Source organism: Trichoplusia ni, unplaced genomic scaffold, assembly GCF_003590095.1.
Source record: "Trichoplusia ni isolate ovarian cell line Hi5 unplaced genomic scaffold, tn1 tig00002051, whole genome shotgun sequence".
In the NCBI taxonomy this organism is placed as follows: domain Eukaryota; kingdom Metazoa; phylum Arthropoda; class Insecta; order Lepidoptera; family Noctuidae; genus Trichoplusia; species Trichoplusia ni.
In genome coordinates, this window is record NW_020800189.1 from 1 (window position 1) to 53,186 (window position 53,186).

The 53,186-nt window shown below is 36.2% G+C and overlaps 2 protein-coding genes across 2 annotated transcripts; one reads left to right on the forward strand and one right to left on the reverse strand.

Annotated features, from left to right (window-relative positions):
• Positions 1–752: 752 nt before the first annotated feature.
• Positions 753–18,143, reverse strand: LOC113507428. Its single transcript, XM_026890285.1, has 4 exons — positions 17,717–18,143; positions 14,661–14,759; positions 13,663–13,830; positions 753–960 (listed from the first exon to the last, which is right to left on the reverse strand). Exons 1-4 carry the CDS (start codon positions 17,760–17,762, stop codon positions 833–835), a joined length of 441 nt encoding a protein of 146 aa, XP_026746086.1. The 5' UTR covers positions 17,763–18,143; the 3' UTR covers positions 753–832.
• A 10,831-nt stretch (positions 18,144–28,974) lies between these two features.
• Positions 28,975–30,813, forward strand: LOC113507429. The gene has a single exon (XM_026890286.1). It carries the CDS (start codon positions 29,069–29,071, stop codon positions 29,957–29,959), a length of 891 nt encoding a protein of 296 aa, XP_026746087.1. The 5' UTR covers positions 28,975–29,068; the 3' UTR covers positions 29,960–30,813.
• Positions 30,814–53,186: the final 22,373 nt, after the last annotated feature.

Here is a 53,186-nt window from a genome sequence, read left to right on the forward strand (position 1 = left end):
TTAGACAGGTTTAGTTTAGACTAGTAGAGAGCATAAGATTAGACTTTGATAAAAATCAGTCGAGCAGTAAAAGTTGTGTGGAGGTTTTACAGGAAAGACCAGCCTTCAAATTTTGAACGTGAAATTTGCAAGGTATACTTTTCCTACACAGAAATATAGTACGTATCGGTACGGGAACAGTATAAAGGAATGTTACCAAAGAATCGCCAGTAAACAATCGCAACATTAACTTAAAGCCACACGTGATTGTCAATTTGCTTTGCAATGTAAGCCGGAGGATACCGGAGCCACGTAGCCGACGATACATTACCCTTACGAGTTCGCATTTTGTAAATTGTTACTTCCATATATTTGGAAACAGGAACTCCGAACCCTACGTCCTCTTCCATTGAAAAACATATAAAAAGTCTTTGTTTACCTTTGTGTTCTTCCAGATTTAAAAAAAGTAAAGTGCTCTTAAACGACGTGAATTGTATTGTGTTCCGATACTAATAGCTGTTTTGTTTCGTATCACATCGAGTCATTGCCGCACGTCTTAACAATTCAAGGAAAATGTACCTAAGTAATTCAAAATGGAGTAGCTGTTGAAAGTATATTTCACTGGCAGTTACGAAAGTTCTCGAAATGCAAGTTCTGAAGACTTTATAAATGTGCAACTATATAACCAGATAGAAAACTTTCAGACACTTTCAGAACAGTTCACTTCCACCTTGATTTTAGATAAGAGGTTTATTTCAATCAAAAACAGAGTATAATATCAAAAGTTAATTTATGAGAAATTTGGTACGATTTAACAAATATATGCTGTAATTCACAAGTTTTGTTCATCGGATTACTTCTTGGCAGGGACATCTGGCACGTCGAATTCACTTACTTGGGCGTCGACAAGCTGCTTACTGCGAAGCTTTATTACTGCCCGGCTTGGCACATTCGGATCCTCCATTTCAAACTCGATCAGTCCTATAACAATAGCCACATTAGTACGTGCTTGTCACGACGTATTAAATCAATTTGAATATGAATGGGAACTGATCCTTTCGTTATCAAAGTGCAGTTGTTTTCACAAGCCAAGCGAATTTGAAACAATTTGGATAAGGTTGACGTTGGGATCCTAAAGCATATTGGATTATTTAAAAGGGTTTTCTAACATAAAAACAAACATTGATTTATGTTATTAGTAAAAAATTCAACAATCGGATATTAAGCTTTTGTTAACGAAACCTCCTTTTCAAAGTGAAACCTCCTTCAAGATCCTTAGTGAAACCTCTTTCGAACCTGGGATTTGACAAGCAGTCCGCTATAAAAGACGGAGCGCTCTTAGCAACGCTCTCTCCGCTGTCAGCTGGCCTTGCTGGAACATCTCCGTGACCTTCGTTGTATTTATTCAGCATAGCAGCCATATTGTTATTTCGATAATTGCCATTCATACCTATTCCTTTGCAGTAATTAGAGTTTGATGTATTAACTTTAAGTTATCTTTGTAATGATTGGGTTTAATTGTTTGTGACGTAACCGTGCTTGCTTTTTAAAAACCTGTCCTCACTTCTGGTTTCTAAGATCAGAAGTGGGATAGACCACGTGCTTTGTGCTGTTTGTGCCATCTGTTTTAAGTTAAAGTAAAGGATTTGTTTGAATTTCATCTAATTACTGCAAATTTTATTTTTGTCTGTTTCACGAGTATCGGTGAGCTTTTTATTTTTATTGTGTTTTTCATGAGACATGCCCGAACGTTCGAAAAAGTGTTAAAAACCAAAACGATTCGCGTCGATCATGTCGTAATTGTTCTCGCACGTTGAGAAGTAGATCGTTTTATCATCGCATAAACACCGTGAGCGTTCTCGTGCGTACCTCGTACCTCGATTCTAAACATCGTAATGTGTTCCGTAGTCTATGAAGTGGTCATAGACGTTGTGATAACTCATATAGCTGCCATGATTCCACGCGTGATCGGGCCTTAGGTTGAATATTAGCTCGTTGAGGTTATGTGTAACATTTAAATAAGTTCATGACATATGCCGAAAGTCTCTTTGGCGTTTTATACCAAAAAGGTTTGTCTGACGATCTGAAAGTTGCAATAATAGTCAGAGGTATATTTGAAACTCAAATAAGGGCTGCTGCGACGAATGCGAAACTTAAAATAACAGACTTAGTTGAATTTTTGTTAGTACCTATGTGTCAAGAAGGACTTTATTTGTTGTCAAGTTTTGAGTACTGTCACGAATGCTGGTTTTTATTCGGTTAATTTAAAAATATTTCTTTCGTAGATACTGAAATAGATTACTTTGGACGTTTTCTTGATAATGGTCAGGAGCGGCCGAGCTCAAGAAAAATTGAGGCTCTGGTAGGCTTCTACACAAGTATCATGCTCTATAGTGTGTGACGTAACACTCTACAACAAGCATTTATGTCTCCAGGAGACAGCGTGCCTCAGAATTGTTTACAGACAATCAGCGGTGTCAATACGACTACACCAAAACCAGAACAACCACGAGCGTACGCTGCTGGCGACTCTGTAGAAGGCTTCGTGGAGTGCAGCAAAGCTGGACTCTGGCATGCGGGAGCCCTGTAAGTTCCTACGCGTACAGCTACATCATCGCTGCGAGCTGGAACTGCTGGCTGGTTCGGCTGCGGCTGCCGGGCGTATGGTGCTCTGGCGCGGCGAGTCAAGCTGGACGCATGCTGTGCTGTCTTCGAGAATTCAGAGCAACAGGAAGACTTCTGTTTGGCCTGGACCTCTGGTTCACAGCTTCTGTTTGGTCTGAGCCTTTGGCTTATGGCTTCTGTTTGGCCTGGACCTCTGGTTCACAGCTTCTGTTTGGTCTGAGCCTTTGGCTTATGGCTTCTGTATGGCCTGGACCTCCGGTTCATGGCTTCTGTTTGGCCTGAGCCTCTGGTTCATGGCTTCTGTTTGGTCTGAGTCTCTGGCTTATGGTTTCTGTTTGGCCTGGACCTTATGGTTCATGGCTTCTGTTTGGTCTGAGCCTCTGGCTTATGGCTTCTGTTTGGCCTGGACCTACAGTCCATGGCTTCCGATCTGGTTAAGTATATCAGCTTCATTACCATCTGTTCATCTTGGCTAGCATTCTATACAATGGAAGTTGGGAATTTCATTGCTTGGAATGTTACTAAGCTTCATTTACATTTTAATTTTAAGAATCACTGATTTTGCTGTGCAGTATTTTTAAGTTTTAGCTTTTGAGTTTATTTACTTTTAAGAATCATTGATTTTGCTGTGCAATATTTTTAAGTCCATAGCTTTTAAGTTTACCATTTCAATAACGTTCCTGAAATCTTTCTGTTCGCTTGTTGGGTACTTGATGGTGGGAGTGCACGCTCACTATCGCGTACTTTACAAAATCACTTCAAATGCTTTTTGTTTTCCAGCTTCGACACAAGTGTCGCAAGAAAACAAATGTTTAGTATGTGTTGTTGTCATTTTGCAGATGATTATTTCCAGTCTGAGAGCGACAGCAGTCTGGTGATGCTTGAGCTAGTGAAGACTCCAAGCAAGATGCGGTCGAGGACGCCTCGCTGTCAGGAACGGCCGTGTTAACGAAACCTCCTTTTCAAAGTGAAACCTCCTTCAAGATCCTTAGTGAAACCTCTTTCGAACCTGGGATTTGACAAGCAGTCCGCTATAAAAGACGGAGCGCTCTTAGCAACGCTCTCTCCGCTGTCAGCTGGCCTTGCTGGAACATCTCCGTGACCTTCGTTGTATTTATTCAGCATAGCAGCCATATTGTTATTTCGATAATTGCCATTCATACCTATTCCTTTGCAGTAATTAGAGTTTGATGTATTAACTTTAAGTTATCTTTGTAATGATTGGGTTTAATTGTTTGTGACGTAACCGTGCTTGCTTTTTAAAAACCTGTCCTCACTTCTGGTTTCTAAGACTTTTTAATATCAGCTGTTTGTTAAATTATAAGTTATGATTTAATCATCGATAGTTTTTTTACTCTAGGTTGTAATCAATTAACCCTAGAAAGATAGTCTGCGTAAAATTGACGCATGCATTCTTGAAATATTGCTCTCTCTTTCTAAATAGCGCGAATCCGTCGCTGTGCGTTTAGGACATCTCAGTCGCCGCTTGGAGCTCCCGTGAGGCGTGCTTGTCAATGCGGTAAGTGTCACTGATTTTGAACTATAACGACCGCGTGAGTCAAAATGACGCATGATTATCTTTTACGTGACTTTTAAGATTTAACTCATACGATAATTATATTGTTATTTCATGTTCTACTTACGTGATAACTTATTATATATATATTTTCTTGTTATAGATATCGTGACTAATATATAATAAAATGGGTAGTTCTTTAGACGATGAGCATATCCTCTCTGCTCTTCTGCAAAGCGATGACGAGCTTGTTGGTGAGGATTCTGACAGTGAAATATCAGATCACGTAAGTGAAGATGACGTCCAGAGCGATACAGAAGAAGCGTTTATAGATGAGGTACATGAAGTGCAGCCAACGTCAAGCCGGTAGTGAAATATTAGACGAACAAAATGTTATTGAACAACCAGGTTCTTCATTGGCTTCTAACAAAATCTTGACCTTGCCACAGAGGACTATTAGAGGTAAGAATAAACATTGTTGTCAACTTCAAAGTCCACGAGGCGTAGCCGAGTCTCTGCACTGAACATTGTCAGATCTCAAAGAGGTCCGACGCGTATGTGCCGCAATATATATGACCCACTTTTATGCTTCAAACTATTTTTTACTGATGAGATAATTTCGGAAATTGTAAAATGGACAAATGCTGAGATATCATTGAAAACGTCGGGAATCTATGACAGGTGCTACATTTCGTGACACGAATGAAGATGAAAATCTATGCTTTCTTTGGTATTCTGGTAATGACAGCAGTGAGAAAAGATAACCACATGTCCACAGATGACCTCTTTGATCGATCTTTGTCAATGGTGTACGTCTCTGTAATGAGTCGTGATCGTTTTGATTTTTTGATACGATGTCTTAGAATGGATGACAAAAGTATACGGCCACACTTCGAGAAAACGATGTATTTACTCCTGTTAGAAAAATATGGGATCTCTTTATCCATCAGTGCATACAAAATTACACTCCAGGGGCTCATTTGACCATAGATGAACAGTTACTTGGTTTTAGAGGACGGTGTCCGTTTAGGATGTATATCCCAAACAAGCCAAGTAAGTATGGAATAAAAATCCTCATGATGTGTGACAGTGGTACAAAGTATATGATAAATGGAATGCCTTATTTGGGAAGAGGAACACAGACCAACGGAGTACCACTCGGTGAATACTACGTGAAGGAGTTATCAAAGCCTGTGCACGGTAGTTGTCGTAATATTACGTGTGACAATTGGTTCACCTCAATCCCTTTGGCAAAAAACTTACTACAAGAACCGTATAAGTTAACCATTGTGGGAACCGTGCGATCAAACAAACGCGAGATACCGGAAGTACTGAAAAACAGTCGCTCCAGGCCAGTGGGAACATCGATGTTTTGTTTTGACGGACCCCTTACTCTCGTCTCATATAAACCGAAGCCAGCTAAGATGGTATACTTATTATCATCTTGTGATGAGGATGCTTCTATCAACGAAAGTACCGGTAAACCGCAAATGGTTATGTATTATAATCAAACTAAAGGCGGAGTGGACACGCTAGACCAAATGTGTTCTGTGATGACCTGCAGTAGGAAGACGAATAGGTGGCCTATGGCATTATTGTACGGAATGATAAACATTGCCTGCATAAATTCTTTTATTATATACAGCCATAATGTCAGTAGCAAGGGAGAAAAGGTTCAAAGTCGCAAAAAATTTATGAGAAACCTTTACATGAGCCTGACGTCATCGTTTATGCGTAAGCGTTTAGAAGCTCCTACTTTGAAGAGATATTTGCGCGATAATATCTCTAATATTTTGCCAAATGAAGTGCCTGGTACATCAGATGACAGTACTGAAGAGCCAGTAACGAAAAAACGTACTTACTGTACTTACTGCCCCTCTAAAATAAGGCGAAAGGCAAATGCATCGTGCAAAAAATGCAAAAAAGTTATTTGTCGAGAGCATAATATTGATATGTGCCAAAGTTGTTTCTGACTGACTAATAAGTATAATTTGTTTCTATTATGTATAAGTTAAGCTAATTACTTATTTTATAATACAACATGACTGTTTTTAAAGTACAAAATAAGTTTATTTTTGTAAAAGAGAGAATGTTTAAAAGTTTTGTTACTTTATAGAAGAAATTTTGAGTTTTTGTTTTTTTTTAATAAATAAATAAACATAAATAAATAGTTTGTTGAATTTATTATTAGTATGTAAGTGTAAATATAATAAAACTTAATATCTATTCAAATTAATAAATAAACCTCGATATACAGACCGATAAAACACATGCGTCAATTTTACGCATGATTATCTTTAACGTACGTCACAATATGATTATCTTTCTAGGGTTAAAGAACCTATAACTGAGTCCTTAAAACCTAGAACACATATTCGTGTCAGAAGGCGACGGAGTAACTCAAACGAAAAAGGTATACAAAATATACTAAGACGAAGCTTTGGCCCCTTTGCTACAAGTTTTCAGTCCAGTTTTTATTTGTAAAGGATTTGAAAACAAAGAATGATGTAAATCGTAATGTAATATAGAAGAAAAAAGTTTAATGATATAAACAAAATTACAGTAGGTACATATGTAAAAAGTTAATGATTGCTCAATTACTATATAAAAAGAGGTAGGCAAAAAATCTTTTTTTGATCAGAAAAAGAAGGAGGTGTATTATTATTATTGTTATTACAGAGAAAGAGAAAAGCCACCTTGTAATTAATTATTGCTCTGTGGAACATTCGCCTTTTAATTATTTCTTTTTCGTGAAGTTCTTCGCTTTGTGGTGACTATGACTATATACAGTACATGCTCCAATAACGAAACCACTGACATAATGTGCAGAGAGCAGTTAGTTCAGATTTATAACGTAACACAATTTAATTATTACGAAAACGGCCAATACCTTATGCTTGTGGCATAATTGCGGTCTGCAAGCGGTATGCGGAACTAATGGCAAATGTATTTTATGAGAGTGTCTTGTGAGATGTTGCTATAATCCCTATACCTAAAGCTGTTGGTATTCCAATTAGTTGATAACGCCTGGTTACATTTTCAACCTATTTAGACTGGATTTGGAGTATCTGCTATCGATAAAGGCTATGGAGCTTGGTATTATGTCCTCTACTAAAGAGACTGTTGTCGATGTACATATAGTCCAAATAAAATAAAGTAAACATGCAGTACAACAAAAAAAGATGTAGGATCAATAGAAAATGTTCACTTAATGACGTTACAAGACATTTTCCCTGTGTCGCGGGAAGTTTGATAAAAAGTCAAATCACATGCACGAAGACACACATATTTAGAACAACCATTTGTAGATCACAAAAATACTAATTGTTCTATGTGGGCATCAAACCCGCGGTACAAGAGAATAGCACATGAAATGCCGTACAACATGCACAATTTTCCTATCAGACGTTTAAAACGTTAACGTGAGATAGGAAAGTCGTATCATGTTGTGACTTTCTTGCGTTACGGATTTCTCGTATAATTATAGCAGGAGCTATGTTAGAGAATGTATACGAACCCAGTTTCACGATGGTCAGAACGACGTACAGAAAACCCTAATATAGGAGACTCCTGCATTGAAGATCAAACTTACACCTTCGCGTTTACAAATAGGTACGTGAAAAAACTGCAAGGACAGAATTAAGGCCGACATTTTGTAAATAGGATTAAATGAAATACGAATAGGATTCTCTGATTAAAGAGAAAAGCCGTTGTAGCCCAAAACTAAACTGAAACTCTCGATCTTTTAAGTTAAACACCCTTTCGACCCATTTAGAAACATTAACATATTAAAACGTAATCGCAAAATCATAGCACCCAGACGCCATACCCCGATGATAACTAATATTTAAAAACCATGAAAATATTTCAAAATTGGAACATTACAAGTGGCGGCGGGTCGGCCACGACGAAGACTCGGGCCCTCATATCGGAACGTGACGGGATCCGTGATGCAGCAAATTTGCCAAATTAACGTGATTAATGAACGTACCATGAATAGCAATTTAATTATCTGTATGCAATATTTTACAAAATTATTCTTATCCGCGACTTAAGTAGTCGCTTCTGTAGAAAGCTGAGGTAACGCTAATTTCTGAATTTGACACAATAATTACGAGAGTAAAATACACAACATTGTAACGGTCATATTATTGAAAGTCACGTGAAAGCTTATAGTCTGTCTATGATATTTATAAAGATTGACTTACGTAATTATCCACAGACTACAAGTCACAAGAAGTAAACAAAAGAATCTGACGAAAACAACATGTCATAAACTACTTAGCCCTTAAAGAAAAACATCTAGACAACACAATACGCGTCACAAGTAACAATAGGCGAGCTTGTAAACTCGCAGACAATATACAATGGTCTTCAAAAGGGGAAAATATAAGTATAATGGTGGTTAATGTGCTTATATCACGTTAGATGGTCGCCTGAAGGTCGTGGTCTCTGAACATTTACTTAAGGGTAACTTGATACCGCATTCAGCCAACGGGACGTCGCGTCGACACCGTGTGCCTGCATCTCACAATGAAAGGTGACTCATTACAGACTGTTCCAAACAATGCTATTGTCAGATAAAGGGCATTAGTTATTAACTTTTTCACACCACTTACAATGGACACTTCAGTTTATTTTTAGCTGGGACGCCGGTATTCTTGCGTAAAGCCTTATTACAATATAAAAACCATATAAGCTGTCCATTAGGATCACGACATAGTTGTCAATTTATCTTGTGACATATTTTCGTATGGTACCTATGACACAATGTCTTCGGTACAGATTTTATTATTTAATGAGAGATTTCTATGTATCTATATCTAAGTAAATGAAACCTGTCTTCATATTTGCAAGAAAGTAAGTTGTAATATGAATATAAGCATCTAACAAAAGGTGACTTTTAAGTCGCATTACGCAGACGGAGAACTGATTGATATTGGCAGTCAACAGACTGATCGCGAGACCGCTGGTAGAGACTTTTTAACTAAGCAGTTTACTTGTACATCATCATTTTGTAATGTAGTGTTTTCCTAATTTGTGTGTACATATATAAAACAGCCGTATGCTCTTTACCTACACTCAAGTAGCTATCTCACTTCCACCTTTCCAATATTAAGTATTCGTTTTTTTGGAAGTAGCAAACCGATATCGTATGTTTGAACAGCCATAATATATTGTAGTGTCGCAAAATCGAAATCCAAGTTATGAATAAATGTTGCCGCGAAGGCTTCGTACTCAAGTGGCTGTAAAGAAACGAACTGAAGTAGGGCAGGCTGTGCCGATACACGAAGTACATTTCAGGCTAATTTATGTGCCTACATCTATCGCCGACTCAACTGCAGTAGCCGCTCGCTAATAAATTGTCGGAGTCATTTGTGATTTTTATATCTGCAATTTAATACTGATTTTGACTCCACGGATAGCCATCATCATCACGCCAAACCCACAATGCGCGGCGTGTTACGGGTTCGATCCCTGTGACTAAATCTGGTCTTTGTGCATGTGACTTAATTATTGAATGCCGTTGCTCTGTATATTTATCTCACATATTCAGTCAGAGAACAGAACGGTAACATTCAACTAGTAACTAGAAATGAACAACGTTTAGCATGGGTCCACAAACAAATATAATTAATTCACTACGATTGTATTCACCGAACTAGCGATTTATACCAGAAGAATTATTACTTCAAAAAGAAAATTGCCAAACCAAACCAAAGCTATGTAATATAGATTATTAATTTGCCTGAAATAAAAAAGAGCGTGCCCGATTTCAATGCATCATATTTCATGTAACAAAAAGAAAATTCATCAGATGAAAGCTTTGTCCAATGACAATAAATTTTACAACAATTTACCAAAAAAACACAGCTGGATCGGATACTAATTCATTAACATCTTGCATTTAAAACAATCACGTTAATTGGTTGTCCTTTTACACATTGCACGTTTTCAATTATTTATTCGCCCCAATTATGCAAATTGCCACGGAATATAATGTTTAACAAGTTTTAAACAAAATAGAAATAAAAGGCTGGAGACTGTGGTCGGGATTTAGAAAAGGGACTGTGCTCATCTACTGCATTCATAACTTGTTTTATATTATGAAAGAAACACTTAAAAACGTATAAAAGCACGGTTTTGTTTGTGAGATCTTGTTGCAAGTTTTATAATGAGTTCTCGGAGTGTATGAGAGGCAAGATAACCCTACTATCTAGTTAAAAAATACGCGTTTACTATAAATAATTATAGGTAAAACGACCATTAGTAGAATAGTTGGTACAATAAAAAGCTTTTTTCGTTTTCCGAAACCAAACTTGCTGTGCATGATCGTCGTTATACTATTAGCAAACAATTTATCTTAAACCGTTTTCATAGTTATTTTTAAGGTCATCATTTAAAGAGAACGTTGAAAAGTACAAAATACGGAGAAATTTCACTTTGTTATTACACTATTTTGGTCTGCACTAAATTAATGGACGAAATAGTTTTACAGCACATCTCAAAAACTTCCTTCGTCAAAAAGACCGCTGTTATACTGGTCAGAGTACAAATTCTGAATTTTTTACTTAATCTCAAGTTTCACAAAAATGTCACATCTCTACTTAGCGAAATCTACTACTCTATTTAAACAATTACCAAACTGTGATAGCGACTGACTTGGAAAGGCTTTATTTAATTAACCGAGCGTTTAATTGAACGAGTTAGTACAATGTAAGTTACGGTGTAGAGATCCGATCTGCCACCCGTTTCGGTGACTCACTCCCCGCCCGGCGGTAATAGGCATGGGTGTCTATTACCGCCGAAACTTGGCCTTATTTATGTTCTAACTTATTGAATTTAACTTGACTTACGTATTCTGTTTAACTACTCTACAATTTGCACCTCTATAACTGCAGTAAATCTTAAATAGGTCGGTTAACTATGTAGTTTTTATTGCTGAGAATTCAACACGAAATTATGTAATATTATTATTGGCCCCAGATTATTCTACTGCTGGGTAGGCATTCCCACTCTTCTTCTACTTGTTTCTAGAACGATTCAGAAAGATGATGAAATAAGTGAAAATTATCGTTCTTCCAAATGGCGCAACTAAATAGTAGTAGATTCATAGAACGAATTTAAAATTTAAATATCCTAAAAATGTGTATGTTATATTTCTTTTAAAAATAGTCGGTACTGAAATCCATTAACGACTCCCAACGACAAATGTTACTTTATCCACTATTCAAATAAAACTGGAACGAACTGAGTGATGGATTATGGATGGAAACTCAAACACCAGTATGATTGTAAAAGATTATAATTAGGAAAACGTCCGAGCACGATGTACATGAATCTCAGCGGTAAGACAAAAGAAAAGGAAAGTGACAGCTAGGTCATTATTAGGGACCCAATTGCTATGAACTGTTTACAAGGTTAGTTACAAAACGTATTATGCGTGACCCATTTCACCTAATAATACCATTACTTTATTTCTATGACATTGTGTTTACAAAGACAGTTCTAATACTACCCCTTAAACCAATGTCATAAGCAAATAACTAGAAGTAGTTACATAACAGAATTACACCAAAAAAATAATAATACAATATCACAAAGAATGCGAGATATTAAGTACTTAAAGTGAGAGATGTTTTTAAAACCTGAAAATAAACTTTATTATAAATTATATAAACATAATCCATTTACAAATTGATCATGTTTTTCTTTTGTCAAAGGTTTTGTCAACACATCTGCAATCATTAAATCTGTAGACAAATACTTAACATTAACAATGTTTTTCTTTATATTTTCTCTAATGAAATGATGCCTCACATCTATGTGCTTAGTTCTATTATGATACATACAATTAGTAGTTAACTTTTGAGCAGACTGGTTATCATTATACAATGTTACTTTACAATTACTGTTCAACAATTCATTAAGAAAACTTCTTACAAAAAGAGCTTCCTTACAACAATCTGAAAGTGCCATATATTCAGCCTCTGTGCTGGAGAGGGCAACAGTCTTTTGTTTGCGACTTTCCCAAGAGATCAATGAATTACCAAGCTTAAAAATAAAACCAGTGAAAGACTTACGATCAAGTTCATTTCCACCCCAGTCAGCATCTACATAAGCTGTTACATCCATACCACTCTTCTGAAAAACTAATCCATAGTTAGCAGTACCTTTAAGATAGCGAAGGACACGCTTCAAGGCTTTCCAATGATGTTCAGTGTGACACTCGTTAAATTGACTGAGCACACTCACAGCATGAGCGATATCTGGTCGGGTGCACACCGCTATATACATGAGACAGCCAAGCAAATTCCTGTAATGAGAATTTGTACTTTTATTATCACCTTTAGGTAATTTGATTCCTTTTTCTAGTGGAGTTTTTGCAGGTTTGCAATCCGTCATGTTAAACTTCTCCAATACCCTTTTTATGTATCCAGTTTGATCAAGTGTAACTTTATTTTGACTTTTATTAACTCTCATTCCAAGAACGTGGTGTGCAGGTCCAAAATCCTTCATGCTGTGAGTGTGCTCAGTCAATTTAACGAGTGTCACACTGAACATCATTGGAAAGCCTTGAAGCGTGTCCTTCGCTATCTTAAAGGTACTGCTAACTATGGATTAGTTTTTCAGAAGAGTGGTATGGATGTAACAGCTTATGTAGATGCTGACTGGGGTGGAAATGAACTTGATCGTAAGTCTTTCACTGCGCAGTGGAAGCGTGCTGGGCCCATAACCTGATGGATTATGGATGGAAACTCAAACACCAGTATGATTGTAAAAGATTATAATTAGGAAAACGTCCGAGCACGATGTACATGAATCTCAGCGGTAAGACAAAAGAAAAGGAAAGTGACAGCTAGGTCATTATTAGGGACCCAATTGCTATGAACTGTTTACAAGGTTAGTTACAAAACGTATTATGCGTGACCCATTTCACCTAATAATACCATTACTTTATTTCTATGACATTGTGTTTACAAAGACAGTTCTAATACTGAGAAAGACCGAATTGGTTTTAGCAAATGTATGCATGTAAGCTTAGCTAAAAGCTTCCTACGCTTACAAACTGCGACTGTTTTATAAACAAGAGTGTACATACAAGTACAGATTCGACTATTATAAGCAATTTGTGTATAATTACAAAAGCTAAATTACTAAGCTAAAGTATTTCGAGCGATCAACAAAAAAACAAGTGTGAGTCGCACTGACTCTTTAAAGTGCACGAAAAATCATGTTTGTTGATGGGAGCCTTTAGAGCATTTACTTTATTTGTTTTTATAGCAGCAATAGACATACCTAAGTTATCTTTGAAAAACTAGTGATAGACCGATAGACAAACCACGAAGTATTTAAAGTAGAAAGGCTCCGTTTTATCCTTAGGAAGGGAAGGAAAAAAGATTATCCGGGAAAAGAAAACGGTCGAAAAATATTTTACTAAAAACTACTCAAGAAGTAAAAAAGAGTTTTTGCCTTTGGCCTCAAATCATCAAAGGGTTTTTAAGCACTTAAAAATAAAAAAATGTAAATAGGTAACAAACCTCCTTCTAGGATGACATCATCTTTGTAGTTCTCCCTCATGGCTCTGGCCAGTATCTGGTGGTAGAACATGCTCGCGTTCAACCTCACCTCCGGAGTCACCTCCATCTTGGACACGGCTTGGATCAGCACACCGAGCTTCTGTTTAGCCGTGAGTATCAACTTGTCAACTGTCAAGAACAATGGCGTTACTTAAAAACCGTCATATATTGAACAACGAACACCGACATGGACAAATGAATAAACGACGCCCTGCTTTTTCCCTCCGGGTGTTAAAAACATACTAAAACCATTAAATTCGACGAATGAATTTGATGTGGAGCGCTTCATTTTATATTCACGATTCACTCGATGCATATCGATTAAATTCCGAATGTAAAGTTTGGACAAAATAGAGTTCACGCTTTTCTGAGCTACGCATAATGCTGGAAACGTCGATCAGAACGTTTTGTTATGCATAAATGCCGACGGAACATTTTGCTATACAATGGTATACTTCATACAGCTACTGTTACCTTTTTCTGCTGTCTATTTTATTTTCTTTTAAAAAACGTCTCCCCCTGCTGTAAAAATAATTCCTGTGTAACGGAGGCTTGACAAAAATACAAATCACATGCCCAAATAAACTAAGATATACTATACTATACTACTTGTTCTACGGGTATCGAACCCACGATATATCGTGCTCAGTAAGTTTGGCGTGGTGAACTTTACCACACGACTACCCGTGCAGTCGCTTTTCAGAATAAAGGGGTTCTATTGAATACTGTGTTTTCGTGGAGCGGTTGCGCATCCAACCTCCGCAACCTACTTTATTGGGAAAACAGATTCCATTTAAAGTCTTTGTTACGTTGCATTTGTTACTTACTGGGAAATACTGTGTTTCACTGGTATTGTAACGATTTATTTTGAAACTGTTTTTGTTCGAATTAACAACACCATAAAATCAATACAAACGAATTGACGTAAGGATATGACTGACTGGAGTATAAATACTCACAATCTGATTCTACTTCGGGCACTGTCTGTAGAACATCTTCCAGAGCGTACTGGATGGCTGGCGGCACGTCGGTGAACGGCCGGGGCACATTCGGAGCACCTGAAAATAAGTAATACTGTGAATCCGCGTTTTCAAAACTGAACAAAAACCATATTACTTTCAACCTAGCTGCGTTTTAATTTTTAAATTAATGCTATGTTCTACAAAGTTTTTCCCTTATGAATCGGATTACAATTATTGATACTATAACCTCAACTGTGACCTTAATGGCGGCTTAAACTTGAGAGAATTCTATTATGTGAATGCTTTTAAATTCCAATAAAAAATAATGAGTAGTTTTCATAGTACCTACGATCGGCCTTTGTGGAACTCACATTAACCACATCACAATAACATACCCAGTGGGATACAGACGGCTCATAAAGCCGGCAGCTCGGCTGCCCGGGCCAGCGATAAATTCCATCCATTATTCTAAATGCAATAATGCAGATTCATTTTCAAGTAGTGTATATTACCTAAACTAGAAGTAGAGCAAGCACAGAACCTACATTTATTAAGGGTAGTTACATCGAATTAATTTTTGCTTAACCTAATGAAAGCTCAAGTGAAACGTTGTAGCGAATTTATTAGGTACGTATGTTGTCTACGGCCGCGGCCAACTCTGCTAACATTGTAATAAGTTAGCGTGGGAGGTACGAATACGCTACATAGTATTGCCGCCGGTATGTCGACACGGAAATTAAACTGAAACTGAGGACGAATATATCGTATGCAGTGGAGTAAGCAAACAAGTTTTCTCGGGCCGGTAATTTAATGGCTTCCGTACTGAATATGTCGCTTCGTGGAAGTAAGTTGTCACCGATTTTTCCTTTTAAACGTGACAATTTAAACGGAGACAATTGTGGCAACTTAAAACATTGGTTTTGTCGGGCTTGCACTTTAAAATTTTGATTTAGCTATCACAATTAATATGTACCCCTAACAAAAGGTAAACATTTTAATTATCTTAGATACAAGTTCGAATTTAATACTGTTCGAATTGGACTAGTTCAGTATCAAATAAGGCTTGTTTGTCCTTTACATATCAGTTGTCCGATGTATGTTCGTTCTACTGACTGAAATAGAATGATAGTGTCATCGACAAAGTCTATCTAAACGCCGAATCTCGTCATATTCCAGATATATCAAAGAAAATATAGCGCGTGTGTAGTCCGCACAGTATGCCTTACTATTCGACTAAACAAAGGAAAAATTGAACCGAATAATCTAGAGAACCATTCTCTAGCCTCCGGGCAGAGAATTGCGCCGTCTCATAAGTTTTGAAATGAAGAATGTCCTTTGTTCGTTTACTCTAAGTTCATTTGATGAAAACGACGTGAGGAATTTAATAATTGCGACATATCATATTATACACGAATGGTTAATTTTTTGTTTGCTATAATCTAACTGAAGGGACAATGAATTTTTAGAGAATTATTCAGATTACAAACGTTACAACAATAGCATATTTATAATGCTTGAATTGATTGAACAAAAACCCAAATTTATTCTACAGAGCGTTACACATCTTAAAAATTCACACTGCGCTTGCGCATATACCTTATGACAAATGTAATATTCATTTAAGATACCGGAAACTATAGCTAAAATAAAAAAAATGTCTAACGAACTAAGGAACGCAGCATTGCTGTTGTAAGATAAAATCGACTCCGAATCACCACTTTTCGTTTGAAAACTGGGATCATCAACGTAGGCAAGGTTGCTAGATTAAATCGGGTCATGCTAACCACATGAATTCTCTTAACTGCTGTCACAGTGAATTAATGGAAGTCGTTTTTTTGGCAGGAGCAGTATTTCATGACTTATTGCAGTCACACATCCTATTGTGATTTAGATAGCTGATGGGAATGCAGCTAAGGTTTATTTTATTGATGCCGAGAGTAAAGAAGAACAACGACTTATGTTGTCAGATGCGCGTGCAATACAGCTAACTCTACGTTCACCTTAACCATATCATGTGTAGTACAAGCTCTGTTAACTCACAAACCTCAGCCGCTGCACGTCATGATAATACGATATGACAGATGCAGTCAAACACATTTGTTTGTACAAGACCTGACCTAGATTCACTGTTTACTATGATAACTCATATTATGGTCAGTGCGAACTGTTAATTCGATAAGTCGTCATGTGTGCTGGATACATCGTGTAAGGACATACATGTTGATAACTAAATATATTTTCAAATTAAAAATACCAATATTTTTAGTATGGAAAATACATTGCGAGCGAAATTTAAGTTAAAAATCAAATTATAATGACAAACAAAAAATCGGTAGTAACTCTCTTGAATTAATGAACAAACAATCTATTCCACTACTATATCAACTTAAAATTCACATGAAATAAACCGAAACAGAAAAGCTACGGTAGAGAATGAAAAATCTCATTTGTGTAGTACACATTTCGTTCCCCATCTCCCGCGGGTCGCTTACCCACTGACCCAGTGTCGTCTCTACCGACATTGAACTAGTTACTCCACATTCAAGATCAATGTCGCTCTGACATTCTGATACGATAATCTAGCGTCAACCGAACGCTGTTACAAATGTTGTATTCGAAACAGTTGAATACATAGTAGCTGCAGATTAATACAATGTATATTCAGCTGTTTTGTATTCAACAATTCAACATAGTAATTGTGTTGAGTCTTATTCGTAGTTATTTAGTTTTTTTACTTTATTCGTCATCGAGGAAAACGTATTTTGATAATTAAAAAAAAAGACTTATTCTGATAATTAAAAAAGAAAGTTTATTTCATAAATTTTGGGTTTATTCTGTCCTTGATAGAAATCTTACAGGCTTATTTCCGAAATATTTGTAGTGATTGTCGTTCTTTATTATCATTATATTTGACATTCTTAATCGGAATGTAGAGAAAAATTGACTTTTTAAAACGCACATAAAGTACCTAAGTGTCAGTTTTTAATCAAATATAATTTTTCAGTCACAAAAATATAAATTTGTATACGTAATGCAATTAAAATAATACATACCAACACTGGATAGGAGTTCATTTATTTGTTGAAGTGAAGTTCTCATTTCTATTATGAGTCTGCCCTTTTCGTCTAGCGACTTTGCCAATTCCTTTTCCTCCCGGTTTTCTGCGCTGAGTTGAGCCCGGATTTGCTTTTTTTCACTAATGTAACTGTGTCGAAACAAAATAAGATACTTTTAGTTGGACTAGAAAACTGATTGATTTGGAACTTTGCCTATAGCTTGACTGCATAGATGGCTGACTTATTAAGGTCACCATGACAGTGAATACTGTAGATGACGCGGATTGGATTTCTGTAGATTAAGCGCTTGTTATAAGTCTGGGCGCCCTTTCGCACGTGAAAAAATGGTTAAAATCCTCACCATGGAAAGAGTTCTTATTTCAAGCCTAAAGACCATTCTACAAAGAAATAGTTTGATCAATAAAAAAGATTATAGACTGGCATGTCTAGTATCTACTTAAAATTGTTCATGACAGCCTTTCAAAGCTTTCAGCTCATTTCAAGAAAGTCTCTTCCGTGGACGAAAGTAGAAACTTACAAATATTATCAACACTAAGTCTAGAAATAATTAAATAGTATAATGAGTTTTGAGTTTTAAGAGAACTCACTCATCTACGGACCGTCAAGCGTAGCTAAACCTGTGATTAATGAACTTGTGCAGTTATAACTTAGCTTAAATAAAAAAATAGTAAACAAATATTAAGGAACTGCGTTTCAATAACAATGTAACATGAAAATGAGGTTGGATACGCGAGCTTCATAATGTTACTACAAATAAGGAACAAACCAAGGCTCGTTAAACTCTGCTTTTAATATTGTTTTTCCTTTACTCACATGACTCAGTTTATGCGGATTTTCTTGCATATTTAGTAACTACGTGATTTACTATTCGCAAAGGCGTTTAAATGTGTATAGATATAAGTTCCTTTAAACTGGTTAATACCGGTTAGTTTATTTAATTGTTAATATGATTCCTTTGTTTACGTATATAATAAGCATTACAAGAGCGCATCTCGAGTTCAAATCTAAAAGTTTGACGAGTAAGAAAAAATGTAGGTATGATTAGAAAAAACCGTTTCATTAAGTTATTTTGAAACATATTTGATGGTTGACATGCGTCATGGTCGCTTCCTATTTAAACAATGTTTTTTCTTCACCGTTTGTTAATGGTGACATTCTAATTCAGAGAATAGATATATTTGAAAAAGCCACATTAGTACTTATCTATGTTGGGGATCGAACCTGCACCTTCGTGCACACAAATCCGTGCACAGTACCGCAAGGCCACCGCGACCTTGCTACCAATAGAAACATTATATTTATCCTTGCTGTTTACACTACTAACTTTGTATAGAGGTATCATCGAAAAAATATAGGTATGTTTATATAAATTGATGGATTGCAATAATAATAAAGAATTTCTGTGTCCCGTTTGGACAATGCTTCGTCTTCTGCAATTCGTGTAATTGGCCTTTATTCGTGTACAATTTTCGGAATTAATTGATGAGCCTTTGAATGACAAGGTTCCTTTGACACCTTTTTACAGTGCACTCGTGCGCGATCATTATTATTGAATGTTTTCTCGACATATATAAATCTGCAAAATATTAACAATTGATACAAACATTTCCACAATAAAAACCTTTTTATGGAACTTGTAAATTAAATGTTGCCTATTTACCTATTTGTTGGACTTATGTTGTCTTGTTATGTTGACATATAGAATTTCGTCTTTAATCAGCTATGTATATCTATTAATACACAAGTAAAGTAGATGTGTATCATGTTAGGATTTTGTTAGGAGAAAATAAATATTTTTAAAGTACTAATACAGTAAGTTTGAAAATAAATTCACAATACGTGTTGTGTACACGATCTAAACAGAATGAATCGGGCGTCTACAACGAAAAATCCCTTTCATACCACCCATATTCAAGTGGAATAAAATTGAAAATGCATTTTCCAACGTAAGCTTGAACTTTAAACTGTGGAGCGATACGCGCTGTTGTAATATTCAAACAACAGATGTTGAGGCTTTGGCTTACCCGCTCGAATGGGCTATTGATAACTTCCGATATTTTGTTTGATTTGAAATACTGTCGATACTTCACTAACGCTTAGCTTGGAAGTTTCTGTACTCTGTCGGAGTGCAAAGCTTCAAATCAGTGTGCGGGGACCGTGACAGCTCAGGCCAGCTTACGAAAAATTTGATTGACAAAAACCGTCCCTCCATGTTTTCCTTTGAAATGGAACCTCTATTTTTAGATGCGGGTCGAATCAGTTTTTTGAATTAAAACTCTCTTGTTTCTTTTTAGTTTCGTGACCAAATTGTTAGAATCTAAATCGAGTCTGAACTGCATCCTAGCAATCACGATTTAACCTTTACACTATTTCTTATTTTCAAATTGCGAGGACGCTTATAAGGCGTAGTATTAGAACAGGTACATATTTTCACATAAGCGCGTTTCCCACGCAGATAAAGAATTCAGCGATAATTACTAGTCGGCCCAACAGTTAACACTAGGTGCAGTAAATACAATTTAACGTTTGGTATCGACATCGATCCGTCGCCTTACGGCCGCTTTCTATATTCGATCCCGAATCTAAGATTAAGATCAATCCAGATTTTTCTCAATCCCTCGATTGAGCTTGAATCTGCATTTCATTAATCGATCTCGTCTCGAAATCGATCGAAAAAAAACGGATAGATCGCTCTGCTAAACGTTTTGTTTTACGCATGTGCAGAAAAAGTACTTCAGCGATTATTAATGAGTAAAAAGGTGGCTTTTTTCTTAAAGCTTATCTATTTTATGCACAAAATACAAAAATAAATGATTGGGAAGTCGTAGCGGTAAATACTACAATATTCTACCTGAAGATTAGAAAAAGCATAAACGACAATAAACGTTTATTGATGAGCAACGGAACGTCAGTCAATCGAAAAGTTGTCAGTCAGTTTGACATTAACATAATATATTTTAAAATCGCAAGTTTATTTGTTGTTTGTTTTTCCGATGTCTCAGCTATAGAATAGAATACAGCGGTAATATTCGAGCGCATTCAGAATAAGTTCACGCGCCATCTGTACAAGAAACTGTATGGCGTGTATCCGTTCTACATACTCATGGATCCCACTCTGTTTGTTCTGGGCATGGTTGGCAATAATCAACTGTATATGAGACGGGAGTTTGCACTGGTCGTCTACTTGGTGAAGGTGCTTCGTGGAGTGGAGAATCACCCGGAAGTATTGCAGTGCTTGAGTGGCGGAGTGAGCGGCGAAGCCCACACCTACTGCTGGTTCCTACCGCGAGAACAAATTTGCTCGCCAAAGCACCTCTTACAAGAGCTCTCCACACCACCAACTTCTTCAAAATCAGACTGACGTGTTTTTAATAATGTAATGTGTTGCAATTTTTGTTTAGTTTAAGTTCTTTGCTGTCGCATTAGGGTAAACCCTGTAATGATACTTCATGGTTTTAAATAAATAAATCAAAACGAGAATATTATAATCGTTATCTATTGATTCCAGTATTACAGATATTGGTAAAAGTGTACTTAGTACACAAAAACTATAATACCGAAAGCAAAAAAGTTTAAGCGTCAGCTTATGCTTAGCAATCCAAAACAATTACTGAGCGCTGGTCTTCAGCTTAAATCCTTGACCCCCGTTTACAAGTACAGAAAAACAAATTTTGAGGACAGAGTTTGTTCTTCTTCGCTGTCACTACTATCCCAGTCCGATAGCTGAGCTAATACTTCAAGATCGCTACCACTATCACTTGAAAATATTTCTATTTTCACACATTTCTCCGTACAATCCGTAAAAAATTGGGGATCGCGATTATAGATCAAAAACGTCAAAAAATGGATTTGTCAAAACCAGAGATCGGTTATAGAAAACGCATAACTGTTACTTTCATACAAATACCAATCTAAAATCTCGATCCGCCCTCCCAAAGATAGATTGAAGAAAAAGATCGAGAAAACGATCCACGGATCGGTTATAGAAACACTAAAAGTTGAAAATGGATTCAAATGTCAATCTCGATCCGTAAATTAGGGATTGAGATCGAATATAGAAAGCGGCCGTTAGTCACAACAGTGTCGATAACACGCCACTATGCGCTACAGTTATCCAATAGTCATCTGTTATATTGGTGACATGTGGACTTTACAAAGTAACAAAATGTTAAAGGTCGGCTCATCAATAGCTTCTATTTATTCATGAACTTTACAAATACGCTGTTATATGTCTCGTCAATTTTGATATTACTTGTGTAGAGGTTGATAATGCGTAGGAAAACAGCGATCGTTTTACAAATTAGCCTGTCAAGGATAGCTGGTACCTTATTTTTCATCAAGATACCTAACTGAATAGATTATGAGAATATTGTGTTTGGTGTACTTTATAAAATCTTTTGACTAGTCTTGTCGGGTTCACGCCCTACAGCTTTATTCATTTATTCTTGTTGCGATTTACCGCGCGTTATTCGGAACGAACACCAATAATTTACTACATGACCTTAAACAAAAGACGCAGTCAAAATTGTAATGTCTCCACATAGCAATAGAAAACTTAAGCAACACCAACTCAATTACTTTCATTTCCGTACCGCACTTGTTCTCATGTTCCGAGATTGGTACTTCTAAGGTTTGAACGTTAGAAAACTTATGGCTTGTCTTCACTTTAATACAGTTGTAGGGATACCCATCGATTCAATCCCTGACATGAAAGTGACACATTTTGAGACGTTTGTGTTACGAAGGGTCTATACCCGAGAAACATGTAAATTGATAGATGATTTACGATGATAATGTTATAAGAACGCATTTGTTAAACAATAGAAAGTAAGAGTAGAGATACAAAGATAATCGTATACCAATTTCATGTTTTTAATAAATTTTTGCTCCTGTAGTATTCAAAACCAATAATTACAATAGTTATGCTAAGTAATGTTAGGAGTATACAATATTTGTACTTATACAAGTTGCGACTTTACATATGAGACAGTCGGACTCACGACACTGAGGGTTCTGTAAAAATAGCCTGAAGAAAACCAAATGGGTTGAGTGACGTATTAATTAGTAATTATCAACCAGCAACTTTAATAATTATCCTTTATTTGTAGTATTTATTGTTAAAGCGCAACAGAACAACATTATCTGTAAAAAAATAAAATTGTGGTTCAGCCTGGTTACACAAATGGATTCATAGACACAAACCCCTTAGCCTTAGTAAGAGGGTTCCCTTTGAAATTTTATTTTATTTTGAGTACGGAACCCTAACAATTGGTTTGCCAAACAAATTCAGTTGGTAAACCGTATCCGTCGGCAAATCTCTGTTGTACTAACTAGGAAAGCAAACAAGAAAACTGAACGTTCAAAGCACTAAAAACTTTTGAGTTTTATTTTTGTTAGCTTTTCCTATTCGGCGTAATAGCCGGCGATTACGTGCATGATTAACGGCCGCTTTCTATATTCGATCTCAATCCCTAATTTACGGATCGAGATTGACATTTGAATCCATTTCCAACTTTTAGTGTTTCTATAACCGATCCATGGATCGTTTTCTCGATCTTTTTCTTCAATCTATCTTTGGGAGGGCGGATCGAGATTTAAGATTGGTATTTGTATGAAAGTGACAGTTATGCGTTTTCTTTAACCGATCTCTGGTTTTGACAAATCGATTTTTGACGTTTTTGATCTATAATTGCGATCCCCAATTTTTTACGGATTGTACTGAGAAATCTGTGAAAATGGAAATATTTTCAAGTGATAGTGATAGCGATCATGAAGTATTAGCTCAGCTATCGGACTGGGATAGTAGTGACAGTGACGAAGAACAAAATCTGTCCTCAAAATTTGTAATTATGATTGTGATGTATCGAGTGGCTGTTTTTTTTCTGTACTTTACTTGTAAACGGGGGTCAAGGATTTAAGCTGAAGACCAGCGCTCAGTAATTCTTTTGGATTGCTAAGCATAAGCTGACGCTTAAACTTTTTTGCTTTCGGTATTATAGTTTTTGTGCTAAGTACACTTTTACCAATATGTAATACTGGAATCAATAGATAACGATTATAATATTTCGTTTTGATTTATTTATTTAAAACCATGAAGTATCATTACAGGGCTTACCCTAATGAGACAAATTAGAACTTAAACTAAACAAAAATTGAAACACATTACATTATTAAAAACACATAAACACGTCAGTCTGATTTTGAAGAAGTTGGTGGTGTGGAGAGCTCTTGTAAGAGGTGCTTTGGCGAGCAAATATATTCTCGCTGTAGGAACTATCAGTAGGTGCGGGCTTCGCCGCCGCCACACGTAGCGGTCCGGTACACACACTCAAGCGCTGCAATACTTCCGGGTGATTCTCCACTCCACGAAGCACCTTCACCAAGTAGACGACCAGTGCAGCCTCCCGTCTCATATACAGTTGATTATTGCCAACAATGCCCAGAATAGAGTGGGATCCATGAGTAGGTAGAACGGATACACCCCATACAGGTTCTTGTACAGATGGCGCGTGAACTTATTCTGAACGCGCTCGAATATTACCGCTGTATTCTATTCTATAACTGAGACATCGGACAAACAAACAACAAATAAACTTGCGATTTTAAAATATATTATGTTAATGTCAAACTGACTGACAACTTTTTGATTGACTGACGTTCCGTTGCTCATCAATAAACGTTTATTGTCGTTTATGCTTTTTCTAATCTTGAGGTAGAATTACAGTATTTGTCGGCTACGACTTCCCAATCTTTTATTTTTGTATTTTTTGCTATTTCTAGTGATTATACATAAAGTAGATAAGCTTTAAGAAAAAAAGCCACCATTTTACTCATAAATAATCGCTGAAGTACTTTTTCTGCACATGCGTAAAACAAAACGTTTAGCAGGGCGATCTATCCGTTTTTTTTCGATGGATTTCGAGACGCGATCGATTAATGAAATGCAGATTCAAGCTCAATCGAGGGATTGAGTAAAATCTGGATTGATCGGAATCTTAGATTCGGGATCGAATATAGAAAGCGGCCGTTAATTGGTTCCCGGTATCAGGTGTCAGCACAATTGTGGCCGGAAAATCGAACTGAGAACCAGAAACCAACGTAAGCCCAAATACGAGGAAGAGTAGAATACAATTCCTGTTAATGTGTGGATGATATATACAATTAGCCTCTACTCGGTACTTCAGATCAGCGTATGAGACGGCAGACTTAGACTTAGGTGGGTAAACATAGAGAAATTCTAACAATCACTTTTCAATATTATGTCTATCTTCTATCGTTAGATGTGGCAACTAGAGATAAAGTTGAGACATATTTCATGTACAGATTATGTCAAAGGGCCGCCGTAAAACAAAAACTATTTTGGATTAAACACTTGAGTAATTCTATTACCTTTGTAATTTTATTCTTCTTTGAGACCACTTATCGTCATAGACATGTGACGTTCCTACAAGAGTTAACTGAATCGCTCAAATATATAGGATGACATGACATTTCTTTTTAAGTCATAAGACCTTCAGACGTAAGTTGTTATATTTGTCGGAGTGATTTAATCAGCTTTAGGTATTTGTAGAAAGGGCCACTTTCTAAAAGCGCAATATAATTTACCTGTAAAATATCGATTGAATATTTGATTTTATTTAATGATTGTGATATAGAGTGAGGTCGACCCCACATGTGCACCCGCTATAATTTCCTACACGTGTATTTACTTCGAAGGTTCCTATACCTACATGTGTATGCCACGTTTTGCATGAAAATAAAACAGCCGTCATTTATCATGCTTCCAAAGTAATTGAATGGTTTAAACCTCGGTAAATAATATGGAGCTGGCGATCTTCTAAATCGCGTGGGAGAGCAATCTGTATTAATATTGTTACAGTTCTAGTACAGCACAGTACAGTACAGTACAGTACAGTTCCTGCTCCGGTAGAATTAGCACGGTATCCTAATAAAATACAATATGAAAAATATTTCAAATGTGCCTACGTGTTTCAAATATGTTGAAGAAGCTGCATAAACACAAGTTAAAAGAAAGGACGCGAAAACACCGAAAAGTTTTCGCGGATGTAGAAACTCGCTATGGCGGTATGGCCTATACATAAAGATATAGGTACGGTTCGTAGTCGTGAACCAGGCAAACTATTCGACATTTCAGGGACCTACGTCATATATTATATAAGTTGCACTGTACCCGGTATAGGTCGGGTCCGCGAACAGCCAAACTTCGTATGGCAACTAAGAATTTGTCAAACGTGAATCACAAACTTGATCAATAAACTTTCGGTCTGCTGTGGTGGCTGTATGTTTGGATGTATTTGGTCTTGATTGCAATTTACTCGAGTTACGCCAAGTCAAACGGCTTATTAATACTCCGAAGACCGAATAATGTTAGCAGTTACTACAGTGCGTAACTGTATAGTATACGTCTACGTATGTACCCGAATAAAATATCAAAAATCGATAACAAATTCAAATTTAATTCGTTTTATAAATGTTTCATATTTGAAATTTTATTCATATTTAACTAAGCAGTTAAGTAGGGGATTTTAAATTTCAAGTTTGAAGTGAAAAGTCTAGGAGAATTCAAACATGCAAATTACAAAAAAAAAACGTTTTTTAATAACATAAGACGACCGAAAACATTGTTTCCCCGACTTCCGAATGAATTTATTACCTCTACCTATTTAATATAATTGATAATTCAATCTCGAATGAAAGTTTAATAAACATCTGTATCGCTATAGTTTGCAACTTTACATGGTGCTCAATTATTCTCGTCGGATTGTTACGGTTTCTCCAAGAAAACTTGGAATGAATCTTTGCCTTGCTAAGTGTCAGGTGACGTTCGAAACAAATCAAATCTAAACTTGGCTCACTAGTCTCAGCACCGTTCTAAACCTGGCATTGATTAAACATTTAAGTTCATACTAATATTGTTCGCGCTAAAATAGCGCCGTCTGTCGGCTTGCATGTTAAGGGGCGGTCTAACTATGTTGTGACAGTTTTCGGACATTGTCGGGTCGTTTAAAGCTTCGTAGTTGTTTAATTATTTAAACAGAGATGTTCTCTTGTAGAACGACACGATAAAATATCGTCAGCTTTTTAAGTTAACAGATTTGTTGATAGGTTTTTAAGATATCTATACAGTTATCTAATGTTGTAAAAACTGCAGTCATCCAACAATTAATAAATCGTCACGTAGAATACCCCTATCACTTTCTTAGAAAAACCACATAACTGGATAATGTTATGCCGAGATTAGGCTAAAAGCTATTTATTAATCTGATGTACGAGTTCGACGCTGAATGCTTTTCAAATCTTCGAAAGTCTTAGAAAATATTCCCGAAGATTTACTCACGACATTGCAAGTGAAGAGAAAGAGCTACATAGTCGTGTGTATCCCTGAACGATAATAATCGTAATGTATTTTATATTTAAAGTCGGTCTACTCCCTAAGCTCCTGGACTACATAAACATTGTGACATGTAAACGATTGCGCTGTGAGTTGAACGGACACAGGTTAGACACCGCACAGATGAATCGATGTAACGAGACAAAGCAAAAAATACACACAAGTACCTACATGGTTATGGCTCCTGGGTTGTAATACGAACAAAAAAAAATATTGACTGTTAGACGACTGATACTTTATTTATTAAATCACCTTAAAACGCGAGTACATGTGCTTCTTACCGCGCGCTTCTTTAAGTCCTTTACGCTCAATCTCGACCACGATCCGTGATCAAAAACTACGAACAATACGAAATTTTAACTAGAAACTAAGTGTTCAACAAATGAATATGAAATGAAAGATTTTGAAAAACACATGGACTAATGATCTCTTGTAAACGTAGCCTTATGAGAGACTCCTGATGATGCCAAATCAATGCACTTCATGCTTTCACACGAAGCTTAGTGCTGAGCACTGCACACACACAAACCCATACAAACCAGTAGAAAGGTAAACTACATGAGGAAATTTTAATTTTTCTATTCAAAAATTGACAGATTGTATTCAAAATACCTAACATAAACTACAATATAATGGTCTTCGTAATTGAAAGCAAGAACCCTGTTTTCATTAAAAATTAAGTCACAACAAATTGAGATCTGATATCCGTTATTCCTTGAAATAACTCAGAGCTGGCAATATTTTTTTCCTGAACACTGCAGTTTTAATAGACGGTTATACAACCGTTTATTTAAATTACCACCACTATTACCTAGAAATGTCTTAACGGCGTAAGTACAAAACGTTCAAGTAGTGCTTATTTATAGACCTGAATCCTTTTACCGTCTTGAAAAGAATTGTTTAACTGAAGTTTTTCAAAGTAATAGCAATAAAAACCCCTGTAATTTACCGTCCGATTTTTCCATGTCCATTTACATTTTCAAATAGATAACGGTTATATTGCTACTAAGGTAAATGCGGCTGAAATAATGAAAGACCGGACCAAAGAAATGACTAATCAATTGCAGGGTACGTCGCAGCAAATAATTCAACATGACGGCGGCCCACACATGTTTATACTTCACACAGTAATCGATTTTATTTTATTAATGCAAGTGGCCTTAACGTGCGGATCAATCATTTTGAATAATGTATACAGCGTAGGCGTAAGCTTACTGCTTAGGTAATCAAGTGCACTTTGCATGCCACTTAAATTAGTTATCGTCATTTGATGTCTTTCCCTTTTATCGTTAATTCATAAGATACCAGTACTTAATAAAATGAGGTCAACAATATCTTTGATAACCGCTAACTTTTGGAAAAGTGGAACTTTACTTGGGATAATATCGGATGGCGTATTCTCCAGAAATAGCGCATCTCGCCTTGCACCTGTCGGTTTCTCAGCGCAATCAATCTCTAGTGTTCTGGCAACTACAATGTAAATATTCAACATTACAAATGTAATTAGCAATTAAACAAAACAATACTTATGCGCTTTAGGCATTATGAATACATGGAGAGGATATAAAGACTCTTAGAGGTAACAGATAGCAAGGACATCGAGCTCGAAATTTGTATCTTGTTGGATCTACACTTCACGAAATTCCATACAAGATTAAGTTTTGTACGGCTTACATTCTAAATCACATCTCTCAGACTAAATAGTAAATCTACTTCAGTTTATCAGTTTTCAGGTCTAGGTAATGGCAATTACTCAATAAATGTCATGGTTGAAGTAACGACCAAACTTTCGACCAACAGTCGTGAGTGGCAGGCCAGTTCGCGACTCGTGCGCTCGGCGTCCGGCTGTGTCGTGTAATTCCCGGAAATTAGTCCGTTTATTTATTTGTGTGAACATTTGATAAAAAGTTTCAATAATGGTGCAGTGCAAGAAATGCAACAAGAATGTGTCATTGGCGAAAGACGATTTTATAAAATGTAAAGGGACATGTGATTTAGTGTTTCATAAAAAATGTATCACAAAAACGACATTTAAAAACGAAAAATGTGAAGATTGTGTGTCCGCGCTCGACTCGCCTAGTCTTGACGACTCCAATTTAAGATGTATTCTGGCTGAAATGAATAGAAAAATGGATATTATCTACAATATGGAGAAAAAGCTAAGCGAGTTGACAGACTTAGTCGATTTTATATCTGAAAAATACGACAAGCTGTGTGAGCATCAAGTCTTAACAGAAAAAAAGATAAAGGCTTTAGAAAACAAAAACGAATTTCTGGAAAAATGTAATAAATCCCTAGAGGAGCGGGTGAACGATTTGGAAGAAGTAGACAGGGAGAAAAAGGTGGAGTTATGTGGCTTGGAGAAGAAGAATAACGAGGATATTACTAAGGTGGTAGTCCAAATGGCTCAAAAACTACAGCTCGAATCCAGCGAGATTGAGCACGCAGAGAGGGTTGGACGAGAAAAACCTGGTTCAGAGAAACCACCGCCGGTAGTAGTCACGCTAAAAACAAAAGCTGCGCGTAACGAATGGATTGGGAAACGTAAAACAAACCTGACGAATGGCCAAATATATGGCACACCTAATGAGAACCGTGTTTACATCAACGAAAACCTAACCCGATATAAGCGAAGCTTACTATGGTCTACAAAGATTCAGCTTAAAAAAACCCATAAATACATTTGGGTACAAGATGGTAAGATACTAATAAGAAAAAGTGACGATCAGAAAAAAATTATGTCAATTCGTAACGAAAGCGACATTCAAAAAATTGTAAACAACGACCCACCTTTCGAGGCCCGCTAGTTATACCTACACAGGTCGCAAGCGCACATAGTGCGGAGTGCACACAGCGTGTTCACAACAATAAATAAAAATGGATCCTTACGAAGCTATTGTTACACAGGAGTGTCATTATGATCGTTTTTTAAATTTTACAGCTTGGAACCAAACTATTTCAAGTAGAATAAACAATTTAAATATATTACATTTAAATATTCGTTCACTGAGAAAAAACTTTAATGAACTTCTTGTATTATTAAAATACAGCATACAAAACATACATGTGTTGGTGTTGTCCGAGGTTAATGTTAGAGCAGATGAGATACAATTATATGGTATAGAAGGATACAGCTTATTTTCAAAAACAAGAGAGAACAAAAGAGGAGGTGGATTAATTATATACGTCAAAAAAGACCTTAATTTTCTAGAAAAAAGAACACAGATACAATCAGCAGAAGTGTTGCATGGTGAGCTCAATGTGGACAATTATATTTTAAATATCATCGCAGTTTACAGGCCACCAAAGACGAATAAATTACAATTTATATCGGACCTAGAACAAATCATAAGAAATATCCCAGAAAATGAAAATATTATTGTAATAGGCGACATCAACATAAATCTAATAGGAGTAAGTGATATACGCTATGTATCCAAATATAAGGACTGCTTGTGTGAACTAGGCCTACAGTGTGCCATACCGGCCGGCGAGGTGACGCGGGAAGCGATCGTCGCGGGTGTAAGTGAAAGGTCGAGCATCGACCACGCGTGGGTGCGAGCGAGACAGCTGCGTAACTGCGCGTCCTACGTTATTGAATGTTATTTATCGGATCATCATATTATTGGTGTATCATTTCCTTTAGCTTCTAAAATAGTCATGGACAATTTGAATTCAAATTGCCGTTGTATAATTAACAGTAAATTAGTTTTTAAGAAAATAAGTGATTATAACTGGTCTCAGCTGTTGTCTATTGAATGTCCGTTAGAGTTATATGATAAGTTATTATTAGTATTTAGTGAGATTTATAATGATAGTAAAAAGGTTTTGCCTAGCAATAAAAAAAGAGAAACACAACCGTGGATAAACGAAATCTTAAAAAATATGTTATTGCGTAGGGACCAACTATTCAGAGACTGGAAAGAAATGCCAAATAATAATACTAGAAGATTAGAGTATACGCGGTATAGAAATAGGGTTAATAAAGTGTTATTTAGAGAAAAAAATAAATATAGACAGGAAGAAATAAAAAAATGTAAAAGTGATCCTAAAAAAATATGGGAAAAAATAAATAGTTGGTTAGGTAATAAGAAAGCTAATATAGATGATATAGTAAATAAATATTTTGGTAATAATGATACAATGTATAATATATGTAATAAGTTTTCAAATACATTTACTGAAGAGATAAATAATATAAAGCATAATTGTACTTTAAAGTTCCTAGATAGATCTCAGTATGTTAAGCCAAGTAATGTATCATTTCGTTATCAGCCAGTGACAAGTAATTCAGTATGTAAAGTTATAGATAATCTAAGCAGTGAAAAGGCGCCAGGAATAGACTGTATTCGTGTTATAGACTTGAAGCTAATAAAAACAAAAATTGCGCCGGTTTTGGCACACTTTGTCAATATGTGTCTCTCGGGAGGTCAATACCCTAGCCTACTAAAAAAAGCCATAATAAGACCGATATACAAACAAGGAGATCGCACTGATTATACTAACTATAGACCGATTGCTATCTTATCTGTTATTAATAAAATTGTAGAAAAAATTGTAGTAGGTCAGGTCAGCGAATACTTAGAGCAGCAACAAATTCTATCCGATACTCAGCACGGCTTTAGGCGCGGTCGTAGTACCACGACGGCGCTCACGAGTTTTTCTGAGTTTATAAATGATAGACTGGACCTGGGTCACCAGGTACTGGCGTTATTTATAGACTACAGAAAGGCGTTTGACACCTTAAATCACGAGGTACTGCTTCAGGCGATGGATGAGTGTGGCATCAGGGGTCCAACTAATAAATGGTTTCAAAATTATTTAAGTGACAGAACGATTCAGACTAGCATATCGGGTGTGACTGGGAAGGAAGCCGCAGTGACTCTGGGTGTGCCAACCGGCTCCGTGTTCGGACCAGTTGGTTATATCATGCATGTAAATAGCGTCGCTAATGTTATTAAAAATTGTCGAGTGTACATGTACGCCGACGATATGTGCTTGCTATACTCGTCCAAAAACATACAAGAGGCCAGAGCTGTAATCCAAGCGGACTTCAATAACATCACCAAATGGGCACACGATAATGGTATTATATTAAATATTAGCAAAACTAAAGTAATGCACATATATTCACCACATAACCTAATAGCAAAACATATCTCCATTTCAGATATCAGTATACAGGGACACACATATGAGTGCTTGCACGCGACTTACATAAACTGTGTCTGTAAAAATATAGAATATGTTAAAACTTTTAAATACCTAGGTCTGTGGGTGGACTGTAACGCTAACTGGAAGACGCATGTTGATTCAGTGTGCACGAAACTTAGGGCAGTCCTGAGCAAGTTTCATGCATTAAAGGCACCGTTGAGCAGAAAGACATTACGTATTGTTTACTTTGCATTAGTTGAGTCATTAAGTAGCTATGGACTGAGCACATATGGCCGGACATTTAAAACTTATTTAGATATTATTAAGTCATTGCAAACCCGCTTTATGAAATTCCTTGTTACCCCTAAAACAAAACGTAAATGTAACCATAATTATGAACAACTGTTTCAAGTGTGTAAAATACTTCCTATTCATGAAAGGGTCAAATACTTGGTGATTTTAGAACAATTTTATAGTGATAATTTTAAAATAAAAATAAAGAATAGTTATAATACAAGACGTGTAAGAGAACAGCAATTGATCCGTCCAACGATAAAGAACTATTATGGTGAAAGAACCAACAAGTATTTGATCCCCTCGATATATAATAATTACGACTGGCTTAGAAAACTAAATCCTAAAATAAGTAAGCTAACCTTAAAGAATAAGTTACGCAATATGTTACTTAAAGAATAATTTTTATAAGTAGTTTCATGTTCCTTTGTATTTTGTATTTTGTATTTGTATGTTTATTTGTATTTTGAAACTTTAATACGTGTAATATCTATCGAGCGCTATTCCCGCCGACAAACTGTCACACAGTTTGGTGGGTTTAATTATTTTGTTATATGTTTTTTAGAACCAATAAAAGATTTTATTATTATTATTATTATTATACATACACTCGCGCACTAATTGAAGTTGTCACGAATTTAATTGACGAATACATGCAACCTGGAATATTTGATATGTTTTTACCCTCCGCATGGGCCACTACTGAACGGACAAGCAACGAATTAAGTTTTAATAAAACCTCTGCTAAAAGTCTGCAGTCCAGTATAAATAATGTTTAGTTTAACCTTTAAACAGTTAAACAAAGAGTTTGGATGAGTTTCATTATTTACTTTCGCTTTGAAGTTATACATAAATAAAGCGCCTTATGAGTCGGACAGTTTGTGATGTGAGTGTGTAAAGTAGGAAATTAAAACTGTAATTTGCTTACTGTATAAACATACATAGGTTGAACATATTGGAATTAACTATATGATATCGTAACACACGAGTTGATGAACATTGTAGAAAAATAATTTCCTTTTTTAAGTTTTCACTACACTTTTTAGCGTTGTTTCTTATAGCAGTTAATTCACTAAAGTCGTGTTATTGTTTTTTTGTTTGCCTTTGTTACGTTATTACAAAAATATCGGAGGCCAATATTTTAATCTGCCTGTCCTATACTCGTACGACAAAAAGACGGGTTTTAAGATATTTTTCTTAACTTTGAATTGAGTCGTTTTTGAATCGAGTGTTCAATCACTATCAATAGTTTCAGAGTGTAGTGCACTTGTATGTCGACACACGGATAGCCGAGTGTTTGAGGTCATCACGCCAAACCCACTTTGCGCGATGTGTCGCGGGTTCGATCCCCGCGTAGGACAAGCATTTGTGCGATCCACGAATGCTTGTCCTGAGTCTGGGTATCTTTGTGCATGTCCCGCGACACAAGGATTAAATTACTTAGTGCGGGGGTAGTCTTTTTTTAAAGAAAAAAAAATACGTTCTTATTTTTGAGACTAAGTGCATAATGTAATCATTCATTGCCATTTGTGACGTTAGCGAACAATGGCAGGCGTCTGAATGTGAAACTATTATGCCTTACTTAACTCCTTCAGAGCTCAGAATGAAAGATTTATTACTTTGAACGTATTTTGAATAGCGGTTGTATGTAGGTATTGTACATTATAACTAGGTAACAGTTTTAATTATCTATCTATATCTATATCTATATCTATATATATATATATATATATATATATATTATATATATTATATATACTTATAATAAATCTGTAGAGAGGTCAATTCTGTACATAAAATATATTTAAAAAATAACTATCAAGGGGTGGTTAGGGATCGCTACTGATGCCAAAAATGCAATCAGTAAAATTTTTGTCTGTCTGTCTGTCTGTCTGTCTGTCTGTCTGTCTGTCTGTATATTCGTTATAGAAACAAAAACTACTCGACGGATTTTAACGAAATTTGGCACAATTATTCTTCATACTCTTGGGCAGGTTATAGTATACTTTTCATTACGCTACGACCAATAGGAGCAGAGCAGTGAAGGGAAATATTGGGAAAACGGGGTAAGTTACTCCATTTTTTAAGCTTCCGTCACGTGTGCAGGCTTATAGGTTAAAGCTACATAGAAATCATGTATGACGGAAATATTCTCCCTAAAATTATATAAAAAATATTCCTCGACAGCATATGTCTAACTTTTATGGTTGACTCACAATAACACGTGAAACTCCCGATAGCTTAGCAATTCAGAGATTTCTGATTGTATTTGTCTACTCTAACGTTTACAACACTATCACTCATCCCCAATTAAAAAAGTTAACATTATTACCTATTCAATAAAAAAAGAATCATGTAAATCGGTGTAGAAACACCAAAGTTATAATACATGAAATAATAAGAAATCGCGCGTGAATACAGAGTCATGCTATAAGGATTATTTTTGTGTATCGGTTGCCGCGCTCGACGCGCGTCGTGGCGGGAGGTATAAAAAGGCGGGGGGTCCGCGCTCGAGCGCTCGAGCGCATAGTCCGGTGAAGCAGTAGAAGTCACCCTGATGACTACTCTGCAGAAGACCATACAAAAAAAAAAAAAAAAAAAAAAAAAAAAAAAAAAAAAGCGCTCGAGCGTCATACAATATTTGGCTGTTGATGCGAATAGACGTTCAGACTGTTCGACCTTATTGACAATCAATAATTGTTATTTGCAAACCGTGCTTATCAGCACGACTTTTAGTCTTTGAATAGTTTATTTTTAGAATTGTTTTGTTGTTAGTTTATATAATAGGTATTAGATTAATAGTATTAGTAGTAGGTACACCTATTAGTTATTTTGGTAGTGTTTAATTGTATTAATAGTTTATTTTCGTAATTGGTAGTGTTTAATTATATTAATAGTTTATTTTCGTAATTTTTATATTATTTATTTTGGTAGTGTTTAATTGTATTAATAGTTTATTTTCGTAATTTGGTAGTGTTTAATTAAATTAATAGTTTATTTTCGTAATTGGTAGTGTTTAATTGTATTAATAGTTTATTTTCGTAATTTGGTAGTGTTTAATTATTAATAGTTTATTTTCGTATAATTGGTAGTGTTTAATTAATTAATAGTTTATTTTCGTAATTGGTAGTGTTTAATTATATTAATAGTTTATTTTCGTAATTATTACATAATAACTATATATAATTGTAAGTGTAAGGTAGCTTCAGTTACCGTCGATTAAAAATACACAATGCCACCTAAAAAACGACCATCTTTATCTCGAAATTCGAGAGATGCTAAAAGGATGAGAAATGCGCGTTCTCAAGAATCGGCAGAGGAAAGAGCACATCGGTTAAACTCTATGAGAGTTAGTGCCTCAACCTCTCGAGCCAATGAAAGCTCTCCAGAGAGAGAGATGCGATTAGCAGCTGACAGAGCGAGACGAGCTACATCACGGGCGCCTCAAAGCTCTTCTCAACGAGAGCTGAGGCTTACCATTGACCGAGAACAACATGTGTTATCCCGAGATGCTGAAACTGCGTCACAACGAGAATTGCGTCTCACTGCTGACCGCGAACGGCATACATTGTCTCGCGAGTCAGAAACCTACACTGAGAGGGAATTGCGTCTCACAGCTGACCGCGAACGTCATATATTGTCTCGCGAGTCAGAAACCTTCACTGACAGAGAATTGCGTCTCACAGCTGACCGCGAACGTCATATATTGTCTCGCGAGTCAGAAACCTACACTGAGAGGGAATTGCGTCTCACAGCTGACCGCGAACGTCATATATTGTCTCGCGAGTCAGAAACCTACACTGAGAGGGAATTGCGTCTCACAGCTGACCGCGAACGTCATATATTGTCTCGCGAGTCAGAAACCTACACTGAGAGGGAATTGCGTCTCACAGCTGACCGCGAACGTCATATATTGTCTCGCGAGTCAGAAACCTACACTGAGAGGGAATTGCGTCTCACAGCTGACCGCGAACGTCATATTTTATCTCGAGAATCTGAAACTTTAACTCAATATGAAGACCGTTTGACAAATGATAGGGTGCACCATAATGTTATTCGATCTCTCGAAGACGCACATGAGCATGAACAACGACTAGAGTCGGTACGCGAATATTATAATTCTTTGAGACAAGAACGATCAGTAAGTTTGTCTAATGAAAGATTAAGAATCGAAAATATTCGGTCTCTTGAAACGGACGAACAGCGAGAGGCCCGTCTTACTGCAGACAGATTTCGACATAGCCTTAATAACTTAGATGTACACATAGAAGATCAATCTAGAAATTCGGTGGCTTGGTCCGACAAATATAAAAGTGGGTTTGCTTATAACCTCACAATTGATTATGGATCATCTTCTGTAATAGGCGATATGAACGTGGTATGTCGTTTTTGTAATGCTTCAAAGTGGAGTAAGGAGTCAGCTGGTTTCTGTTGTTCTACAGGTAAAATAAATTTGCCTTCATTCGAAGACCCACCGGAACCTTTGAAATCACTACTTTTAGGGGAACATATACAATCTAAACAGTTTTTAGATAATATTCGCACTTATAATAGTGCATTTCAAATGACATCCTTTGGCGCTCAACAAATCTCAGAAGGTCATTTCATGCCTACTTTTAAGATACAAGGTCAGGTTTACCATTTGATAGGATCCCTTTTGCCTGAAAACCAACCTAAGTTTCTTCAAATATATTTTGTATCCGACTACAACGAACAGTCGAATATAAGAAATCAATATTTCCCGAATTTAAATACTGAACTCATATCACAACTTCAGAACATGTTGCATCAGGTTAATTCGTATGTATGCAGTTTTAAATCGGCATTAGAAGCTCTTCCTCGAGATGATGATAACAATTATAAAATTGTTATAAATGCCGATAGGCGTCCAACTCAGGAACACCCTGGGCGTTATAATGCTCCATCCACGAATGAAGTTGCTGTGGTATTGGTCGACCAGGAATGTGATAGGCGTGATATCGTTATCCGTTCCAGAGATAATCGTTTGCAACGTATTTATGAAACCCACAGGGCTTACGACAGTTTGCAATATCCTTTGATATACTGTCGAGGGGAAGATGGTTATAATTTTGCTTTATACCAAACTGATCCGCGTACAGGCGCACCTAATTATAATAAAAAGATTTCATGCCTTCAATTTTACTGTTACCACTTGCAAGTAAGACGGAATAGGTTTGTATACTTTCAACGTTTTCGTGGCTTATTCAATCAGTTTATTGTAGACATGTACGCAAAAATTGAAACCGAAAGATTAGTTTATATACGATCTAATCAAAGGCAGCTGCGCGTTGAAGAATACGTGCACCTTCGCGACGCCATGCAGCAAGATAACGATACGGTGAATATGGGTCGTTTAGTTATTTTGCCCTCTTCTTTTACTGGTGGTCCACGATACATGCACGAACGTACTCAAGATGCTTTTTGTTACGTAAGAAAATATGGACGTCCCGACTTATTTATTACTGTAACTACCAATCCTAAGTGGGATGAAATTACTCGGGAGCTTCTTGAGGGTCAAGCACCGCATGACCGCCATGATATCATAGCAAGAGTTTTTCATTTAAAATTAAAATCAATGATAGATCTACTTACCAAAGATAAATTTTTCGGAGAAGTATTGTGTTATATGTATAGTATTGAATGGCAAAAACGCGGCTTACCTCACGCACATATCCTGCTTTGGTTAAAAGATAAGGTTCGACCTAATGATGTAGACAGTTTAATCAGTGCTGAAATTCCAAGTCCGATTGCAGATCCCGTGTTATACGACATTGTTAAAACTCATATGATACATGGTCCATGTGGTTCGTTTAACGGGAATTCTCCTTGCATGCAAGACGGTCGTTGCACTAAAAGATATCCAAAAGCCTTAGTGGATGGCACTGTAACAGGACATGATGGATACCCATTATATCGTCGCCGTTCAAGAGATAATGATGGTTTTACTGTTGAAAAGCGAGTGTCTGGACAACAAGTTACTTTAGATAATAGGTGGGTCGTTCCGTATTCTCCTGTGTTGTCCAGAGCATTTCAAGCTCACATAAATGTTGAAATGTGTAATAGTGTAGAGTCAATAAAATATATTTGTAAGTATATTAATAAGGGCAGTGACCAAGCTACATTTGCTTTGAGAAATGAACATGATGAAGTTACAAGATTTCAGTCAGGCAGATATATAAGTTCTTCAGAAGCTGTGTGGCGGATCTTAAGTTTCAACATTCACGAAAGATATCCACCTGTGACTCATCTGGATGTTCATCTTGAAGGCGGCCAACGTATATATTTCAACGCCGAAAATGTCACAGAACGGTTAGAGAACCCTAGACAAACAAGTTTATTAGCATTCTTTCGACTTTGCCAAACTGATGATTTTGCAAAATCTCTTTTGTATGAGGAAGTTCCATCGTATTATACCTACGATAAGCAACGGGGTGTCTTTAATCGAAGACGCCGTGGCAGGCCTGTAGATGGCGAGTCAGGTATTTTTAAAGAACATGTTCTTGGTAGAGTGTACACCGTTCATCCTAACAACGCTGAGTGTTTCTATTTGCGATTATTATTACATACCGTGCGAGGACCAACCTCATTTATAGATTTGAGAAAAGTAGACGATGTTGTTTATCCCACTTATCAAGCAGCTTGCCAAGCGCGTCATTTGCTTGAAAATGATCAGCATTGGGATGACGCTTTAGCAGAATCCTGTGTTAGTGATAATCCACGACGGTTACGCCATTTATTTGTAACATTACTCACATTTTGTAATTTGTCAGATGCTGTAACATTATGGGAAAAATATAAAGAAAAATTTTCAGAAGACTTTCTTAGAAATATACCTAACAATGATGAAGGCACAACTAATGATAATTTCCGTGATCTTGCCATAAATCAGTGCTTATTAGCTCTTCAGGATGACTTAACAGCAGTAGGCGGTAAATCACTCTGTGAATATGGTTTGCCAACACCAACCTCAGTCGGAGAGGTAACTAATAGGGAATATTCCGCAGAGATTGGTTACAATTTAACGGAACTGCTGACAACATTAGAAAACGGTGTCCCAATGATGACTGCAGAACAACGTTCAGTTTATGACCGCGTGTGCAATAGTGTTCAAAATAATTTGGGAACAATATGGTTTTTAGATGCACCTGGAGGAACTGGAAAAACCTTTTTGACTAAATTAATATTGGCTTATGTTCGAAATCAGCGTAAAATTGCTCTTGCCGTAGCTTCATCAGGGATAGCTGCAACATTGCTACCAGGAGGTAAAACTGCTCACAGTATGTTTAAAATACCAATTGATTTAGATCGCACGGAAAATCCAACCTGTAGTATTTCAAGAAATAGCGACAAAGCTAAGGTATTACGCGAGTGTAGTTTAATCATATGGGATGAATGTACGATGGCCCATCGAAAAGGAGTAGAAGCGGTAGACAGAACTTTAAGGGATATAAGACAAAATGATCGACCAATGGGCGGTATCACGGTTTTATTTTGTGGTGATTTCCGACAAACCTTACCGGTAATACCACGGGGAACCCGAGCTGATGAGGTTAGGGCTTGCCTGAAAAGCTCTTATTTATGGCGAGATATACAATCGGTGCATTTGACTATAAATATGCGAGTGAGAACTGGAGATAACCCGGATGATAGTCAATTTTCTGACACATTATTAAAGATTGGTGAAGGTACCTATCCACAACTACACCAAGGAAAACTTATACTGACGCCTGAATTATGTTGTATGGTGCAATCTCAACCACATCTTATATCGTCGGTTTACGGTGACGTAACAAATATATTAAATAGGGACAATTCTTGGCTATGCGAAAGATCTATTTTAACTCCTCGCAATGACCAGGCATCTGAGATCAATAACAAAATACTGTCGAATATACAGGGGGAAAGCAAAGTTTATAGATCAATAAATAGAATGGTCGATGAACAAGAAGCCACTAATTACCCGATAGAATTTTTAAATTCTTTAAATATGCCCGGACTTCCCTCTCATGAAATTTGTTTAAAAATTGGGATACCGATTATTATGCTCCGAAATTTAAAACCACCACAACTTTGCAATGGAACTCGACTAAAAGTAACCCAGTTGCAACAAAATATAATTGAGGCTCAAATTTTAACAGGTTGCGGTGCAGGAGAAACCGTCTTTATTCCCAGAATACCCTTAATACCAAATAATTTTCCATTCCAATTTAAAAGGACGCAATTCCCAGTATCGGTGTGTTATGCAATGACAATTAACAAGGCTCAAGGGCAGACTTTTCGTGTTGCTGGAGTAGATCTCAGTGTCAGTTGTTTCTCACATGGTCAGTTGTATGTTGCTCTTTCCCGTGTTAGCAGTTCTAAAAGTCTTTATGTTCACGTGCCGGACGGGTCAACTTTCAATATAGTTTACCCGGAAGCTTTGCACTAAAGTATTTTCGTTTTATAGGTACCTTTACCTTACCTTTATAAGGCAGTGGTACTTATATTGCCACCAGAATTTGAACCTTAACACATTATTATAAAGTTTAAAAGCTATAAATATTTTTAAGTTCTGTGTCTTATAAAGGGTTAAGCCTTATGTGAACGTGATCTAAACAATATTACCAATATAAATAATAATAATAAATATTACCAATACATTAACTTAATACACAAGGAGTTACACGCTGACGGAGTCGCGGACACAGCTATCTATACTTTTCTGCCGGAAGTCACTATTCCACGCGGACGAAGTCGCGGGCACAAGCTAGTAACAAATAATTACTTTAAAAAATGTAGCTGCTACTGTATGATGTCCATCCAAAGGTTGTCATTAAATCGATTTTGAAGATAAGACCGCACATTGTGTTACTTGACTTAATTGACTGTTTGTATATATGCATCTATAATTTTAAGACAACGGTTACTAGTTAGTCGTGTGCTTTGCAAAGTGAAGGTTTGGCAAAATATCTTGCTTTTCCATAGGAAACAATGAACAAACTTTCCATCTACTCGGACTACGTGCAAAAGATCGAGCGAATAATCTTGCTCTTTCCTCGTAGCCGCGACCGTGTCGGATTCTCGATGCAAAGGATGGTCTCTTGGAAGGAGGTAAGTGAAGAGAGAACGTATTTGCGCTGACACTTAGTACTAGCCTCGGGAGAAATAGCAGCCTTAGAGACAAAGGGAAGGTAAGACATGCTTCTACGGAAAAATGGACATTCAAATAATGTTGTAATTTCGTACGTTGTAGATGGAAATTTCAGTGGCAGCATAAAGCAGCAGACTGGACGACTGTAAGCACTACAAAACGTGACACAATAAAATCACTAACATTTACAGAATGCTTTAGCTCAGATGCTGAACACTCAATATTTTTCATGACCACACTAAAAATATGAATGCATGCTTTTTTCCGTTTAAAGTCTGCGAAAGCAAACACTCCTTGTCTAATTCAAACTGACAAAATTCATCATACACTGTCTACTTCGATAAATCACGGGCAATTAATAACGACAGTTCCTGTATGCTAACATAAGCCCGAAGTTAAGTAATATACTTGAAACTTATCCACTGTTGTGTCGCCAATATTAATTTACTGATGGATAAATTTCACCTATGGCTATTTGGATTCTAATCTATTCAGAACACTCGACCCTTGTATACCTTGTACATGCTAAACAATCTAGTTACTGCGTTTTTACTGCGAAAGTTTCAAGGTTCATTGGTGAGAATACATTGTACCTGTGTTTATAATCAAACTTTTGTATAACAGAGTATATCGTGTACGTGTATAACAGAGGTTACGTAATAGCAATCGGACAAGTTTTTTTGAATGCTTACTTCACGATACGACATTGCATACGACACTCTGCAAATACATTCTTTTTTCTTTCTCTTTTTTCGTAACGCGTTCCGCTTTATTAATTTAGACCTTGTGTCGCGGGGGTTACGCAAACATTCACGCCACATGCGCAAATACACCCAGACTCAGGGCAAGCATTCGTAGACCACACAAATGCTTGTCCTACGCGGGGATCGAACCCGCGACACGTCTCGGACCCACAACTTAAAGTGCCTAGCAAAACACAGAGGAACTCGTTATAACATAGATGGTCACCCGCCCGTATCAAGCGTAGCTTAACCTATGATCAATTCTCTTGTACAATTCTAGCTTAGCCATGAGCAACAAATTGAACAAAACATTTAAGCAGTACACTAAGCTAACGATGTGGGAGAGATAATGATTTCCCCAAGTTGTTATTTTCCCGGAGGAAAACCCTTTAACCATAATTATCGATAATGTCTTAGTAAACATGTTTTTGTAAGTTATCGATTGAAATTGTTTTTCCAGTAACCGTGTTTCTTAAGGAACTCGGAAATGTAAGGCCACAAACGATATTTCCACTATAATTAATATAAGCAGTGCACCTTCTGCCGGTGTGACTAATTATAGTGATCGAGTTAGGAACGTAGCACTAGGATGCACTGGCGAAGGGTCTGTTTAACACGATTAGTATTGACTTTCGTCTCCAACCATGGAATTAACCAGCTTTCTTGATCGTATTTCCTCTCAAAATTAATATCGCCCACGATGTATTACGTGCTGCAAAAGAAAATAACCGAAACAATTGAAAGCCATACGTGACATGTTCTAAATTGAAATAGGAATACACTGCCGAGCCACGTACGTATTAACAATGTATAAAGCCTCATTAAAACCTCAGACTTTTTGATTTAACTAAAAAAGAATAAATTTATTTTGTTGATGGTGTGATCATCGTATCGTATGTTGGACCGTTGTCTGTGGTTGACTCTGGAAAACATTTGCGGTAATAGGCCGCACTGGGATCGGCTTACGTCAACGACATGTTGTAGAGCCAAAAAATAATTACCGATATATTGTCACTCATGATATCATCGACAAAATTAATCGTATATTGCAAATTTTGTTCCCACATTTGTTGTTGGTGTTAAACCAGATTTTAAATATTGTGAGTTGATTTTGTTTGAACACGATTAACGTGTTTGTTAATAAGCTACGTGACATTTTGACGTCACGGCCACCGATTACCACACGATTACCCATCCCTCTTTTTTTCTGTACATCTAGATTTTTCCGACTTTCCACTGCAGTTTAATTAATCGGCGGAAACAATTCCCCAGGTGTAGTTCTTAGGCAATGAATGCAGTAACAAAATGGATCTCAGCTCTTGCAGTAGGATATTTGGCCTTGGCCGAAGAGCTAAGTAAAGTAAAACATTTTTTACAGTAAATTTTTTTAAAACTTCTTAGGTAGAAACTAAGAATGTTACAATGAAAGCCCAGTTAGCTTCGCTAAAACAAAACATAATTCCACAAGAAAAGTGACGGAACTTTTAAAATAACTAACAATTTTAAGTCTAGGGGTACAAGGCTATGACTCAAAGGTAACATTATTGCGGTGTGGGAGAGAGATGCAGCTCTAAGAAATGTATTGCGCTGTCTTGCTTCTACAACCATAATTATATGAGTACAAGACGTGGTGGTAGACCCCCTTTTTACTTAAAGTTCCACTATGAAGGTTTCCGCCAGTCCGAGAGAGGTGCACAGAACATCTGTGTTTATATTTTTATACTGCAGTTGAGAAGCTCTTCACTGAACCTTGAAAAGTTTGTTTCAACAAACAGAATATTCGCAAGTTTTTCAGCTGATGATTTTCTGTGGTTTCATGTAACCTTTCTTAAAGAACTTATTTTCAGTTCTAGTATTAAGAGATTTTTAAAAGATTTTAAATGGTTCCTAGTAATAGAACTATGGACTAGTAATAGTCTATACTGAAACCTGCAAGTCAAGGGACCTTACGATATATGGTTTCTAGGAAAAGTCCTATTTAGTTAAGAGGGACTGAGAGATGTATTGGGTATTACTTGATTAATTTTTGTTTTAAAATATATACATTTACTTACTTTTAATGCAAATAGCGTAATTTAAGCTATTTTAAGAGGCCTACAATGAAATAAGACATAAAGAGCGTAGACAACATGGTCAGAAAATGCATTAAGAAATTAGTAAAATATAAGTATTTAAATACAGAACCCTTGCATTCAGCAAGGGATATGCCTTGGTCGAAAGACGCCTCTTTAACATGAATGATGAGTTCCCTCTCATTATGAATGAATCGATGCCGTAAGTATAATACGACTTTGTATTCACGTTATATTTCTATTGTCACTAGTGTTTAATAGAAATCGCACACATACATATGTATATGAAACCAGCATTACGTTTTGTTCGACTTAGATCTGTCATTTTCAAAATGACATTTGATTAGAGCGGCTGGCCCACCCGTCCACTTACCACAGCAGTATTATTTGTAACCAAAGATTTTTATCTATGAAAACAATCCTAGTCCCCAAATAATACATTTCAATTTGAAATAAAAGCTTTCTAATAAATTAATAACACTTAAAATGTATTGATGAATCGGATATGTATGGAATGTCATGTCAGCCCATTACACAAGTCAGAAGCGCCGTGGTTTTTACAAAGCGTCACGGTTGAAATGGTAATCTTGGTCACATGATATTTTCGAAATGATGACAATGGAACTTTCATAACAATGCAAAAACGGATTCAACGATAAAAATCCGTCCAAAGTAGTCAAATTACTTTTCTATAAGCGTTAATGATGATAGAAATATTTTTCAATTATTGGTAATAACTTATTATCGCTTGGCAGTTGCGTTATCTTGGACTGAGCTATTTCTGTAGCGCGTCGCGGCGTCAGCGCGGAATCAATGATGTACTGTCAGTATGGTAATACCTAAAACACGTAATTATAGTCTGAATATTTTACATTTGTCATGAGAATTCAATATTAAACATTTTAATTATCACTCGAAGGTTTAAATTCGCAATGCCAAAGCCATTGATTCCATAATCGACAACTTGGGTATTGATCGGGGAAAGGCACTTCCGATCTATCTATTAGAATACACGTGTGGGATGACTAGAACGAAATCCTATTTCTACGTACGTGACCGGTTAGCCACACAAAGAAACGCTGAAAAATATTGAAAACTTCAGAGTAATACTAAAAAATACGTACCAGATTTCGGAATTGGCCGGACATTTCAATTCGTTTCGTCATATCGAATGTCAATCAATCAATGTGATTGTTTTGCCAAAGGTATAGGTATTAAAAAAAGAGATTTCAGAAATTATAGTGATTTTTTGCCGACCAATCATTCCAAAACCAGGATTTAAAAGGTTAAGAAAAAGAAAATTATTATTATTTTAATATTGTTAAACCCAGATAGTTTCCTCGTTACAATGAGTTGCGATAGATTTCATAAAAATATAACTATGACAATGTTACAGTTACAGTCTACAAAAAATTGAATGTCATTTAGCTCGGCAAAAATGACATTTTTTAATTTGTGCTGAATATTTATCTTATTAAGGTGAATATTTTTTTTGAGGATCACCACGATCACGACAGGTTTCACAAACATTCTAATCAGGTGCACAAAGGCACCCAGACTCAGACCTAGGCGGGGATCGAACCCGCGACACGTTGCGCTCAGTGGGTTCGGCGTGGCGATCTCCTTAATATATCGCGGTATATTAAAATTTAAAGGACGATCGCCTACGACAACAAAATTGGAATGAAAGTCGTTTGCAATACAATAATTTCCTATTTTGATTAAGTACCTAATCGATATTAAATTCAATATTCGATGTAATATCAAATGATTTTAACATCATCATCGTACCACAGATAAGTTAATTTAGTGGACGTGCTAGAAATGCAGAACATAATATTAAAAGTATTTAACCCAAACATGTAATTAATTCAATATCATTATGCGAACGATGACGCTGTTTCAACGCATATTTGTGTAAGAATCATGGTCGCCCTTTGTATATGTATCAAAACTGTTAGATGACTTAAAAAGCTCGAGAAGGACACTCGTGCAAATTGCATTCCATTTTTTAGTTTACATTTTCCCATCAACTCCACATAAACAAAAGTTATCTAGAATCCGATTTACTGAGACACAGAAAATTGTCATTTCCTCCTAGTCCTATCCATTTATGAAAAATCCTTCACGTTCATCAGTACTACAGAGACATCGGAGCTAATTAATTCCGTATTATCCCGGTAAAGCATCTTAAAGTTATAAAAATTCCATGGCGCATGTTCAATTAACTTTTAATTAATATTAGATAAGCTGATAAAGAGAACTAGTTAGATCTTTGTCTTTTCAATATTGGTACTAGAATATTGCAACTTTCCAGGTATTTTTTTTTAAAGATGACCAGTTCGTAGTTTGGTCTTCTAGGTACTTTTAGTTCATTATCTCTTCAGCAGTTTCGGCAGTTACCATATAAAAAACGTTATTTTTTTTCTCATTTACCTCTTTATAATGTAGACTAGAGGAGTTGCGCGAAGTTCGTGTTCATGTTGATCCTGCGATTGTATAATATTATACTCTAATAATAGATTAATTAAGTTTTTATGAACATGTCATTATCATACTTGGAAAGTAATGTTTTCTATGATTACCTATAAAATACAATACATAATTTCAGCCTTTGCCAAGTGGCAAATATCACTGAGCGCGACGTGTTGCGGGTTCGATACCGGCATAGGACTGACATTTGGGTAAATCAAGAATGTGTATTCTGATTCTGAGTGTTAGAACTAGATGTTTATAAAAAAACATCGTAATCACTATACTTTCAGCCAGTGGCGTGCAGTCCATAAAGACAAAAAGACACTGCCTACCCTGAGAATCTAAGACAGGCATTCACAATAATATTTTATTTAAAATATTAATAATTATTTTTACATAACATATATTAATCTAATTACAGAACAATTAAATAAGTGAAGTGTTTAAAACTTAAAACAACGCCATCTGTCATTTATACTAGTACACTAGTACGAACATTTTTTCATTCTTAACAACGCTGCGCTAGCGCTCCCAAGCGTGATAGACACTAAAACTAAATGTCTAACTGATTTAGTGGAGTATTTACGTGTGCGTGTGAAAGTCTCGTAGTCACACAAAAATACTGTTGTGTGTGTTGATGTAATCATTTGTACACACTACGTCAACACTACGCACACTAACACAACTGTAGGCAGTGACTTTTTATTTCAACCGCGAAATTTTGTCGTAAATCAGTGTTACCACCCAACTGAAAAGATTTACCCTCTAAGGTGGGTAATTAAGAAGGAGTGTGGAATTTTTACATTATATTTTTAGCATTTAAAAATTACAACTATAGTTTTTCTCTAACGTGTTTCATTGTTATTCATTTAAAAAATATTCTTTTTCATTTTTCAACGAAGTCAGATTTTTTATTCATTGATTTTAACCAGAATAATAATGTTTCTTTGTTTTATTCTAAATACTTTACTTTTATCAAATGAACAAGTAAACCTTGCGATTATTCGGGTTTTTCTTTTTCAACTTTTTTGGGGTAAATGGGTAATATTAAGTAAAATATTTGGGTATTTTTTCAAATTGGGTAACCCTGGACGCCATTATTATTGTTTGTTTGATTCTTTTCGTAAACGCATCTCTTTGTGATTTTATCGTTGATAATCGGTAATTATTATAAATAATGGAAGTTTTTAACTGTGAAAGTTGTTCTAGTGGTGTGTGTGTACAGAAAATAAAAACTGGTGCGTTTTTAAAACTATCTTTCGGTGACAAAAAACAAGTGATCGCGAAAGGCCGCAGTACGCCTTTTTTGAATTTGATACAAACGAAAGGTACAGTTAATCGTAAATTTAATATAAAACAATATAATTCATTTATTTGGCTAACGGGTTGTATTCATAGTAACCGATTGTTCTGTTTTCCTTGTTTATTATTTTCAAATAACAAAACCGTCTGGAATAACGCCGGTTACTCGGACATTCATAATTTTCTCAGCGCGGCTAAAAAACACGAGCTCTCGGAAAACCATTTAGAATCTTGCATGAAATATCACGGCTTTGGTAAAAATCGTATTGAGACGTGTTTAGATTCACAAATTAAAATCGATATCGATAGGCATAATGCAAAAGTTGATCGGAATCGAAATATTTTTCGGCGACTTATAGACATTGTTTGCTTTTTAGGTAAACAAGAACTTGCGTTTCGCGGACATGATGAATCGGCTTCGTCGTCGAATCAAGGAAATTATTTAGAGATGGTCAACTTGCTCGCGGCTTATGACGTTGTTTTGGAAAATCACTTACAAAATAGCACAATTTCATTTACGGGTTTGTCAAATCGAATTCAAAATGACCTTATCTCTAGTGTAGCGTCAGTAATGATAGAAAAAATAAAACAACAAATCGCCGAAACTGATTTCGTTGCCGTGATGGTTGACGAAACACCAGACGTGAGCGGTAAAGAGCAACTAGTTATTGTTTTTAGATATTTTTATAAGTCTGAAGTTAATGATCGTTTCATTAAATACATTGACGTTAGTTCCGACCGCACCGCGCAAACTTTAAGTACTGTCATTCTGCAGATTTTATCAGAATTTAAGTGTTCTTCAAAATTAATCGCTCAGACCTATGACGGCGCCGCTGTGTTGTCATCTGAACTCAACGGCGTTCAGTCGTTGATTCGCCAGGAATGCCCTCTCGCTGCATACGTCTGGTGTTCCGCTCACGTTCTTAATTTAGTACTTTCAAAATCGTGTAACCGTATTCCCGAAACAAAACGTTTTTTTAACGATATAAAAACATTAGCCAATTTCTTTAATAATAGTACTAAAAGGCAAAGTCACTATAATAAATTTGCTGATATTAAAAAATTACCTCGCGTTGCTCCAACTCGGTGGACTTATAATTCGCGTACTGTAAACGTCATTTATAATTCCTTAAATGTTTTAATTGCTTTATTTGAGGATATCGAAGAAAATGTCAGTTCGTGGGATGGCGACACCTTAAGTCAAGTTTCGTCATTTTTAAATTTTTTAAAAGATTTTCAATTTCAGTTTTTCCTTAACGTGTTTAATGAAATATTCGCGGAAACCGATATTCTTTACGATATTATTCAAAAAAAGACATCGGATGTAGTTTATTGCGTGAAAAAAATAAAAGAATTTGAATCGTTTTTAGAGGAATTCAGATCTAAGTTCGACATAATTTTTGAACGCGTTAAAAGGGTAACAGGACCGCCAAAACAAAAACGTAATGTAGTAGATACAAAATCATTTTTTAAGCGGGTTTTTATTGAAATTATAGATAATATATCAGACGAATGTCGCGAGCGTTATAAAAATCTAAAAGATCTAAATTATTTTGAATTATTGTCGTGCGAAAACTTTGAAAAATATAATTATAATTTTCCGATAGATTTAGTAACGCAATTTGTCGATTTCTACAATTTTTTTAACTTTAACTTAGAACGCCTCATGAACGAGCTCAAATGTGTTTATAAAAACAGCGAATTAAAAAATATGAATATTTGCCAAATTATAGATTATTTTTACACAACCGGCTTAAGTACAATTTTTCCCGAAGTACTGCGTTTGTCAAAATTAATTGTTACGGTGCCCGCGAGCAGTGCTTCAACTGAAAGGTCATTTTCGTCGCTAAAACGTATTCAAACCTATTTAAGAAACACCCAAGGCCAGGAAAGACTTACAGATCTTTCCATTATGTCAATAGAAAAAAACCTGCTTTTGGAAATGAAACGCGATCCTACTTTTTACGATTCCGTATTGCAAAAATATTTACTGAAAGATAGACGGGTAGATTTAATTTACAAATAAAAAAAACACTAAATTATTTTTAAAAAATATATTGTTACTTTCGTACACGCACATCACTCGAACAACTCTTTTTTCCGTTTTTACGTATTGTGCCGATACGAAACACCAGACAAACGCGCCGAAAGGCCACTTCGAATATCCGCAAATTGATATGTCCATAAAATCAGTCAATTTATGTATATTTGAGGCGGCAAATCACATGCATCACAACCTAAGCCGCTATGTTGAAAATTTTTGGTGAGGGTGAGTGTTTTTTTTTTTTTTTGCCTACCCTGTCTAAAAAGTCTGTGCACGCCACTGCTTTCAGCAACTTTACTTATCTAGTGAAAGTGTACGAAACCACGGACCAGATCTAGTAAATGAATAAACAAGGTCGTCCGTTCCATCAGTTTTTCCTCGAACTCGAGTTTCGTATTTAAATTGCACTGCACTCAGAGTCTTTACAGCGAGAAAATCCGAGTATTAAATGACGTCGCATTGAAAACATTACTAATTGAATTTCCTCTTCAACGTCACAAGTACACAACAGCGTTTATTGCGTCGAAGTTTATATTAGAAAATGCGACTGCAAAAGAACGGCTTTCTAGGCCGTACGCAGGGCTGCCGCCGTCGTTTTGTGTTTTGTTTAATGTGAAAGATGAAGCAACGATAATTATAATTATTTTTGAATTGATATGTAGATTGAGACATTTTTATGCAATTTTAATGCAAAAATGTTACGCGAGGACAATTTAAGGTTGGAGTGTCCGACACACCAAGTAGGTAAAGTTAGCGGACTGGACATGTCTGTCAAAGGATCGAAAGCTGTTTAAGCAGACTAGCTCTTGAGTCGAGACCAAGAATGCGCAAACGCAGTTTGGGATGCCCTTCAGCCTTCAAAACAAGAGGATTGGCTCGGACTGGACGTCGAAGGAGCATGGCGCAACTTGGAGAAGGCGTATATCCAGCAGCGGACCTTGACAAGCTGAACTATAGTTTTTCTGGTTTCTTTATTCATGATTTTATCAATCAACAGCTTCCAATCTTTACTGAACTTTATTTAGCGACTAAATTATTTATAAAAGCAGATTAAAATAAACTATAATTCAAATATTGCTGTCAGTGTAAATGCATTCAGTCGCACATTTATCACGGGCAGATAAGGCACGACCGCGTCGTTAGTTGCAAGAGTTTGCTTTGATATTTCAAGTGCTACTGACCTGATCAAGCACTGCTTTGAGATAACTGTTAACAACTTTACAGTGTGATGACTTGATACTTCTTACGTATATTAAAGACTTAAATATTATGGTGTGATAAAATAATTTTTATTATTAAGCTACTAAGCCGAAAACGTGGTCAACAATTTATCATAGTGGAAAGTTCTATACCAAATAGTTTTTAGAGAAAACTCTCAAATAGACTAATAACTGACTGGCTTGTTGGTCTAGTGGTAAGTGGCCCTGACTGCTATACTGGAGTCGCGCGTTCGATTCTCATGCAGGACAAATCTTTGTGTGATGAGCTCGATCATTTCTGTGTGTTTGGGTGTAATTTATCTATATTATGCATGTATTTACAAATATAAGAATATAAGTATGTATAATAGTTGTCTAGTACCTACTCATCATACAAGATTTGCTTAGTTTGAGAATATATGGCGTTTCGTGCAAGTTGTGGAAATTTACATCTATTATTTGTGGAATAACCTCTTACCTACTTATTTTACTCAAATAATTTCAATAATTTTCATTGATTATGCCTACAGCCTTACCGGAATTTGTTTTACTAAGAGAAAGTTTAGAGTCACCGGTTGCCAGAACTGCAGAAGACGTATTAATCTCAATTTGGTCAAATTTGACTTTTAAGGACACTACAATTAGTACACTACTGCAAATTGGGACCTATGTTCGGAAAACCACACTAAAATAAGCACACCCGTTCAGTATGAATTAAGGTCCCTTAAACCTCATTTTTTAGTTCAATTTATGTCTATAAACGTCTAGAACTAATCCAATATTGTAACTAAAAAAAACTCCTCATTATAAATTTAAAGGGAGGCAGCCCTGCCGCTTCGACAAATAAATACTCAGATCGTTTTCAAGGTTGTGTTGTGACTGCGTTACCGAGAGTAATTGCTTGCGAAGATCGGTCAAGTTGAAGATAGGTATTATACAGGCAAAGTAGTATATAGGGTGTTCTAGAATAGAGATCAAATAGTTAAAGTAATATGAATTTTATAACGATTTTGATATACAGGATTTTAATACGTCTAGGCAATATTTCACATGTATAATCTCCAAGTATAATCCCACAAAATTTGTAAACACGTTTTTTTTTTAGTTTGTTTACAGCCTCAGCCGATGTCATTTGGCTGAAATGTCAACCTTTTAAAGGTAAAAGCAGGTTCATAGCTTGAGGTGTAACCCCGAGCAATTTAGCATTTCGCGAGTCAGGAACCTCAACAAAACATCATCAAGGAATAAAAAACTATCACACTATCAATCGGAGGATAAACTATGTGGTCAAAAGTAACAGAGGATTATAATAACAGGCTTAAGAGGATTATTTAGTTAAGTTCTCATCCGCAACTACAGCTTACAGAATAACGCATCATGAACAACGCGATTTTCATTTTATTTGAGGTAGTGTAGAAGATCAGTCAAATAAAAAAAAAAAAAAAAATAACTGTCAACAGCTTTTTTATACGAACGACGAATGTGTCTTTTAAATAGGAGAGCCTCCTTAGGCATTTGTTTATTCTGTTTTTAGTATAGATTACAACTGGAACAGATACATCTTCATACATTAAAAGAAATAATTAGAGTGAACAAAAAG

Coding starts and splice junctions, on each gene's coding strand:
- LOC113507429 (XM_026890286.1), top strand. CDS start 29,069: ATGGTGCAGTGCAAGAAATGCAACAAGAATGTGTCATTGGCGAAAGAC.
- LOC113507428 (XM_026890285.1), bottom strand. CDS start 17,762: ATGAGAACTTCACTTCAACAAATAAATGAACTCCTATCCAGTGTTG. Junction 14,760..17,716: donor TGAACTCCTATCCAGTGTTG/GTATGTATTATT, acceptor ACTTATTTTCAG/GTGCTCCGAATGTGCCCCGG. Junction 13,831..14,660: donor GCCCGAAGTAGAATCAGATT/GTGAGTATTTAT, acceptor TGTTCTTGACAG/TTGACAAGTTGATACTCACG.